The sequence below is a fragment of the Antedon mediterranea genome, chromosome 10 (genome assembly GCF_964355755.1).
Source record: "Antedon mediterranea chromosome 10, ecAntMedi1.1, whole genome shotgun sequence".
Classification (NCBI taxonomy): domain Eukaryota; kingdom Metazoa; phylum Echinodermata; class Crinoidea; order Comatulida; family Antedonidae; genus Antedon; species Antedon mediterranea.
The window spans coordinates 12,761,906-12,826,904 of NC_092679.1; the positions used below are offsets into that span (position 1 = coordinate 12,761,906).

A 64,999-nucleotide genomic window follows, 5' to 3' on the forward strand; every position below is an offset into this window, starting at 1 on the left:
ACAACTGCTTTTCCATGTCTGCAAACTCGTCGTACATGTCCACTCTCGCCACAGAAATGACAATTTGCTACAGGCATGCTTTGATGATCTCTAGTGTGCGTGTTTCCAGTTCTTCTATTTTTCTTTGGTGATATTATTAACAGTACATTATTAATACTCTTAACCAAGGCTGATGTACCCCTCAAGTTAAGATGTAAACCATGACTTGTAAACTTTGATGAATCCACTCCATATCGCGTAGTGAAAGCTCGGCTGTGATCAATAACAATGTTACCGAAAGAATACTTGAGCATTTCATTTACGTCAAATACGCGTCTGTTTAATGAAAGATCATCAAGTCTCGGGCAAATCGCTGAGATGAAAACCTCGCCTGTTATCCTCGTTTTAAGCCTTGATATCATATCGGTGTAGTCGTTCTTTAGTCTATCTAAGTCAAAGTTGATATCGCAACAGTCATTTGTTCCAGCATGAATGACAACATTTTCTACATTGGTCAGATCGATCTCACATAATGTATAGTTAACTTGTTCCACAGTTGCTCCCCTTAATGTTCTGACAGATGTTTCACATAGGCCATTTGTCTTAATATGCTTCAGCATAGAGTCACCTATTATTAAATTTCTTTGTTGTTTAGCTGGAATTTGTTTAGCTGGAATTTGTTTAGCTGGAATCTGTTTAGCTGGATCCGGAATTTGTTTAGCTGGAATATGTTTAGCTGGAATTAGTTTAGCTGGAAATTGTTTAGCTGGAATTTGTTCGGCTTTCTTTGTAGGCTTTGGTGATCCATTATTGTAAGTAATGTTTTGCAAATTTTCTTCACAGACTTTGCCTTCTTCCCTAGTGATACTGAGGCAAGGGTTATTCAAATTAATAGATGTTTGAGTATTTGATTTTACAACTGATCTCTTTGCTAACATCTTGGTTGTTTGAAATCCTGTTCACTTACTAGTACCTGTAACGTCTTGACTTGTTCCTCTAATACAGCATTCCTATCAATAATTTCCTTATACGAGGATGAGAGATGTGCAAAATTTGCACGAACATCACGATATTCACTTAGTTGTTTCTTTAGATCTGCAATTTTATCCTCACAGCTCCTTAACTTTCTGCTTAGAGTAGAAGACTGTTCCCATGTTTCACCAGTCTGCGTTACAGCATCAGCAACAGATTCAACAGTTTGACATGAAATAGAATCTGTTTTTGTTGTTGTCAGTCTTGATTTTTAACCACATCCAACAGTAATAGGAGTAGAGCAAACAGTTGGTACCACTAGAGAAACTTCACTATCAGATTTTAGATATTTATCTAGAAAACTATAACAGTACGCAGGAAAAAATTTGATTGGTTATAGGTCAAAATTTTGAATGCATGACTTTCATATCTTATTAAGCGTTGTTCACTAATCTTGAACCTTGAATTGTCGTAACGAACGAAAGATAATTGTCATAAGTAATCTTTTCCTGGTTCAGACCTATGTACGCCGTGCCACGTACACTACAAAAGCATAACTCTGTAGGTCTGAACAGGCCCTTAGATGCTCACATAACTGAGAACACCTGTGAGTTATGTACTATTGAGTTACGGTCGAATAAATGGAATGCAGTTATGTGTGTTTTGTTATTGTATTGGTGTATTGGTAGCTTTTAGGTTTCATGAATCAGTTTCCTAAACGCCCCGCAAAAAAAATCTTATCAATATTGATTGATAGATAGATAGTTTGGTTTTAGTACGTTTACTTAGCATATAGATAACCATCATAAGTTTGTCTATTACATACATGTTGAAATAACTATGTATGTATGATAATTAAAATGGCTTCATATTTTAATTTGTTGTTTAAAATTTAATTTAAAATAAAAAAAAAAACAGTACAGTCATTCTTTATTAAAATTATACACATACTGTATATTCCATTAAATGTTATTTGTTTAATCTAATAATGATTTCCATGTTTTATGGATTGTATTATTTGTATAATAGATTTGTATTACACAAAGTGCTTACAAATGCTAATTTAGAATCAACCATTTATGTAGCCCACTTGACTGCTAGGAAACTCCCAGCTGAAAATGATACATAAATAGAGCTGACTGGGGCTACCTTCCAAAAATTGATCACGGCTTTCTGATACTAAAGCCTGGTTTCCTGTCGACGTAAGATTTGGAAATGCTAACGTTTGTTACGATTGTTGCGTTTGTTACGTCTCTTCCGTTAAGTTGAACAAAAGTGAACGTCGTTTTGATCGTTCTGAACCGCAGGCTCACGAGCCGATAACGACCCTTACGTAAAGTTGACTTTTTTAACTTCAAGCGCTTACGGTCGTCTTATGATCGTTACGTAAAGTTGAAATTTTTTCTTACGCTTCTGTGTTTGCTCGATCGATGGTTGCCCATGTCAGGCAATTGTTTTTCAGGTAGGCAGCCTAGGCTTAGAAAGGCACGCCCACATCTCGAATTTTGTGTTCAAGTATGGAATCCGTATCTTCAAAAGGACATAAATGTAATTGAAAGAGTACAACGTCGTGCGACTAAATTAGTTCCATGTATCCGTTCATATTCATATGAAGATCGTTTAAAGTTTCTTGGCCTAACAACCTTGTATGACAGAAGAATTCGAGGTGACCTGATTGAAGCATATAAAATTGTTAAAGATTTTGAGGGTGTAGCCAAGGATGACTTTTTCCAAATGAGAAGTAACATTAGCAGAATTACTCGAGGGCATCACCTGAGATTTTTCAAGCCTACTTTCCAGAAAGGATTGAACTGTAGAAGACATACCTTCTCGCAACGAGTAATAAACCATTGGAACAGTTTACCAGCCGACGTTGTCAATTCTGAGACCGCTAATACCTTCAAGAATCGCATCGACACAATGTAGTTGATATGGGGTTTAAAAAGGCACATCGCCTAAACTTTCCCATTATAACTAAACTAAACTAAACTAAGCATACATGCTGTGTGGCATATACTGTACATAGGCCTAGCTACATAAAACGGAAAATGCCTAGCTAGGCCCAGGCCCAGTCCTACATCATAACCACTACTATTTTACTGTAATATAGGCAAGAGGCCTGTACTAAAAATGTCCTAGACCGTAGCCTTCTTGTAGGCCTAGCCTAGGCGTACTTAGTAATACTAGGCCTAGCCTAGGCTAGCCTACTACTAAAAGCCTTTTTTAGGCCTACCTACTAGGCCTATATAGCCTAGGCCCCTAGTACTTAGTACTAGTAGGCCTCCTATACTAGCCTACTAGGCTAGGCCCGACAAACAAGTACTAGGCCTATCCCAATTAAGTGGACCACCATCTGTAGGCCTAGGCTAGCTTTGGAATTAGGCATAAATTCTCTTTTTTTTAGTGTGACTTTATTTTATATGATAGGCCAAATTAAAAAAAAAAACATTTTAACATTTTAATGTATTGGATCTACACAATAATTCCAACTTCTAAACTGCAACAAAAATGATCTACAGTGAAACTCTTCTTTTACATGCCCTTTGGTTGGAATGTGTTTAAAAACTAAATGTTTGTAACTAAAAATGTTATCATACTGTACACATAATTATAACTAATAACAGTAGTTCAGCTGCTTAACAGGAAAATGCTATAAATTAAAATTTGTAGTCATTAACTTAAGAAAAACCAGTGAAAAACACTTTAAATATGTTTAATTATTTTTCTTTGATTTAAAATAATTATTGAAAAGCTTCAACACACTAGTTTTAAAATGTTAAATATTTTTACAGAGCAAATTTTAAACACAAAATGAGGCCTATAATGATTCCAAAGTAAATACTGCCCAGTACATAGGAAATATCACACTTATTTATTATTAACATTTTTACATGTGAACAGAAAGTCTGTTTCTAGTACCACTGAAAATTAAACAAAACATTGATATTGACATTGATAATGTATCAACATTGAAAGTGTATGTGTTGCATTTACAAATTGTTTTGCTTTATTAAATAGATATACAAGAATGACACCAGAAAGATTGAATCAACTTGTGTCCTTAATTCAGCCCCATCTGAAAGAGAGAAATTACAGTACAGTGTACCACAGTTTCAGAGTTTAAAAATATGTTTATAGTTTTATAGTACTCAACTTTTTAGATTTATTTAAAGGTTTAATTTCCTGTATCATATATATTGTGTGACACAGTGTATGCAAAGAAAGTTACTGTATATCACTTAAGGTAATCAGTAAACGTGTTTGTGTTTGCTTTTTAAAAATGTATTTAGTTAATAAGTAAGTAATTATAGTATTTAGTTAGGTTTGATTGTCGGTATTATATATTCTGTATGCCATGGTGTATGCATCTATTGTTTTTGAGAATTTATATAAATGGCCTAATCCATAAAATAGTATTGTGCAGAATGTATTTGTAAATAAATTTATTTAACAAGTATATTTACTGTATGCTTCTTATTATTAAGTGTGGAGGGATATTGAATGGCAATATTATTTAATAACTATATTATTATTACTATTATTATCATTATTATTAATTGTTATTAAATATCTTACCTTCTGTATTTAATATTACATCTACTGCATCAGAGTCTAATAGCATGCTTCTTATAACAAAAACATTGATTAGAAAAACTCAGATGGAGCAAATAGTGCCGGTTTAAATTGTTTAAAAACATCGAATCATTTCTCCTAATAAAAGAATAGTTAATGAACTTAATTACCGGAAGGAGAATATGTCAATAAAATAAAGAAAAGTGTGAATAGAAAGAACTTGAATAATTGTACGTTTTTAATATAGGGCTAATTTTTATCCTTTTTTGGTAAAGAGGTGTTGTAAAAAAGCTGCTTTATGGCAAGCCAAGTCCGCCAAAAGTCCTCAATCCATACCATTCAACAACAATACATTCATGTAAACAATCAACGTGAACCTACATCATTCACCGTCCAGCCACACCATTTGTTATCATTTCATTCAATTCATTGTCAAGTAAAACCATTCATTGTCAAGCCATGCATTGTCATGTGAAATCATTCATTGTCAAACCAACCCATTCATCGTGAAGTCACATCGGTCGCCGTCAAGTCAAACGATTCATCAAAAAATCATTCATCGTGAAGTCAGATCGTTCATCGTGAAACCAAACCCTTCACCATGAAGTCAAATTGTTCATCGCCAGACCAATCACCTTGAAGCCAAACCAATCATCATGAATCTATTTGTTTCATGACCAAGCCAAACCGTTCGTCTTCAAGTCATTCATCGTTACGTCATTCATCATTAAGTCGTTCGTCCACGAGTCATTCGTCTCAAAGTCGTTCGCCTTCAAGTCGTTCGTCCTAAAGTCATTCGTCTTCAAGTCGTTCGTCCTTAAGTTGTTCATCTTCAAGTCGTTCGTCCTCAAGTCATTCATCATTAAGTCAGTCATCAGTAAGTCAGTCATCATTAAGTCATTCATCATTAAGTCGTTCGTCCTCAAGTCAGTCATCATTAAGTCATTCATCCTCAAGTCGTTCATTCTCAAGTCGTTCGTCCTAAAGTCATTCATCATTAAGTCATTCATCATTAAATCATTCGTCATTAAGTCGTTCGTCCTCAAGTTGTTCGTCCTCAAGTCATTCATCATTAAGTCGTTCATCATTAAGTCATTCATCATTAAGTCGTTCGTCCTCAAGTCGTTCGTCCTCAAGTCATTCATTATTAAGTCATTCATCATTAAGTCGTTCGTCCTCAAGTCGTTCGTTCTCAAGTCGTTCATCATTAAGTCGTTCATCATTAAGTCATTCATAATTAAGTCGTTCGTCCTAAAGTTGTTCATCATCAAGTCGTTGGTCTTCAAGTTGTTCATCATAAAGTAGTTTGTCCTCAAGTTGTTCATCATCAAGTCGTTCGTCTTTAAGTCATTCGTCTTCAAGTCGTTCGGCCTAAAGTTGTTCATCATCAAGTCGTTCGTCTTCAAGTCGTCCGCCCTCAAGTCATTCATCATAAAGTCGTTTGTCCTCAAGTTGTTCATCATAAAGTCGTTTGTCCCCAAGTCGTTCATCGTCATGCACCAATGATTGCACTACCGATTTGAAGATTTGGACGATTCCATTATTGATAAGGTAGCGAAAATAATCGTACTGCATTTATTTTTATGTAACTCATTGATGTATGTAGCTCTTCACAAAATAATAACAATAATAACTTAAAGCCAGGATCTCAATTTAAGCTACAAAATCGATGAAACACAGAATTTCAATACAAAATGCTTGTATTATAGCACAATTGCTTACTTTTAAAACTCAATACTGTACTAACTCCACGTCAGATCTGACTCATCTATCCAATTTTACAGTATTCCTAGATAACACAGGCTATAAAACTTTCTTATTCCCCACCACAAAACCCACAAAATGGACCATTTGTTATGGAAATCTAGATAAAGGAGGTACAGTCTTAATTAATTAAGATATTAATTAATCAACATTGCGCCTATGTGCAATTTTTTTTCGCGACCCAAACAATGTATTATTGATAAAAAGTTTCACCATCGAAGAAGATTTTACGACCCATCAATTTTTTGTTGACCCAAACAATGGGTCGCGACCCATAGGTTGCGGAACGGCGCCATAGACCACCACTGTGGATTTCATTTTCATTATATATAGAGACTCTTCACTCTCAGCGTAGGAGAAAAGAAAAATATCTCCCCTAATAATATTCCATAGAGATAAATGCAACTTTATATCAAAAGACATGGACTTTAAATTTATACAATAAAGGTTTTGTGATAGTCAAGATGTACCTGCATAAATCCTTATTGTGCGTTTTTGCAAATAAATATTACTAATTTGTGTTACAGTACAGCTAATAATTACTGCTTCGTTCCCACGCGTAACCTTTCGTAGCCCATGCGTGGGGCATTGTTGAACCTACGATGTATTGTCTTGTCTTCAGGACTTTTCTAGGGAATATGTTAGTTGTATGTTAAAGTGTTATAATGATGGTAAAATATGTTGAGAAAGATAAATACTTTAATTTACTCATACAACAACATAGAAACAATATTAGAAATGCTATTCGTTGAGGCTGTCGACATAAGATAATTTAATACTAAAGAAATTTAGTTTTATTTTTACATGTTTAATTAAATTCTTATCAATTTTAATTGTTAGGGATTTATAAAGTATATTGTTTTAAAATGACAATTAACTTGAACCATGTCGTGTACATATTATTTTCCAATTCATTATTGATAATTTTTGTTGTTATTTTTTGTATTTGAAACAAAAGGAGAAATTGAGATCATTATTAATAAAAGCATTTTGTATTGGAATTCTGTGTTTCATCGATTTTGTAGTTAAAACTGAAAACCTGGGCTTAAGTTATTATTATTTTTTTAAGAGCTACATGCATCAATGAGTTACATAAAAATAAATGCAGTACGATTATTTTCGCTACCCTATCAATAATGGAATCTTCAATCGGTAAACAAAGTCGGTAGTGCAATCATTGGTGCATGACGATGAACGACTTGGGGACAAACGACTTGGGGGCAACCGACTTGATGATGAACAACTTTAGGACGAATGACTTAATGATAAACGACCTTATGATGAATGACTTGAGGGCGATCGACTTGAAGGCGATCGACTTGAGGGTGAACGACTTGATGATGAACGACTTGGAGATAAACAACTTCAAGACGAACGAATTAAGTCTGTATTGCAATCATTATGACGATGAACGACTTGGGGACAAACGACTTGACAATGAACAACTTTAGGACAAATGACTTGAGGACAAACGACCTTGATAAATGACTTGAGGGCGAACGACTTGAAGACGAACGACTTGATGATGAACAACTTGAGGACAAATGACTTGACGATGAACAACTTTAGGACGAACGACTTGGGGACGAACGACTTGATGGTGAACAACTTGAAGACAAACGACTTTATGATGAACAACTTGACGACCAACGACTTGATGATGAACAACTTTAGGACGAACGACTTAATGATGAATGACTTGAGGACGAACGACTTCATGATGAATGATTTAATGATGAACGACTTAATGATGAATGACTTTAGGACGAACGACTTAATGATGAATGACGTAACGATAAATGACTTGAGTACGAACGACTTAATGATGAATGACTTAATGATGACTGACTTAATGATGAACGACTTGAGGACGAACGACTTGAAGACGAACGACTTAAGGACGAACGACTTGAAGACGAATGACTTGAGGACGAACGACTAGAAGTCGAACGACTTTGAGACGAACGACTCGAGGACAAACGACTTAATGATGAATGACGTAACGACGAATGACTTGAAGACGAACGAGTTGGCTTGGTCATGAAACAAATAGATTCATGATGATTGGTTTGGCTTCACGGTGATTGGTCTGGCGATGAACAATTTGACTTCGTGGTGAAGGGTTTGGTTTCGCGATGAACGATCTGGCTTCACGATGAATGATTTTTCGATGAATCGTTTGACTTGACGGTGACCGATGTGACTTCACGATGAATGGGTTGGTTTGACGATGAATGATTTCACATGACTATGCATGGCTTGACAATGACTGGTTTTACTTGACAATGAATTGAATGAAATGATAACAAATGGTGTGGCTGGACGGTGAATGATGTAGATTCACGTTGATTGTTTACATGAATGTATTGTTGTTGAATGGTATGGATTGAGGAGTTTTGGCGGATTTGGCTTGCCATACTGCTTTTATTAATGAAATTCGTATTTTCGTATCTATTAAAAATAGGCCTATCCTTTTCCATTGTATATCTTGCGCTTACGACTCTTACGCTTACGTAAAGTTGACTCCAAGTCAACTTTACGTAAGAATCGTTAATAACGCAACGCAAGTGATCACAAGCAATAAAATCCCGGTTTCCTGTAAATTCGCGATAAATCGACGTATCAGACGGAGATTCGATACCACCAAAATATTGTCGTAAGCGGTTTCCTGTCAAATGTTGGTTTCTTACGTAAAATCGACGTAACAATCGTAACTGACGTTAGAAAAACTGACTCTTACGTCGACAGCAAACCAGCCTTAAGACACAACTCCCGGCTTATATATCAGACAGGTAGTTTGGTGACTGTGAAGGTAGAAAAGAATGCTAGGAAGAAGTTTCCAACTGTCTCTGCTGGTGACTCTGGCACTCAGCTATGCTGAAGAACAGGATGCCCGGTGTTGGTGAGACAAAAGGAACGGGTATGGCATTCTTATGGCATATTTATACATATATCCTATTGAGTTGTTAAGGGATAAGACTTAAAGTTACTTAGTTCATATTTGTGTCAATATAAGATCATCTCTTATTGTTTGTAAAATTTACATGTTCCACAATAGTTTTCATCCTGAAAGATGTGACCTTATTACCTCCACCAAGGAGGTTAGTCGATCGTGTTTGTCTGTTTTTTTTACTAAAAAGTTATTGCCAGATCTTTACCAAATTGAAAACACAGATAGATATGTGGTCAAGGACCACTCCATTAAATTGTTGAGGCAATCTGGACCAGGATCCCAATTCTGGACCACTTTTTAGTATTATTTTCAGACCTGCTAATGTTAAAAGATACTAGTGGAACAATTTTAAAAATCTAGCTATAGGTAATGATTTTAGTGCAAGAAGTAAACTGAAATTGCATTTTCTCAAGAATTACTTCATTTTTGTACAACAGGCAAGATCGAGTTATAATTTGTGATTTGTAATTTTTAAACATAATTTGATTTAACTAGAGGGTGAGCTAGCTCCCCCTCTAGGAAGTGTAGACGATGGTTCTCGGAATGATAATGACTCGGGTAAAAAGTTTTAGAAGGAAATTCTGACCTGGACGTTTTCGGTCGGTTACCATTATTGAAATGCTTTTTTTGATATTTGTTAAACTAAACCTACTCACTAACCTGTTTCACAGTGTCTTAGATGATAAATAGCGTTTTACGTATAGTGTTTATTGTAGATATGAAAAGTGGTAAAAAAGAATAACAAATGCTTGATAAATTGTAGATAACAGTCCGATGAAATCTACTAAAAATAGTATAATTGTGTTATAAATATAATACAATTACAATATTGTGGTGTTCCAGGCGTTTATTCAAATAAATACCATCCTAATTGGTATAATTAATACATTATTCCACGACACAGTGAGCCGTTTTGGCCTAAGAAGGAAGACGTTTTAGACGGCTTGCAACATGGGCAGAAGTATCCCAGGGTCCTAACGGGACACAGATAGCGCACAGTATACATAAAGTCCTGGCAGCTTACTCAACAACTCGGCTATCAGGCTTTCATTCGATTTCAAACAAAAGCTCTTATCATCAGTTCTCTCGATGTAATTTTATATACTTATTTCCCACAATATACTCCTATGTTTTATGAATATATTGAATTTGATCTTTATGTACTACTATACCTTCACAGGCGCGGTCCGAAAATAAACAAAAAACCAAAATTGCTATCGCCACCAAGCACCAATGGCCAACTTAGTTGAAACCAACCATGCAGGGAAGTTGCAAGGTGATTGACACACCTTACCGTGAACCCGGAAATTATTTCTACCGCGCATAGAGTTAAAATTTACCGATTGAAATCACAAATTTTATTATAAAACCCTTTATAATATCTTCCTAAGATAGAAATATGGAACAATATCGTAATAGTGAAAACTACTGTTATCAAATTTACATTTCACGGTACATCTGAGATAGATCAGGTAGGTATCCAAGGCAGAGATTTGTACCGAAGTTTTTCCATTGTGCTCGCCTATGTCAGAATTAACCATAATTTATAAATAGATGTACAGGATTTTTGATACAAGTAGTTTTTAAAAACCAATTTCTTAAAACTTGCTTGTTTCTGGCATTTTGTTTAATATTAAAAGAGACAACCAAAGACTGGCACTAGAACAGTCCTAAAGGGTATTTTCAGACTCAACAGAAATGACAGTTTACATCGTAAAGTTGTTTTTTGTTATTTTTATTTATATAATCTTACCTTCAAATATACTGATTTGTGTTTTTACTACTTTAAAATAATTTCAAACATAATTATTACACAGACAATTCTCTGATTAATTTATGAAAATATTGGCAACACCAAGTGTACTTTTCTTTAAAATTGAAAAAATGAAAATATGTATTTAACGTTTAGCTATTTTGCTGTCATAATTAACCTAGGTATAATTTTGGCCTGCCCGCTAATCATAGCCTTTTCATTGGTTACGGCTAAAATCACTGAGAAATCACTGGATTAGCATTAATAAATCTACCCCCACCCCCTTGCTAGGTTTAGTGATGATCGGCGAGATCAGCCACCTAGCGCTAATCCGCGGTTCAGACACAAACATATGTATGCCACTTACATAACGCTACCTTAACGTTGCGAGTCTCAATAATTAACTAAAGGTCAATTGAATAACTGGTTATTGATGTCCAACAGCCAGGTGGGTGATTTCCTTATTTTAAGAATGTCTTTGGGCCTGTTTCTGCTGCAACTGCTCAAAATACGGTATAAAACGTGGTATAAAACACAGTATTTTTTATACCGTATTTTTTAGTACCCAGTTTCTGCTAACAATACTTCTTGGGTGGTCGTGTTAAATTTCATCCTTTTTACCCACATTGCCATTCATTTATTAAATCGATAATTAAAAGTCGCAATAAAGGTTTTAAAGTTTTACGCCACACTTTAACAGCCTAGCCCTATTAGTGATAGAGATGTTGTGAGAGCACAGAAAACATCGTAATGAAGACAAGTAATTCGTTCTCTCCCCGAGTTATTGTCTTTTGCAATGTTGTACTGCTTTCGCAGGCTCTTCAGCTTTGAGTTTATACTTGCTCGTACTCCTGCTTTATTTTTTTAGAAATGTCTTTATAAATGTGGTTGCCGCTTTTATTATCTTTTAGTTGGCCGGACATTTTAGCTTCCCCTCCCCCTTCCTCCCCTCCCCCACACAGATTTATATAGTAAATACTGTGACGTCTTCGCTCCACATTTTCGCCGAATATAGGCTATCTATACACGTGTGTAAAACAGCTGACAGCGACAGAAAATAAAAACACGATGTTGACCTCATGTCCCAGGTAAAACAAAATAAGGAATTTTTTATTGGCAGCAGAAAAGGGTAAAAAAAATACGGTATAAATTTGTAAATACCGTATTTTATCCACAAATTTTGTGGGGAAAATACGGTATACAAAATACGGTATTTTTTTTATGAGCACAGTTTCTGCTGCCAAAAAAAATATGGTATAAATACGGTATTCAAAAAATACTGTATAAAATACGGTATTTTCTTGGCAGCAGAAACAGGGCCTTTCTGTTGCCAAGAAATTTTTGGTATTCCCACAAAATATTAAACAGTGTAAATAACTAGATTCCAGTTACTTATTGCCTCCCCTCTTCCATTGTGTACATTTATTTGTTTCCTGTATAAACCTCCAAATTTGAAATTCTAAGAAAGAGTAACAATAATTATCATCTGTCAATCATGGAAATTTATATGTTGCTTTATGGCCACCAAATATGGTCACATGGACATGGGTTGATTGGAATATTCGATTCAATATATATAAGGTATTTTTTATATTTTAATAAAGAAAAATGTTATCAAAAAAATATTTAAAAAACTAATGGAACAAATGAAAATGTATTTAAAATTCATTTTAAGTATTAATATTTAGAAATTATTATTATGATGAAAAAGAAACAGTAAAATGCTAAAATGAGAATTTTGAGATACTCTAAACTGCAATCGCCCATTCCAAAATGATTATATACATACACATGACTTTGGAGCTACAATTCATAATTTTGTTAGTGTTCTGATGAGACACAACTACTAGCTTAACTATATCAACCTGACATAGTTTGTAAAGGCAGAAAGATGCTGGCAAGATGGTTCTTTGTGTCACTGATGGTGGCTTTAACCCTCTCAGACAGCTGTGTTGTAGAAACTGAAGAACAGGATGGTGTTTCTAACATACTTGTTGTTATTAAAAAAGAATGTGGTGATGAAGGAAGTGATTTTCAAGACACTCAAGTATTAAAAGGTAGTTATTTTAATTGTTGTGATGTTATGTGAACAAAATGCTTTGTATTTATGATGGCATTTTAGATTGCCATAATTGCATGCATATTGAATTGTAGGCAAGGTAGAAGAGTGAATTAAGCATCATACACTATGCCTATTTTTGCAACGTCTGAGTACATGATGTAGCTTACTTTTTTAAAAGCTTTGCCACATTAGAATGGGCAATGGGGGTATCATTCTTGCAAATAGGCTTATAGGCCATTTCACAGAGCTGTTCACATCTGGCAATCATTTTTTGAAAGTGCATGATTAAACTAATTGATTAATATATTTATGATTGTCAAATGTTATGTTTTTTTTACGACCTGTACTCCTATTGTAGTCTCACACGTTAGGAATTAGTTTTGGGAACAAGTTGACATGGGAGCAAGTGGAAATGAGACTTTGGATTGAGTTTACTGTAAATTTTTAATTACAATTTATTTACTTATGTACATCTCTTTTAAGATTATCCACGAGATTGCACTGACTTACTTGAACGCAACAGTGAAGCAACAAGTGGTGCTTACATGATCAATATTCGTGATGGAGGTAAACCATTCAGAGTTTACTGCGATATGGACACTGATGGAAGTATTAAAACCAAAATATTATAATACCCGTAATATTTTTCCATAATTATATGAGCATTAAAACACAGTGCCTTTAATTTTCAAAATTCACTAAGAAACTAGAGAAAATCATTGTGCACATGCGCATGTTTCTTTGCATGTGCAGATTGATTTTCTGTAGTTTACAGATTAATTCGTTATTTACTATATGAACATATGAACACATAACTAGACTATGAAATTTAGGAAGTTAAAAACTCCGCTGGACTGGAGGAACTGAACAATGATATAAGAAAGTCTAGTTTGAACAGAAGAAACAATTTAGCAACACATTTCTTTTACCTGTAGTAATAGTAAATGTATATCTTGATCTTCCAAAATTCTTACAAAACGTCAACTTGTAGGTATACTCTACAAATTTACTCGACGAAATTCAACCATTATGAATATGACTTTGTCACAGATCTAAAACTCACTAATTAATTATATTTGTAAAGGTTTTTCAAAGACGAGAAGATGGATCCATGAATTTCTATAGAAATTGGCCAACATACAAGGCAGGATTTGGGAATGTTAATAGTGAGCATTGGCTTGGTAATGATAACATTCATCGCCTTACATCTGATGGTCAGTTTGAATTAAGAGTGGACATGTCCACTTTTGAAGGAGAATCTGCCTATGCTAACTATGGCAACTTTCGAATAGGTGATGAGGAAAGCAACTACAAACTGATATGTGGTAACTACAGTGGTAATGCAGGTAAGGACTTGTTTTCACACCGTTTGGCTCATCTACAATACATTACTATAACAAATTAAATATTGTAATGTCAGTATTATGTCTGTCTGGTAATAGTGTTTCTCTGATACTTCTAAATAATAATATAGCACGACCTACGTTGAAATAAAACTGTCTCACAAAGTCACGTTTCATTTGAGATGACGTCATCATGTTAAAAGTTATTTCACCTATGCTACACTGTATGTACAGTAGTATGTATACAGTATATAGTGTATACCTGTATAGATACTTTAGACACAAAATAGAGAGCACACCAACAAAAAGTATAATTTATATCATGCACTAACTTTCTGTTGAAAAAATGGCATGTTCCACAGAATGTTAAAAATTAAAAATGCAAAAAAATCAATTTCTATGCGTTTCATATCATTTTAAGCATGTATAAATTCGCACGTGCGTACAAATGTTTACGCGCGTGGTGTGCAGTGTTATAAAAATCATTTTTTTGCATGAATAACATTTTTCCAGTGTTTCTAGTAATTTTACTAAATTTGAAACCATATTGACTTAAAATCATAAGCATGTCAAATTAAAGCAGGATTTAATGTAGTAAATTAGGAAGTACTATATACCAAAGTGCACATTATGTCCAATTTACTGAAATTGGCTAGATTGTACTCAAATGATATTCAAATATTATATTATTATCTTTATTTTAGGTGATTCACTGTCATATCATAACAATCACCGGTTTTCAACCTTTGACCAAGATCATGATACAGCAGCCTCATCATGTTCTGTGTCATACAAGGGAGCTTGGTGGTACAGGTATGTTGGATGTCATGTATCAAATCTGAATGGATTGTACCTGGGTGGTACAACTGATCAGTTTGCCACAGGTGTGGTGTGGAAAAATTGGAAAGATTACTACTATTCCTTGAAAACAAGCGAGATGAAAATACGTAGAATTTAATGGTAGCATGATATAGTGAAGTTGATAACTTGAGTTAAACTCAGAGTATAATAATTAATTTGAAAATTAATAAAATTCAAAGACACCTAAGCTTTTAAAAATTTATGTAAAATTAAATACACTTAATGTGAAAAATAAGTTGATTCTAATAATTCAAGTAGGACGATACAAATACTAGCATTCATTCAAGGTTTTTATTCAATAAAACGAAAATTTACAGTGTAGCCAAAGGCTAAATTGTGTACAATTTTACAAAATATTGCACATATAAAAAAGTTAAAAAAGTTATCACATAAAAAGAACATCTTATATTGAAATGAATTAGATAAAGTACATAATATGAAAATGAAAAAAACATTGAAAAATCAAAGAAATTGTTACAAATCATGGCCTAATAAAATATCTGTATTAAAACTTATGTATTATGTATTTCACATTGGTTGATGACGGCAACGTTGGCTAAATGTAATTATTCTTTATTATTCAGGTTAATTAGGTATGGCAAAGGGCTATTTTTATATCGTTTAGTTTTACATTTTATTTGTTGATATGGGTTGGTCTTTCTTAAGTTGTACGGTTTATTTCTAGCCATGATTGAAAATATGCTGACTTTATGCACAGATTGATATTTTCGTTTTTTTCTGTGATGCAATATATCGTGAAGGGAAAATATAGAAGGACAGTATTTCCCCGATTTTTAACAGATCCTGTAAAAAAAAGCACAATTCAGGTACAAGAAAACGACACGCTAGGTCTACAGCTAGCATACAATGTTCATACGTTACAGCTTGACATAAGCCCCGTCTATTGTCATTCAACACAAGCTATTAGGTAATACTAGCAGGAACCTGTGCTCCGCACGGTCTTTATCTGCCTTACTATGTGGTTATAAACTTCACATGGGAGGAGTAAGTATAATAAATAATAATATATGATAAAAGTACTCTGACAATTTGTTAAAATAAAAAAAAATTGTATCAAGAATAAAATTTGCAAACATTGATTTTTTTTTTACACTATTCCTTGACTTTGAAATATCTGTAAGCTAAAAATTGAAAGCAATACTGGATATGGAACTTTAGACTTTACTTTGACTGTTCAGACTTTACAAAAATAGAAGACGCTAAAGAAATATTGTGCTGTGTGAATATTATACTATGGTGCGCATCAGAAATTGACAATGTGCATGTACATAAGAGGGACATGCAGTTTAAAATATTTCAATGATAAAATTAAAAAAAAATGGTAATTTATAGTGAGATGTATTAAATGATACAGCTGCTTACGGACTTAAAATAAACACAAAAAATAACAATATGCTTTATTTAAACGCGAAAACTTGGCTCAACTAGCAGTTGTTTTTCTGCAAGGCCGCGTATAAAAACAAAAAGTTCATCAGATAAACATTGATAGGTGCTTGTGAAAAAATTACACCTTCATTCTGTGACGCTTCTCTTCAGGCATATGGTATTTAGACGGCGATAATAAAATCGTTGGGTTTGTAGCCTCAAAGACTAAATTCTAGTGCAATATTTGGACTTAGGTTAGCGAAAGCTGTGGCAATGGATATCAAATGTTCACCAGACTGTGATCAGACTGAACGATACTTTAATGTCCATTCACTTGTTTAACTACACGTGCCGCACATTTGGATATTTCTCAAGTTTTATAGATTTTGTAGTAGAAGGGTTGTAGTAGAAGGGGTCAGCCAAAACTTGTACTGTCAGACAATGGTACAAATTTTGTTGGGGGTAAAAGGGAATTAAGTAAAGTAATGGAAATGTTGGATTTTAGGAAAATTAAAAACTATATGACTCATGAAGGAATTGGACGGAGTTTTAATCCACCTTTAAATCCACATTGCACATGTCTAAAGAAAGTCTAATTAAATCATCCAAAAAAATCAATGATTGCAATATTAGGCAAGGATAATAGCAAAATTAACCTTAGAAAGAACTTACGAAACATTTTTGGAATAGATGGGTTAAAGAATGGCTACCTACAATGAATAAAAAAAAATGGAAAGATCACACTCATGACTTTAAAGTTAATGATATTGTTATTGTAAAAGATAGATTTAATGTGAGAGGACAATTTCCCAGCGGTGGGAGGCTGCAGGGGCTCTAGCCCCCTCGTTGGAGAGCCAAAGGCAAAAAGAGCCACTAGCTAGTTTTCTAAATTGTCTTAGCTCAGCCCCACTTTCGAGCTGGTCATAGATACTGTACTTACCGGTATACATTTCGTTTCATATTTCGAAGTATAATACAGTCAGTGCATTGTATGGGGACCTATAAGCTCTATTTAGGTGATCATTTAGAATAAAATGATCACATTCTTATTAGTTATCCGCATTGAGCGGATAACTCCTTGTAACTGTCCTGTTTCATCATCTTTTTTTTTTTTTTTTTTCCCTGTATTCTTCTTTCTTTCTGTCATTTTTGTGTCTCGCGTAACTCAAAAACGTGTAAACATAACATTTCATAACTTTGTCAACATGTGGGCATTTACGTGAAATTGTGCACCTCCTATTTTTGAATGACGTCAGAGTTGCGCAACATGACTTACGCGCGTTTTTCCGAATTTCGCGTATTTAACATAGATCGAAAACCATATAACTATTTAAATTGAAACTGAAAAAAAGTTTAAGTTATATCTTGCGCTAACTGACTATGGGGAAAAAATGGCATGTTTCACACGAAGTTACGCGCGCACGCGCGTTTAAAATTTCAAATTGCGAAAAATCAATTTCTAATCATCTTTCTACGCGTTTCATGTCATTTTAAGCATGTAAAAAATTCCCACGCGCGCGCTTTTTTTTACGTGCGCGGTGCGAACGTAGCTTTGAAAACAATTTTTCTCCCGTGATTTATATTTTCAAGCCTTTTATAGTAATTTTACCAACTTTGAAACAATTTCGACTTCAAATTACGTCATACGGGCACGTCGAATTGGATAATTTATGTGCGTTTTTGAGGAAAAAGTTCAAAAATTTGTCAAAATTATACCTTTTTTAAACAATCATAGATTCTAAACTACGAGGTGAACTTTGTTTAAATTACATATCCAGGAAGATGATAAGTTGTAGATAAGGAATCATGCATTGATATGGCAAACCGGACATTGTGACGTCATCGTATGGCCACGCGAATATAAAATATAGGATTTTTGTATCTTTCGTCATAGCGCATCTCATTTAATAGAGTGCCTCTCCACTTATCCGTATTCCATTTTAACCCAGATTTTGAAATTTTCTAGGTCAATCAACTATCTTACGCAAGAGTAAATTTTTTTTAAATTTCTATGACATCATCATGTCTAAAAATGTAAATAACGTGGGTCACTTATATTTATCTTTACAGTAAATTTTAATCTGTTATAGCTCATCAGAATAAAATGTGATAATCACGATTAAAACGTTTTCTGGAAGCTATTGGATTGTAGATACGAATTCATGTAAACATTTTGCCAATCGGATGTTGTGACGTCATCATATGGCCAGTTGAATAAATAAAGACGTATTTTCATATTTTGCGTAATAGTTCATCACATTTAAAAGGGTGCGCATCTATATTTTACGTATTCAAATTTCTTCTACACGTTAATATGTTGTTCCTGAGATTATTTCCTTCTGAAATTGTTATCTAAGTGTTTCATTTTGATACCGTCGCCATGTTAAAAATTGGAATAAATGGCGGGTCCCGTAATTTCACCTATTCTACACTGTATGTAATATGTATACAGATTATACTGTTTGCATGTACCGTATATACTATATGACACAAAATTGACAGAATTCAGCACTAACAGCATATCATATTCTTCAGTTCTTGTCATAATTCCATAATCTTTATCTGTGTGCAATATTCCAACTTATGACGTGCACGTGGCGTTTTGTCGTGGTGCGGATAACTAACTCGTCAATGTGACGAGTTTCATGTCTAGTTGGTTATCCGCAACGAAGTTGCAGGATAACCTCTTGTGATTGTACGAAATCATCATCATCAACATCTTTTTTAGTTATCCGCACTCAGCGGATAACTCCTTGTAACTGTCCTGTTTCATCATCTTTTTTTTTTTTCTGTATTATTCTTTCTTTCTGTCATTTTTGTGCAGAGCATATCTCAAAAACGTGTAAAGTTAACATTTCATAACTTTGTCAACATATGGGTATTCACCTGAAGTTGTGCTTTTCTATTTCTGAATGACGTCAGAATTGCACAACATGACTTACGCGCGTTTTAACGAATTTCGCGTATTTAACATACATCGAAAACCATATAACAATTTAAATTGAAACTTAACAAAAGTTTTAGTTATATCTTGCGCTAACTGACTTTGTAAAAAAAATGGCATGTTTTACACGAAGTTACGCGCGCACGCGCGTTTAAAATTTCAAAACGCGAAAAATCAATTTCTAATCCACTTTCTACGCGTTTCATGTCATTTTGAGCAGGTAAAAAATTCCCACGCGTGCGCATTTTTTTACGCGCGCCGTGCGCACGTAGCGTTGAAAACAATTTTTTTCACGTGATTTATGTTTTTCCAGCCTTTTGTAGTAATTTTACCAACTTTAAAAACGATTTAGACTTAAAATTACGTCATACGTGCACGTCGAATTGGATAATTTACGTGGGTTTTTGATGAAAAAGGTAAAAAATTCGTTAAAATTTGTCAAAATTATGCCTTTTTTTAAATAGTCGTAATTTCTAAACTGGACGGTCAACTTTTTGTGGATGACATATTCTTGAAGTTGATGAGGTGTAGATATCGGATCATGTAATAATATGGCTAACCGGACATTGTGACGTCATCGTATGGCCACGCGAATATAAAATATAGGATTTTTGTATCTTTCATCATAGCGCATGACATTTAATAGAGCGCATCTCCAATTATCTGTTTTCCATTTTTACCCCGATTTTTATATTATCTAGGTCAATCAACTATCTTTCGTATGAGTTAAAAATATTTTAATTTTTATGACGTCATCATGTCTAAAAATGTAAATAACGTGGGTCACTTATTTTCGTCTTTACAGTAAATTTCAATCTGTTATAGCTCGTCAGAATAAAACGTGATAATCATGATTAAAACGTTTTCTGGAAGCTATTGGATTGTAGATACGAATTTATGTAAACATTTTGCCAATCGGATGTTGTGACGTCATCATATGACCAGTTAAATAAAAAAAGTCGTATTTTCATCTTTTGCGTCATAATTCATCACATTTAAAAGAGCGCGCATCAATATTTTACGTATTTAAATTTCTTCTACACATTAATATGTTGTTGCCGAGATAATTTCCTTCCGAAATTGCTATCTTAGTATTTCATTTTGATACCGTCGCTATGTTAAAAATTGGAATAAATGGCGGGTCCAGTCATTTCACCTATTCTACACAGTATGTAATATGTATACAGATTATATTGTATATAATACGACACAAAATAACAGAATTCAGCAATAACAACATATCATATTCTTCAGTTCAGGTCATATTGCCACAATCTTTTTCTGTGTGCAATATTCTAACGTATGACGTCTACGTGGCCTTTGTCGTGCGGATAACTAACTCGTCAAAGTGACGAGTTACATGTCTAGTTGGTTATCCGCAACGAAGTTGCAGGATAACCTCTTGTGATTGTACGAAATCATCATCTTTTTATTTTTGGTTATCCGCAACGAAGTTGCAGGATAACCTCTTGTGATTGTACGAAATCATCATCATCATCAACTTTTTATTGGTTATCCGCAACGAAGTTGCAGGATAACCTCTTGTGATTGTACGAAATCATCAACATCAACTTTTTATTGGTTATCCGCAACGAAGTTGCAGGATAACCTCTTGTGATTGTACGAAATCATCATCATCATCATCATCATCAACTTTTTATTCTTCTTCTTTCTTTCTGTATGATTTTTGTGTAACGCTTTTCTCTAAAACTCGCAAACATAACATTTCGGTAACTATGTTAACATTTTGACATTTATGTAACGTCGTCAAGCGAAGCTTTTCATGATGTTTACAATTGCGCAACGTGACGTACGCGCGATTTAACGATTTTCTCGTATCTAACATATGTCGAAAACCAAATAACATTTTAAAGTGAAACTTTGCAAAAGTTTAATTTATATCATGCGCTAACTTTCTGTTGAAAAAAAATTGCGTGTTTTACACAAAGTTACGCGCGCACGCGTATTTAAAATTTCAAAATGCGCAAATTTAATTTATAATCAACTTTCTACGCGTTTTATGTCGTTTTAAGCATGTCAAAAATTCCCACGCGTGCGCACATTTTTACGTGTGCGGTGCGCACGTAGCATTGAAAACGTATTTTTTTCGCGTGATTTATGTTTTTCCAGCCTTTTCTAGCAATTTTACCAAATTTTAAACAATTTCGACTTAAAGATACGTCATACGAGCACGTCGAATTGGACAATTTGCGCGCGTTTTTTATGAAAAGGTTAAAAAATTCGTTTAAAATATGCCTTTTTTTAAACAGTCGTAATTTCTAAACTAGACGGTCAACTTTTTGTGGATGACATATTCTGGAAGTAGATGAGTTGTAGATATCGGATCAGGTATTAATATGGCTAACCGGACATTGTGACGTCATCGTATGGCCACGCGAATATAAAATTTAGGATTTTTGTATCTTTCGTCATAACTCATCACATTGAATAGAGCGCATCTCCACCTATTCGTTTTCCATTTTCACCCTGATTTTGATATTGTCTAGGTCAATCAACTATCTTTCGCATGAGTTAAAAATATTTTAATTTTTTTGACGTCATCATGCCTAAAAATTTAAATCACGTGTGGCATCAATTTCATCTTTACAGTAAATTTTAATCTGTTATAGCTCGTAAGAATAAAATGTGATAATCACGATTAAAACTTTTTCTGGAAGCTATTGGACTGTAGATACGAAATTATGTAAAAATGTTGCCAATCGGATGTTGTGACGTCATCATATGGCCAGTTAAATAAAAAAGGTCGTATTTTCATCTTTTGCGTCATAATTCATTACATTTAAAAGAGCGCGCATCAATATTTCACGTATTCAAATTTCTTCTACACGCTAATACGTTGTTGCTGAGATAATTTCCTTTCGGAATTGCTACCTTCGCGTTTTATTTTAAAACCGTCAACATGTTAAAAATTGCAATAAATAGCAGGTCCCGTAATTTCACCTATTCTACACTGTATGTCACTGTATGTGATATGGATACAGAATATACTGTGTATACTATATATGAATTTAAATAATAAAATTCAGCAATAACAACATATCATATTCTTCAGTTCAGATCATAATGCCAACGTGAACACTTCCTTTTGTCCTCAACCTATCCCCTTAATGTTAATGTTGCACCACTTGCGCGGCGGATAACCAAACTCGTCAAAGTGACGAGTTACATGTCTAGTTTGTCTTCTTTCTTTCTGTATGATTTTTGTGGATCGCTTTTCTCTAAAACTTGCAAACATAACATTTTGTAACTTTCTCAACATATCGTCATGCACATGAAGATGTGCAGCGAAGCTTTTCATGATGTTTACAATTGCGCAACGTGACTTACGTGCGATTTAACGATTTTGTCGTATTTAACATAGCTTGACAACCAAATAACATTTCAACTTGAAACTTTGCAAAAGTTTAATTTATATCATGCGCTAACTTTCTGTTGAAAAAAAATTGCGAGTTTTACACAAAGTTACGCGCGCACGCGCATTTAAAATTTCAAAATGCGCAAAATTAATTTATAATCAACTTTCTACGCGTTTCATGTCGTTTTAAGCATGTCAAAAATTCCCACGCGTGCGCACATTTTTACGTGTGCGGTGCGCACGTAGCATTGAAAACGTATTTTTTTCGCGTGATTTATGTTTTTCCAGCCTTTTCTAGTAATTTTACCAAATTTTAAACAATTTCGACTTAAAGATACGTCATACGAGCACGTCGAATTGGACAATTTGCGCGCGTTTTTTATGAAAAGGTTAAAAAATTCGTTTAAAATATGCCTTTTTTTAAACAGTCGTAATTTCTAAACTAGACGGTCAACTTTTTGTGGATGACATATTCTGGAATTAGATGAGTTTTAGATATCGGATCAGGTTTTAATATGGCTAACCGGACATTGTGACGTCATCGTCTGGCCACGCGAATATAAAATTTAGGATTTTTTTATCTTTTGTCATAGCTCATCACATTGAATAGAGCGCATCTCCACTTCTCCGTTTTCCATTTTCACCCCGATTTTGATATTGTCTAGGTCAATCAACTATCTTTCGCATGAGTTAAAATTATTTTAATTTTTTTGACGTCATCATGCCTAAAAATTTAAATCACGTGTGGCATCAATTTCATCTTTACAGTAAATTTTAATCTGTTATAGCTCGTAAGAATAAAATGTGATAATCACGATTAAAACTTTTTCTGGAAGCTATTGGATTGTAGATACGAAATTATGTAAAAATGTTGCCCATTGGATGTTGTGACGTCATCATATGGCCAGTTAAATAAAAAAGGTCGTATTTTCATCTTTTGCGTCATAATTCATTACATGTAAAAGAGCGCGCATCAATATTTCACGTATTCAAATTTCTTCTACATGCTAATACGTTGTTGCTGAGATAATTTCCTTTCGGAAATGCTACCTTTGCGTTTCATTTTAAAACCGTCAACATGTTAAAAATTGCAATAAATAGCGGGTCCGTAATTTCACCTATTCTACACTGTATGTGATATGGATACAGATTATACTGTGTATACTATATATGAATTTAAATAATAAAATTCAGCAATAACAACATATCATATTCTTCAGTTCAGGTCATAATGCCAACGTGAACACTTCCTTTTGTCCTCAACCTATCCCCTTAATGTTAATGTTGCACCACTTGCGCGGCGGATAACCAAACTCGTCAAAGTGACGAGTTACATGTCTAGTTCTTCTTCTTTCTTTCTGTATGATTTTTGTGTAACGCTTTTCTCTGAAACTTGCAAACATAACATTTTGTTAACTATGTTAACATTTTGACATTTATGTAACGTCGTCAAGCGAAGCTTTTCATGATGTTTACAATTGCGCAAAGTGACGTACGCGCGATTTAACGATTTTCTCGTATTGAACATATGTCGAAAACCAAATAACATTTCAACTTGAAACTTTGCAAAAGTTTAATTTATATCATGCGCTAACTTTCTGTTGAAAAAAAATTGCGTGTTTTACACAAAGTTACGCGCGCACGCGCATTTAAAATTTCAAAATGCGCGAAACTAATTTATAATCAACTTTCTACGCGTTTCATGTCGTTTTAAGCATGTAAAAAATTCCCACGCGTGCGCACATTTTTACGTGTGCGGTGCGCACGTAGCATTGAAAACGTATTTTTTTCGCGTGATTTATGTTTTTCCAGCCTTTTCATGTAATTTTACCAAATTTTTAACAATTTCGACTTAAAGATACGTCATACGAGCACGTCGAATTGGACAATTTGCGCGCGTTTTTTATGAAAAGGTTAAAAAATTCGTTTAAAATATGCCTTTTTTTAAACAGTCGTAATTTCTAAACTAAACGGTCAACTTTTTGTGGATGGCATATTCTGGAAGTAGATGAGTTGTAGATATCGGATCAGGTATTAATATGGCTAACCGGACATTGTGACGTCATCGTATGGCCACGCGAATATAAAATTTAGGATTTTTGTATCTTTCGTCATAGCTCATCACATTGAATAGAGCGCATCTCCACTTATCCGTTTTCCATTTTCACCCCGATTTTGATATTGTCTAGGTCAATCAACTATCTTTCGCATGAGTGAAAAATATTTTAATTTTTATGACGTCATCATGCCTAAAAATTGAAATCACGTGTGGCATCAATTTCATCTTTACAGTAAATTTTAATCTGTTATAGCTCGTAAGAATAAAATGTGATAATCACGATTAAAACTTTTTCTGGAAGCTATTGGATTGTAGATACGAAATTATGTTAAAATGTTGCCAATCGGATGTTGTGACGTCATCATATGGCCAGTTAAATAAAAAAGGTCGTATTTTCATCTTTTGCGTCATAATTCATTACATTTAAAAGAGCGCGCATCAATATTTCACGTATTCAAATTTCTTCTACACGCTAATACGTTGTTGCTGAGATAATTTACTTTCGGAATTGCTACCTTCGCGTTTCATTTTAAAACCGTCAACATGTTAAAAATTGCAATAAATAGCGGGTCCCGTAATTTCACCTATTCTACACTGTATGTGATATGGATACAGATTAGACTGTGTATACTATATATGAATTTAAATAATAAAATTCAGCAATAACAACATATCATATTCTTCAGTTCAGGTCATAATGCCAACGTGAACACTTCCTTTTGTCCTCAACCTATCCCCTTAATGTTAATGTTGCACCACTTGCGCGGCGGATAACCAAACTCGTCAAAGTGACGAGTTACATGTCTAGTTGGTTATCCGCAACGAAGTTGCAGGATAACCTCTTGTGATTGTACGAAATCATCATCAACATCTTTTTCTTAATCTTCTTTCTTTCTGTATGATTTTTGTGTAACGCTTTTCTCTAAAACTTGCAAACATAACATTTTGTTAACTATGTTAACATTTTGATATTTATGTAACGTCGTCAAGCGAAGCTTTTCATGATGTTTACAATTGCGCAACGTGACGTACGCGCGATTTAACGATTTTCTCGTATTTAACATATGTCGAAAACCAAATAACATTTTAAAGTGAATTACTTTGCAAAAGTTTAATTTATATCATGCGCTAACTTTCTGTTGAAAAAAAATTGCGTGTTTTACACAAAGTTACGCGCGCACGCGCATTTAAAATTTCAAAATGCGCAAAATTAATTTATAATCAACTTTCTACGCGTTTCATGTCGTTTTAAGCATGTCAAAAATTCCCACGAGTGCGCACATTTTTACGTGTGCGGTGCGCACGTAGCATTGAAAACGTATTTTTTTTGCGTGATTTATGTTTTTCCAGCCTTTTCTAGTAATTTTACCAAATTTTAAACAATTTCGACTTAAAGATACGTCATACGAGCACGTCGAATTGGACAATTTGCGCGCGTTTTTTATGAAAAGGTTAAAAAATTCGTTTAAAATATGCCTTTTTTTAAACAGTCGTAATTTCTAAACTAGACGGTCAACTTTTTGTGGATGACATATTCTGGAAGTAGATGAGTTGTAGGTATCGGATCAGGTATTAATATGGTTAACCGGACATTGTGACGTCATCGTATGGCCACGCGAATACAAAATTTAGGATTTTTGTATCTTTCGTCATAGCTCATCACATTGAATAGAGCGCATCTCCACTTATTCGTTTTCCATTTTCACCCCGATTTTGATATTGTCTAGGTCAATCAACTATCTTTCGCATGAGTTAAAAATATTTTAATTTTTTTGACGTCATCATGCCTAAAAATTTAAATCACGTGTGGCATCAATTTCATCTTTACAGTAAATTTTAATCTGTTATAGCTCGTAAGAATAAAATGTGATAATCACGATTAAAACTTTTTCTGGAAGCTATTGGATTGTAGATACGAAATTATGTAAAAATGTTGCCCATCGGATGTTGTGACGTCATCATATGGCCAGTTAAATAAAAAAGGTCGTATTTTCATCTTTTGCGTCATAATTCATTACATTTAAAAGAGCGCGCATCAATATTTCACGTATTCAAATTTCTTCTACACGCTAATACGTTGTTGCTGAGATAATTTCCTTTCGGAATTGCTACCTTCGCGTTTCATTTTTAAACCGTCAACATGTTAAAAATTGCAATAAATAGCGGGTCCCGTAATTTCACCTATTCTACACTGTATGTCACTGTATGTGATATGGATACAGATTATACTGTGTATACTATATATGAATTTAAATAATAAAATTCAGCAATAACAACATATCATATTGTTCAGTTCAGGTCATAATGCCAACGTGAACACTTCCTTTTGTCCTCAACCTATCTCCTTAATGTTAATGTTGCACCACTTGCGCGGCGGATAACCAAACTCGTCAAAGTGACGAGTTACATGTCTAGTTCTTCTTTCTTTCTGTATGATTTTTGTGTAACGCTTTTCTCTAAAACTCGCAAACATAACATTTCGGTAACTATCTTAACATATTGACATTTACGTAACGTCGTCAAGCGAAGCTTTTCATGATGTTTGCAATTGCGCAACGTGACGTACGCGCGATTTAACGATTTTCTCGTATTTAACATATGTTGAAAACCAAATAACATTTCAACTTGAAACTTCGCAAAAGTTTAATTTATATCATGCGCTAACTTTATGTTGAAAAAAAATTGCGTGTTTTACACAAAGTTACGCTCGCACGCGCATTTAAAATTTCAAAATGCGCAAAATTAATTTCTAATCAACTTTCTACGCGTTTCATGTCGTGTTAAGCATGTCAAAAATTCCCACGCGTGCGCACATTTTTACGTGTGCGGTGCGCACGTAGCATTGAAAACGTATTTTTTTCGCGTGATTTATGTTTTTCCAGCCTTTTCTAGTAATTTTAACCAATTTTAAACAATTTCGACTTAAAGATACGTCATACGAGCACGTCGAATTGGACAATTTGCGCGCGTTTTTTATGAAAAGGTTAAAAAATTCGTTTAAAATATGCCTTTTTTTAAACAGTCGTAATTTCTAAACTAGACGGTCAAATTTTTGTGGATGACATATTCTAGAAGTAGATGAGTTGTAGATATCGGATCAGGTATTAATATGGCTAACGGGACATTGTGACGTCATCGTATGGTCACGCGAATATAAAATTTAGGATTTTTGTATCTTTCGTCATAGCTCATCACATTGAATAGAGCGCATCTCCACTTATCCGTTTTCCATTTTCACCCCGATTTTGATATTGTGTAGGTCAATCAACTATCTTTCGCATGAGTTAAAAATATTTTAATTTTTTTGACGTCATCATGCCTAAAAATTTAAATCACATGTGGCATCAATTTCATCTTTACAGTAAATTTTAATCTGTTATAGCTCGTAAGAATAAAATGTGATAATCACGATTAAAACTTTTTCTGGAAGCTATTGGATTGTAGATACGAAATTATGTAAAAATGTTGCCAATCGGATGTTGTGACGTCATCATATGGCCAGTTAAATAAAAAAGGTCGTATTTTCATCTTTTGCGTCATAATTCATTACATTTAAACGAGCGCGCATCAATATTTCACGTATTCAAATTTCTTCTACACGCTAATACGTTGTTGCTGAGATAATTTCCTTTCGGAATTGCTACCTTCGCGTTTCATTTTAAAACCGTAAACATGTTAAAAATTGCAATAAATAGCGGGTCCCGTAATTTCACCTATTCTACACTGTATGTGATATGGATACAGATTATACTGTGTATACTATATATGAATTTAAACAATAAAATTCAGCAATAACAACATATCATATTCTTCAGTTCAGGTCATAATGTCAACGTGAACACTTCCTTTTGTCCTCAACCTATCCCCTTAATGTTAATGTTGCACCACTTGCGCGGCGGATAACCAAACTCGTCAAAGTGACGAGTTACATGTCTAGTTAGTTATCCGCACTCAGCGGATAACTCCTTGTAACTGTCCTGTTTCATCATCTTTTTTTTTTTTCTGTATTATTCTTTCTTTCTGTCATTTTTGTGCAGAGCATATCTCAAAAACGTGTAAAGTTAACATTTCATAACTTTGTCAACATATGGGTATTCACCTGAAGTTGTGCTTTTCTATTTCTGAATGACGTCAGAATTGCACAACATGACTTACGCGCGTTTTAACGAATTTCGCGTATTTAACATACATCGAAAACCATATAACAATTTAAATTGAAACTTAACAAAAGTTTTAGTTATATCTTGCGCTAACTGACTTTGTAAAAAAAATGGCATGTTTTACACGAAGTTACGCGCGCACGCGCGTTTAAAATTTCAAAACGCGAAAAATCAATTTCTAATCCACTTTCTACGCGTTTCATGTCATTTTGAGCAGGTAAAAAATTCCCACGCGTGCGCATTTTTTTACGCGCGCCGTGCGCACGTAGCGTTGAAAACAATTTTTTTCACGTGATTTATGTTTTTCCAGCCTTTTGTAGTAATTTTACCAACTTTAAAAACGATTTAGACTTAAAATTACGTCATACGTGCACGTCGAATTGGATAATTTACGTGGGTTTTTGATGAAAAAGGTAAAAAATTCGTTAAAATTTGTCAAAATTATGCCTTTTTTTAAATAGTCGTAATTTCTAAACTGGACGGTCAACTTTTTGTGGATGACATATTCTTGAAGTTGATGAGGTGTAGATATCGGATCATGTAATAATATGGCTAACCGGACATTGTGACGTCATCGTATGGCCACGCGAATATAAAATATAGGATTTTTGTATCTTTCATCATAGCGCATGACATTTAATAGAGCGCATCTCCAATTATCTGTTTTCCATTTTTACCCCGATTTTTATATTATCTAGGTCAATCAACTATCTTTCGTATGAGTTAAAAATATTTTAATTTTTATGACGTCATCATGTCTAAAAATGTAAATAACGTGGGTCACTTATTTTCGTCTTTACAGTAAATTTCAATCTGTTATAGCTCGTCAGAATAAAACGTGATAATCATGATTAAAACGTTTTCTGGAAGCTATTGGATTGTAGATACGAATTTATGTAAACATTTTGCCAATCGGATGTTGTGACGTCATCATATGACCAGTTAAATAAAAAAAGTCGTATTTTCATCTTTTGCGTCATAATTCATCACATTTAAAAGAGCGCGCATCAATATTTTACGTATTTAAATTTCTTCTACACATTAATATGTTGTTGCCGAGATAATTTCCTTCCGAAATTGCTATCTTAGTATTTCATTTTGATACCGTCGCTATGTTAAAAATTGGAATAAATGGCGGGTCCAGTCATTTCACCTATTCTACACAGTATGTAATATGTATACAGATTATATTGTATATAATACGACACAAAATAACAGAATTCAGCAATAACAACATATCATATTCTTCAGTTCAGGTCATATTGCCACAATCTTTTTCTGTGTGCAATATTCTAACGTATGACGTCTACGTGGCCTTTGTCGTGCGGATAACTAACTCGTCAAAGTGACGAGTTACATGTCTAGTCTTAATCTTCTTTCTTTCTGTATGATTTTTGTGTAACGCTTTTCTCTAAAACTTGCAAACATAACATTTTGTTAACTATGTTAACATTTTGACATTTATGTAACGTCGTCAAGCGAAGCTTTTCATGATGTTTACAATTGCGCAACGTGACGTACGCGCGATTTAACGATTTTCTTGTATTTAACATATGTCGAAAACCAAATAACATTTTAAAGTGAAACTTTGCAAAAGTTTAATTTATATCATGCGCTAACTTTCTGTTGAAAAAAAATTGCGTGTTTTACACAAAGTTACGCGCGCACGCGCATTTAAAATTTCAAAATGTGCAAAATTAATTTATAATCAACTTTCTTCGCGTTTCAAGTCGTGTTAAGCATGTCAAAAATTCCCACGCGTGCGCAAATTTTTACGTGTGCGGTGCGCACGTAGCATTGAAACGTATTTTTTTCGCGTGATTTATGTTTTTCCAGCCTTTTCTAGTAATTTTACCAAATTTTAAACAATTTCGACTTAAAGATACGTCATACGAGCACGTCGAATTGGACAATTTGCGCGCGTTTTTTATGAAAAGGTTAAAAAATTCGTTTAAAATATGCCTTTTTTTAAACAGTCGTAATTTCTAAACTAGACGGTCAAATTTTTGTGGATGACATATTCTAGAAGTAGATGAGTTGTAGAGATCGGATCAGGTATTAATATGGCTAACCGGACATTGTGACGTCATCGTATGGTCACGCGAATATAAAATTTAGGATTTTTGTATCTTTCGTCATAGCTCATCACATTGAATAGAGCGCATCTCCATTTATCCGTTTTCCATTTTCACCCCGATTTTGATATTGTGTAGGTCAATCAACTATCTTTCGCATGAGTTAAAAATATTTTAATTTTTTTGACGTCATCATGCCTAAAAATTTAAATCACGTATGGCATCAATTTCCTCTTTACCGTAAATTTTATTCTGTTATAGCTCGTAAGAATAAAATGTGATAATCACGATTAAAACTTTTTCTGGAAGCTATTGGATTGTAGATACGAAATTATGTAAAAATGTTGCCCATCGGATGTTGTGACGTCATCATATGGCCAGTTAAATAAAAAAGGTCGTATTTTCATCTTTTGCGTCATAATTCATTACATTTAAAAGAGCGCGCATCAATATTTCACGTATTCAAATTTCTTCTAAACGCTAATACGTTGTTGCTGAGATAATTTCCTTTCGGAATTGCTACCTTCGCGTTTCATTTTAAAACCGTCAACATGTTAAAAATTGCAATAAATAGCGGGTCCCGTAATTTCACCTATTCTACACTGTATGTGATATGGATACCGATTATACTGTGTATACTATATATGAATTTAAATAATAAAATTCAGCAATAACAACATATCATATTCTTCAGTTCAGGTCATAATGCCAACGTGAACACTTCCTTTTGTCCTCAACCTATCCCCTTAATGTTAATGTTGCACCACTTGCGCGGCGGATAACCAAACTCGTCAAAGTGACGAGTTACATGTCTAGTTAGTTATCCGCACTATGGCGGATAACTCCTTGTAACTGTCCTGTTTCATCATCTTTTTTTTTTTTTTTTTCTGTATTATTAGTTATCCGCTTAGTAGCGGATAACTCCTTGTAATCGTCCTGTTTCATCATATTTTTTTTTTTTTCTGTATTATACTTATTAGTTATCCGCTTAGTAGCGGATAACTCCTTGTAATCGTCCTGTTTCATCAAATTTTTTTTTTCTGTATTATTAGTTATCCGCTTAGTAGCGGATAACTCCTTGTAACTGTATGAAATCATCTTTTTTTTCTGTATTATTCTTTCTTTCTGTCAATTTTGTGTCTCGCGTATCTCAAAAACTTGTAAACAAAACATTTTATAACTTTGTCAACATGTGGGCATTCACGTGAAATTGTGCACCTCCTATTGTGAATGACGTCAGAATTGCGCAACGTGATTTACGCGCGTTTTAACGAATTTCGCGTATTTAACATAGATCGAAAACCATATAGTAATTTAAATTGAAACTTAACAAAAGTTTAATTTATATCTTGCGCTAATTGACTGTGGGAAAAAAATGGCATGTTTCACACGAAGTTACGCGCGCAAGGGCGTTTAAAATTTCAAAATGCGAAAAATCAATTTCTAATCAACTTTCTACGCGTTTCATGTCATTTTGAGCATGTCAAAAATTCCCACGCGCGCGCATATTTTTACTCGCACGGTGCGCACGTAGCGTTGAAAATAAATTTTTTTCACCTGATTCATGTTTTTCCAGCCTTTTCTAGTAATTTTACCAACTTTTGAACAATTTTGACCTAAAACTACGTCATACGGGCACATCCAATTGGATAATTTACGTGCGTTTTTGATGAAAAAGTTCAAAAATTTGTCAAAATTCGTCAAAATTATGCCTTTTTTTAAACATTCATAGATTCTAAACTACGAGGTGAACTTTTTTTAAATTATATATTCTCGAAGTTGATGAGTTGTAGATATGGAATAATGCATTAATATGGCTAATGGGACATTATAACGTCATCGTATGGCCACGCGAATATAAAATATAGGATTTTTATATCTTTCGTCATAGCGCAACACATTTAATAGAGCGCATCTCCACTTATCCATTTTTTATTTTCAACCTGATTTTGATATTGTCTTGGTGAATGAACTATCTTTCGCATGAGTTAAAAATATTTTAATTTTTATGACGTCATCATGTCTAAAAATGTAAATAACGTGGGTCAACTATTTTCATCTTTACAGTAACTTTCAATCTGTTATAGCTCGTCAGAATAAAACGTGATAATCATGATTAAAACGTTTTCTGGAAGCTATTGAATTGTAGATACGAATTCATGTAAACATTTTGCCAATCGGATGTTGTGACGTCATCATATGGCCAGTTGAATAAAAAAAGGCGTATTTTCATATTTTGCGTAATAGTTCATCACATTTAAAAGGGCGCGCATCTATATTTTACGTATTCAAATTTCTTCTACACGTTAATATGTGGTTGCTGAGATAATGTCCTTCCGAAATTGCTAACTTAGTGTTTCATTTTGATACCGTCGCCATGTTAAAAATAAGAATAAATGGGGGGTCTCGTAATTTCACCTATTCTACACTGTATGCAACATGTATACAGAGTATACCGTTTGCACTGTATACTATACGACACAAAATAGACTGAATTCAGCACTAACAACGTATGATATTCTTCAGTTCAGGTCATAATGCCATAATCTTTATCTGTGTGCAATATTCCAACGTATGACGTGCACGTGGCGTTTGTCGTGCGGATAACTAACTCGTCAAAGTGACGAGTTTCATGTCTAGTACTTCTTTCTTTCTGTCATTTTTGTGCGTCGCGTTTCTCTAAAACGTGTAAACAGAACATATCGTAACTTTGTCAACATATCGACATTTACGTGAACTTGTGCACCTCCTATTTTTGAATGACGTCAGAGTTGCGCAACGTGACTTACGTGCGATTTTATGAATTTCAATGATTGATCATAGACTAAAAACCAAACATAATTTTGTTTTGAAACTTTGTGAAAATTTAAGTCATATCAAGCGCAAACTTTCTATGGATTAAAAATAGCATGTTTCACAAAAAGTTACGCGCGCACGCGCGTTTAAAATTTTAACGTGCGAAATATTAACTTCTAATCAACTTTCTATGCGTTTCATGTCATTTTGAGCATGTCAAAAATTCCCACGCGCGCGAACATTTTTACGCACGCGGTGCACACGTAGCGTTAAAAACATATTTTTTTCGCGTGATTTATGTTTTTTCAGCCTTTTCTAGTAATGTTACCAAATTTTAAACAATTTCGACTTAAAATTACGTCATACGAGCACGTCGAATTAGATAATTTGCACGCGTATTTGGTGAAAAAGTTAAAAAATTCGTCAAAATTATGCCTATTTTTAAACAGTCATAGATTCTAAACTACATGGAGAACTTTTTTTTAATTACATATTCTGGAAGTTGATGAGTTGTAGATATCGGATCATGCATTAATAAGGCTAACCGGACTTTGTGACGTCATCGTATGGCCACGCGAATATAAAATAGAGGATTTTTGTCTATTTCGTCATAGCTCATCACATTTAATAGAGCGCATCTCCACTTATTCGTTGTCCATTTTCATTCCGATTTTAATATATTCTAGATCTATCAACAATCTTTTGCATGAATTAAAAATTTTTTAATTTTGTTAACGTCATCATGCCTAAAAATTTAAATTACGTTGGTCATTAATTTCATCTTTACAGTAAATTTTAATCAGTTATGCCTCGTAAGAATAAAATGTGATAATCACAATTAAAACGTTTTCAGGAAGCTATTGTATTGTAGATACAAAATCATGTGTAAATTGTGCCAATCGAATGTTGTGACGTCATCATATGGCCAGTTAAATAAAAAAAGTCGTATTTTCATCTTTTGCATTATATTTCATTACATTTAAAAGAGCGCGCATCAATATTTCACGTATTCAAATTTCTTCTACACGTTAATACGTTGTTGCTGAGATAATTTCATTCAGAAATTTCTACTTTTACATTTCATTTTGAAACCGTCAAGATGTTAAAAATTACAATAAAATACGGGTCCCGTAATTTCACCTATTTTACACTGTTTGTGATATGTATACAGATTGTACTGTGTATACTATATGACACAAAATAACAGAATTCAGAAATAACATATCATATTCTTCAGTTCAGGTCATAATGCCTTAATATTTTTCTGTGTGCAATATTCTAACGTATGACGTGCACGTGGCGTTTGTCGAGCGGATAACTAACTCGTCAAAGTGACGAGTTTCATGTCTAGTTTCCTTCCGTCATTTTTGTGCGTCGCGTTTCTCTAAAACGTGTAAACAGAACATATCGTAACTTTGTCAACATATCGACATTTACGTGAACTTGTGCACCTCCTATTTTTGAATGACGTCAGAGTTGCGCAACGTGACTTACGCGCGATTTTATGAATTTCAATGATTGATCATAGACTGAAAACCAAACATAATTTTGTTTTGACACTTTGTGAAAATTTAAGTCACATCAAGCGCAAACTTTCTATGGATTAAAAATAGCATCTTTCACAAAAAGTTACGCGCGCACGCGCGTTTAAAATTTTAGAGTGCGAAAAATCAACTTCTAATCAACTTTCTATGCGTTTCATGTCATTTTGAGCATGTCAAAAATTCCCACGCGCGCGAAACTTTTTACGCACGCGGTGCACACGTAGCGTTAAAAACATGCTTTTTTCGCGTGATTTATGTTTTTTCAGCCTTTTATAGTAATGTTACCAACTTTTAAACAATTTCGACTTAAAATTACGTCATACGAGCACGTCGAATTAAATAATTTGCACGCGTTTCTGATGAAAAAGTTTAAAAATTCGTCAAAATTATGCCTATTTTTAAACAGTCATAGATTCTAAACTACATGGAGAACTTTTTTTTAATTACATATTCTGGAAGTTGATGAGTTGTAGATATCGAATCATGCATTAATATGGCTAACCGGACATTGTGACGTCATCGTATGGCCACGCGAATATAAAATATAGGATTTTTGTCTCTTTCGTCATAGCTCATCACATTTAATAGAGCGCATCTCCACTTATTCGTAGTCGATTTTCATCCCAATTTTAATATATTCTAGGTCAATCAACTATCTTTTGCATGAATTAAAAAATTTTTAATTTTTTTAACGTCATCATGCCTAAAAATTTAAATTACGTTGGTCATTAATTTCATCTTTACAGTAAATTTTAATCTGTTATAGCTCGTAAGAATAAAATGTGATAATCACGATTAAAACGTTTTCAGGAAGCTATTGTATTGTAGATACAAAATCATGTGAAAATTGTGCCAATCGAATGTTGTGACGTCATCATATGGCCAGTTAAATACAAAAAGTCGTATTTTCATCTTTTGCGTTATATTTCATTACATTTAAAAGAACGCGCATCAATATTTCACGTATTCAAATTTCTACTACACGTTAATATGTTGTTGCTGAGATAATTTCATTCTGAAATTTCTACTTTTGCATTTCATTTTGAAACCGTCAAGATGTTAAAAATTACAATAAAATACGGGTCCCGTAATTTCACCTATTTTACACTGTTTGTGATATGTATACAGATTGTACAGTGTATACTATGTATATGACACAAAATAACAGAATTCAGAAATAACAACATATCATATTCTTCAGTTCAGGTCATAATGCCTTAATATTTTTCTGTGTGCAATATTCTAACGTATGACGTGCACGTGGCGTTTGTCGAGCGGATAACTAACTCGTCAAAGTGACGAGTTTCATGTCTAGTTCTTCTTTCTTTCTGTCATTTTTGTGCAGAGCGTATCTCTAAAACGTGTAAAGTTAACATGTTATAACTTTGTCAACATATGGGCAATCACATGAAGTTGTGCTTTCCTATAATTGAATGACGTCAGAGTTGCGCAACAAGACTTACGCACGTTTTTATGAATTTCGCGTATTTAACATAGATCGGAAACCATATAACAATTTAAATTGAAACTTAGCAAAAGTCTAATTTATATCGTGCGCTAACTTTTTATGCACTAAAAATGGCACGTTTTACACGAAGTTATGCGCGCACGCGCGTTTAAAATTTTACAATGCGAAAAATCAATTTCTAATCAACTTTCTACGCGTTTCATGTCATTTTGAGCATGTCAAAAATTCCCACACGTGCGCAAATTTTTACGCGCGTGGTGCACACGTAGCTTTAAAAACGTCATTTTTTCGAGTGATTTATGTTTTTCCAGCCTTTTCTATTAATTTTACCAACTTTTAAACAATTTCGACTTCAAATTACGTCATACGAGCACGTAGAATATGATAATTTGCGCGCTTTTTTGATGAAAAACTTCAAAAATTCGTCAAAATTAAGCCTTTTTTTAAACAATCGTAGTTTCTAAACTAAACGGTAAAAATTATTTTTATTACATATTCTGGAAGTTGATGAGTTGTAGATATCAGATCATGGATTAATATGGCTAACCGGACATTGTGACGTCATCGTATGGCCACGCGAATATGAAATTTAGGATTTTTGTATCGTTCGTCATAACTCCTCACATTTAATAGAGCGCATCTCCACTTATCCGTTTTCCATTTTCACCCCAAATTTGATATTGTCTAGGTCAATCAACTATATTTAGCATGAGTTAAAAATATTTTAATTTTTATGACGTCATCATGCCTAAAAATTTAAATGACGTGTGGCATTAATTTCATCTTTACAGTAAATTTCAATCTGTTATAGCTCGTAAAAATAAAATGTGATAATCACGATTAAAACGTTTTCTTGAAGCTATTGGATTGTAGATACAAAATCTTGCCAATCGGATGTGGTGACGTCATCATATGGCCAGTTAAATAAAAAAAGTCGTATTTTCATATTTTGCGTCATAGTTCATTACATTTAAAAGAGCGCGCATTAATATTTCACGTATTCAAATTTCTTCTACACGTTAATATGTTGTTGCTGAGATAATTTCCTTCCAAAATTGCTACCTTCGCGTTTCATTTTAAAACCATCAACATGTTAAAAATTGCAATAAATAGCGGGTCCCGTAATTTCCCCTATTCTACACTGTATGTGATATGTATACAGATTACACTGTGTATACTATATATGAATCAAAATAATAGAATTCAGCAATAACAACATATCATAGTCTTCAGTTCAGGTCATAATTCCATAATCTTTTTCCGTGTGCAATATTCCAACGTATGGCGTGGACGTGGCGTTTGTCGTGCGGATAACTAACTCGTCAAAGTGACGAGTTTCATGTCTAGTTATTTATTTCTCTCTGTACAGATTTTGTGTAACAAATATCTCAAAAAGTTTAATGTTAATGATTACCATAATTTCACAATGTCTTTCAAATACGTTAACTTAGTCCTAATAAGCTTTTCAGCGTGATCACTCATCCGTGACGTCACGTATACGCCATTTTGTGAAATCACATTATCAATCATATCTCCATAATTCATTATCACATATTAATGAAAATCACTACACGTAAACTTGAGGTCAAGATAAAAAATATTAGCAAATAAAAACTCGGGCGTTTCAAGGTCATGCGCGTGAAATCGCGCGTTGAAATTTTAAAAAGCTCAAAATTTAGTTTTTATCAATTTAGAGCATGAAATAGGCCATTTGCGTGTTTAAAAAAATTACTGCGCAAAAACACATTTTTGCGCACGCGATTTTTAAAAAGGGTACAAAATAAAATTTGATGTATACATCATATTCTATTCACAATCCTTAGTACATTCTCCGACTTTGAGTCCATTCCGACTTAAAATAACGCTATACGAGCACGTTAAAAATGACAAAATGCGCACATTAATTGTACAAAAGTGCTAAAAATGGTAAAAAAATAAGGCCTTTTTAAAATGAATATAACTCTACAGAATGGCAGGTGACCCCCAATTTTTTTAACTTATTATGGAAGCCAATAAGTTGTAGATATAAATATATATACATATTAGACGTACAAAATGGTATGACGTCATCAAATGGCCACTTGAATTTAAAAATTAGTAATTATTATCTTTTTGTGTGGGTTATCACATTCAATAGAGCGCATCTCCGTTATTTGAGCCCAATTTTTGCACACATTTTAGTATGTGCTTGCTCAATTAATTATCTTTCTCATAAGTTGTCAACATTTTTATTTTGATGACGTCATCACGCGTAAAAACTTGAATAACTTAGGTCGTGTAATTTCAGCTACACCATACATTTGAATATCTTATAGCTCCTCAGAATTAAAGGTGACCTTGAAGATTATAATTTATTATGAAAGCTGATGAAATGTAGATATGAATTCATATAAAAATTAAGCCTATCGGATGTTGTGATGTTATCATATGGCCAGTTGAAGTTAAAAAGTAGTTTTTAAATTTCTTTAGTCGAAGTTATACAAATTTCAAAGAGCGCGCATTGCGCTTCTACGTGTCAAATTCTCTTCCAATCCTTATATTTTTTTGCTCAATTCATTATCTTTCGAAATTGTCATCTTCGAGTTTATTTTGATAATTCCATCATACCAAAAAATTTTAACTTGATGTGTGTCCCATAATTTCACCTATGCTACACTGTATATAGATATACAGTATATACTGTACATTGTATATGGCATATAATAGGCATAACTCAGCAATATAAGCGTATAATAGGATGGCATACATCAACATTTTCCTATCGTATGTTAACGTACGTACATGTTTAAAAAAAATTAATTTCATTAAAATGATAAAAATGATCACCTATAATTCGTCAAAGTGACGAATTAAATTCTAGTTTTCAATTGTTTTTGTTTTAGCTCTATTTAACTCTATTTTTCTAAATGTTCTTAGTTCCATCCCAGCCTTGGTGGGCTGGTTCTCTGTAGACTTGTAATTTTGTTTCTTATGTATAATTGCAATTTCCGGGGACCTAGCAGCCCATGGGTGTTAGTCTCGCGCATTTATAATTTCCATACCCCTAGGCAGCAACCAACCTACGTCTCTTCTATTAACGATATACTATAATGGCTACCCTAAATCTGATTAAAACGGCTTCAAATTACGCTAGAACGCATAGCTTTCGGGGGCCCTTGGCGGCCCCCAGCATAGTGATGCTTGCATCACTCGCATAGCCCAACGCCCACCCATCGGGGAATTTAGCCCTGCGTCGGGGAATTCAGCCCCGCGTCGGGGAATTTAGCCCCACGTCGGAAAGATCTTGGCGCCACCACTGCAATCGCCATGTAGAATACTTGTTATCCTGGATTAGATAACCATGTTAGAGTTGTTAAAGTGGTGAATTCTTAAGAAATATTACGAAGATTTGTCATTTAGAAATGCTGCCGAGTTAGATTAAGTTGTTTGAATTGTAGTTATATGTGTTAAATGGAAAAATAATATATGCGATATAAAGTGAATATTAATTGAAAGAATAAAATGTTAAAATAAATAAAAGAAACAAGAATTAATTAATCAATGAATTGTACATAGATAAAATTAATTAAAAGAAACAAGAAATATTCAATGAATTGTACATACATAAAAATAAAATATAAACAAATAAAAAAAAAAATTAATTAAAAAATGAAAAATCGAAATATTTATTTAAGTTCATTAAAGAAATATATAAATGAGAAGAAATTGAAACAAAATAAACAATGTATGGTAATAGACAAGGAGGGGGACAATGTTCAGAAGAATAGTTGTATTGTAATTGTTGCATGAATTCTTTCTTAGATGGTTGAACACCTTTCTGTAAATTAGTTACGAACGTGTATGCACGGCGTAGCACGTGTTCAGTTCAGTTCTTTTTGTTGTTGCAGGCGAAAATTTATTCGATTATTGCAACAGTTTAACAAACTATTGTTCGCTCTTCAATTGTGAAGATTAAATTTCGGAGTAAACCTGTCACTATCCGACAGGGTTTACTAAATATATTGCATAAAACAAACAATAGGTGTAATTATTTAATTAATATTTTATATCTTGCCCTTTTATAATACTAAATTCACAAAAAAAAAGTTTTAATTATTTAAAGGTATGGAAGACAGTATGGTAAAAAAATTGTCTTTGAACATATTGTTCCAATTTTCCTTAGGATAACAATATTTGTAATATTTTTGTTTTGTTTATGGATTATGAAATTTTCAATTTATGACTTACCTTGTAATACTATGTTTGAACACGAACCTTTTATGACTTTATCTTGTAATACATTAGTACAATACCTTACACTACCTTACGTACACTACCTTTTTATGATTACTATAAGTTCAAACACGAACCTTTCATTACTTAACTTATAAGTTCAAACACAAACATTTTCTAACTTACCATGAAATAAGTTAAAACACAAACCTTTCATAACTTAACTTATAAGTTCAAACATGAACATTCTATAAATTATTTTGAAATAATTTTGCACAAAATTTATGTTTAATATTGTACTACATTGCACTATTTTAAAGCATGACCCTTTCACAAATTATCTTGCATTACATTAACTGTTATGTAATAGGTGCTGAAAAATGACTTGAAATGTTCAAGTATGACAGGAATAATATTATTTTGTAATCTTTATGTTTGTAATAGATAGATATGCTTGTCATTTTGTTATGCATTTAAAAAACATACTACAGATTGACAAAATCTAGAAAAACCTACTCAAATCAGATCTACAAAACATTGCACAGGTGCCCCAACAGTAAAAAATATCTATGTATTTTGTATTATTTGTATAAAAATCTGGGTCTGCTGCTCCAGACTAATAGGGTTGGGATATTTTTAAAATACTAACTAAAAATCGACACTACTCGCAAAGAGGCAGAATCGCATATATAATGCACTTTATGCACTAAATGAATTAAATTACCATGTACAAGGTGACAGTTTATGTTATTTTGTAATATTACAATGTTTACTCACTTTTCAATTTTTTTTAAGGACTCCATAAAACAAAATTCCTACGTTGTCATTTTAAAATGCCAGAAAACAAGATTTTGCAAATAAAGCTATTTAATGCTAAAACAACTTTTTAAAGATTATCCACGAGACTGCACTGACATACTTGAAAGCAACAGTGAAGCAACAAGTGGTGCTTACATGATCAATATTCATGATGGAGGTGAACCATTCAGAGTTTACTGCGATATGGACACTGATGGAGGTGGATGAACGGTAGGTTTAATCAATAAGACACATAATATTCATGGATGCATATACATAAACTGGAGCAAGTTGGGTGGTCCTGTAATTAAGAGAATCTAAGTAGATCAGAAAATGAAATAATAAGCAAAACATTTTCTTTACCTCGAAACATTGCAGTATAGGAATAGTAAATTTTCAATATTCTTGCAATAAATGTACTAAATGTTAGCTTTCTATTACAATTATTATTATTTTATGAAGGTTTTTCAGAGACGAGAAGATGGATCTATGAATTTCTATAGAAATTGGGCAGCATACAAGGTAGGGTTTCGGAATTTTAATGGTGAGCACTGGCTTGGTAATGATAACATTTATCGTCTTAGATCTGATGGTCACTTTGAATTGAGAGTGGGCATGTCAACATTTGAAGGAGGATCAGCATACGCTCACTATGACAACTTTCGAATAGGTGATGAGAGAAGTAACTACATACTGACATTTGGCACTTACAGTGGCAATGCAGGTAGGGTTTAGCTAATTATTGTCTAATGTTAAAGATGTATTGTCCCTTTGTCAAATTCCAAAAAAAATAAAAATAAAAAGATTTCGAAAAAAAGTGGGTCATTTTGAAGTATCATAATAGTTATTAACTTTCACCAAAAATTAGTCGAAAAAAAAATCATTTAACTGAAATACAGACGTTTTTTGGTTAAAAAAATAACTTTGACTTCCAGTCAAAGTTTTCGATCAAAACATATCTTATAATACAATGCGCTAATTTGGCTACTCTGTATGCATAATCATAAAACTTCCTCGCGATCTGTGTGAAAACACCTTCTCAACTGTGACGAGTTGTAAACAATCCTAATTAGCATCATGCATAATGTATACTCATGGTTTGAAATCTTTGTTTACTTTCGCTCACGACTATTTTCAGACGAAATGTAATCAAATTAATTTAGCTGTTAATTACGTAAAATTGTTGTTTTTGGCTCGAATTTTCGACTTAAAGTGAATAACTTTAATATTACTTTGATATGGCCAATTAAAATTTTTTCATTCATTTTTTTGTGTTTCAAGGGACAATATTATTTAATGTTCCCACCTAACTCTCATACTTCTTTAATCCACACTTTTCAATTATCTGATGATCTTTTATCCTACCGTTTCTAGTTCGTTTCATACTTTTATGTGTTTTTATTAATTTCTTGAGTGTGTAGAAAACTGTCCGTTGTTTCACTCCCGCACTGCTTGTCAGAAATGTCTTTCATACGCAACATTTTTCTTTGGCATATAATAAAAATTCAGCGCTTCTGGTTCTTTTTCATACATGTCATCTTCTTTTGTCAATATTTCAAATAATTGCTACACACCTTCTCTTCGCTGTATGTAGTAAAATCATGGAGTACTCCATAGTAAAATAGCCCTGTCTGCTGATTATTTTCTACATTCTACCATTATATATAACTCAAATGCCAAGAGCTTGGCTATATCTGTCATTTCGAAACTAGGGATTGAGTTTACTTAAAAAGCCACAATTTATATATAATTTTTATATATAAAAAACCTTTTGTAAAGTAATGGTTTTTGCTTCACTTTGATATTTATTTGTTATAATTCAATGTAAACTAATATTTAATTAATTGATATTTGTATACCCATTTGTACTGTCTTAGTAGTTAACAATTGTACTGTCAACACAGCCTTGTATAGTAACACCAAATAATAGTGAAACAAACTATTGTGTTTAAAGAAAGTTATAATAATAATAATAAAAATAAAATAATAATAATAATACCACCAACTTACTATTTATTACTATTTAACATCTATATTCAGTTTACTAACAAATTGACTTGATTTCTTTAATATTTCATATAACGACACTTTATCTTCCACACGATTTATATACTATATATATATAACATGTTTTTATTCTTCATAAGGTAGAGTTACTTTAATTTTATTATTGAGGATATTACGTTATATGAGTGCCATGCACTCCTAAAATGCATGTTTTATGCAGGAGATCCGATCAATAGTCACCTCTCTAGCTCTAAGGATTGAAATTGCTATACTACATCATCAATAATATTCCTCATTTCAAGTATAGGGCCTATTAATAATTAATTTTCAATGATTGCATAAAAAAACAAATTTTGTATCAAGGTAATTAAAAAAAATGATTTTATTTTAGGAGACTCATTGGCGGAACATAACAATCAAAAGTTTTCAACATTCGACCAAGACAATGACTCGTCTTCACGATCATGTGCTGTGGATTTCAAAGGAGCCTGGTGGTATGGTTCCGATCATGATTCAAATCTGAATGGATTGTACTTGGGTGGTATAAATAGTCAGTCTCACCAAGGTGTGATTTGGGCACATTATAAAGGAGATTACTACTCCTTGAAAACTACTGTGATGAAGATACGTAGAGTTTAATTCTACTGTTTGAGTATTGACACATGGTATAGAATAAGGTTGAAAGGAATGATATCTCTTTTAATATTATTTTCTTTTATCTAAGTTTAATAACAAATTAGAAATTGAATATTTAATGAATATATCAATAAACCAAGAAATAAATGTATTCAGACTTGTTAAACTTGTTATAATCTATTGACCTAATTAATTACAGTACTAAATTATAATCAAGTGTTATTCTTGGATTTCTGAAATATAAACAAAAGTGCAAAGTATGAAATGTGTTTTATTTCATGGTATGCTTATATGTTGGATGTTTTTAACAAGCCACAGTAACGAACATTGTGGACGCTACCAATATTTTTTATTCAACTTAAAATTATTCAGAAAATCATGGAGTTATCTATACAGTATTATATAATAATAATAGTAGAGTTCAATTTAATATAGCGAAAAATGCAGGGCCTCTAAGAAAATAACAAAAGATAATGATGATAGTGAAAATTAAAAAGGTGGGATTTGAGAAGCTTTTTTTAATGTGGTGAGGGATTCAGTTTTCCATGATAAGACCCAATTTTAATCTCATGCACAAGTATATAACTTCCGTTTTATCCGAGATAATCCTACTGTCAAACGTACAGCTGCTGCAATCCCCAGGCGCAGATTTAGGCCCCGGCCCCTCTTTGTAATATTTATATATAATACATAGCCTATGTAAATACGTGAACGTGATTGGATGAAACTGCATCAGATGACTACCGCTGCGAGGATCGTAAATCGTATATATACTCGAGTAGGATGATATTGACTGAGTAATTTTCACGTAATTATCGTGTCCCTGTCATTAAACATATAAAATCCAGAAAATTCTTGTGTACGATGATATTGACTGTGTAATTTTTGCATTTGCCGATAAATAAACAAAAGTCATCTACTGGGTCTTGAACTCGCGATGACTTAACTATTTAAACTATGCATACATAGCGCCCTCATTTGTTATTAGTCCTCCCTAGATGTGATGAAAGACCGTTTGTGATCGGTTAATACTCACAGTAGTAACCGGTACACGCGTGATTCGGCTCGAAGAAGACGAATTATAATTTATTCGGCCTACCTGATAATATTATTATTAATAATGTAGGCTTATTGATGGAAATTCTCCTGTTATTATTTAAACGACCTAGGCTAGTGAATATTTTATTGCCAAGGAATCATTAATTAGTAATTATCTGTATATTATTCTTCGCAAGGTAAGGTGTCTAGGCAGCTTGTTTACATACAATACAAAAAGGAGGTCTAGCCTAGCTACCCGACCCAGCAGATATTCTACTTGTTGTTGGCTACGTAATAAAACAGATATCGCCTTTTATATTGGTACAATATAAGCTTTAACATCCCCTCGGGATGATATTATGTTCTCGGGGAATTATATATTTCTTCGAACATAATATTATTCCCTTGGGGATGTCAAATCTTATATTTCACCTCAAACAGGCAATATCTGTATAATATATTATGCACCCATTTACATATGATTTTATCAACGATTTTACAGGAAAAGGGGGTACAAATCAACATTAAAAATCGTTAAAATCTTCAATTTTTTGTAAAAGTTGAACCGAGTTCAACTTCAATGTTACGATCGGTAAAACTGACTGACCAATCAAATAGTTCATACATTACGTCATCATAGTTTGTGGAAAAATTCACGTCCATGTGTCCCAGCAACGTCGAAAGAACCAAGAAACCATTAACGATCGCGTCAAAAATGTGTAAAAATCTGCGGTCCGACTCGATCATCGTTATCATTTGATTTGAAAATTTAACGCAACTAGTCGTAACATTTCGTCGACGGGAAAACAGGCTTTAGGCTGTTGCCAAAAAAGAAAACAGTTCCGTAGGCCTATATTAAATATGGTCTATAAAACCCACTATATTCAGATAATTATATGACAAGAATCGACTGGCCAAAACGCCTCAGATGGTATCTCCGTGCGTCTAGAAAAAAGGACCTCTCTAGGACACCCTTAGACGATTATTTTCCCATATCGGCCCCCTCTTTATCAAAATCCTAGATCCGCCCCTGGTCTTTAGGTAATACAAATTTCTCCATAACCAACCCTTTTTAGCCCTGCTTAGCTTTATGACTGAACTGCCAGTGACATTCATGACCATCATTACACCGTAAATTCTGATAAAATTGTGTATCTAAATGTATATATAAATTTGCCTAATTTGAAATAGGCGAGCACAATGGAAAAACTGTTGAGAAGATCTCCCCGTTGGATACCTTCCTTATCTATCTCAGATGTACAACAAAACGTAGATTTGATAACATTAGTGTTCACTATTACGATATTGTTCCGTATTTCTGTCTTAGGAAGATATAAAGGGTTTTAAAAGATTTTCAACCGTCCGCGGTAAGTGATTTCTGGGTTGATGTAATCACTTTGCGACTTCCGGGTTTTTTGCTTCCGACCAATTTGACATTGACGGCGACATACACACTTTGCTTTTTCATGGGCCACATATGGAACGCCGTTTACGCAACATTTCGATGATATGAATTTTATGACGCGATATGTGAATGAAATGCATCGATATGAATTGAATGGCGTGATATATGAATGAAATGTTTTGAATTGAATGCTTTGAATTGAATGTTTTGAATGAAATGTTTTGAATTGAATGTTTTGAATAAAATGTTTTGAATGAAATGTTTTGAACTGAATGTTTTGAATAAAATGTTTTGAATGAAATGTTTTGAATGAAATTTTTTGAATTAAATGTTTTGAATGAAATGTTTGAATTGAATTGAAAAGTCAAACTATTGGCGGCGTATGTCATTCCCGCTCGCGATTTTTTTTCAACCTCTTAATAGGCCTAAGCATGGGTACCCTCATCTCCTTTCAACGCTGTCATCAATATGAATCCTTTACAGAGACTCCCTAACAGACCTGAAACATTGGAATACATATTTCCGAACCCAGGTCTGTTAGGATTCTCTGTAAAGGCAGCGTGGAAGAAAGGAGATGAGGGTACCCAGGCTTAGGTCTAAGAGGTTGAGAAAATAATCGCGAGCGATTATGACATAAGCCACCAATAGTTTGACTTTTCAATTCAATTCAAACATTTCATTCAAAACATTTCATTCAAAACATTTCATTTAAAACATTTCATTCAAAACATTTCATTCAAAACATTTCATTCAAAACATTTCATTCAAAACATTTCATTCAAAATATTCAATTCAAAGCATTCAATTCAAAACATTTCATTCATATATCGCACCATTTAATTCATATCGATGCATTTCATTCACATATCGCGTCATAAAATTCATATCATCGAAATGTTGCGTAAACGGCGTTCCATAGCCACACGTGAAGTTTTTAGAATCAGACCACCATGGTTGGGACGAAGCTAAGACAATTAAAAAAAATAGAGTTGCATATAGGTCTCCGGAAATTGGATTATACTTTGATATATATGAAACGAAATTTTATGTCTACACCATGATTGGGGCGGAGCTAAGAAAATGTTGAAAAATAGAGCTGTTAATAGGTCCCCGGAAAATGCACTTATTGTACTTCAAAATATAAAACGAAATTTAAAAGTATCCAGGACCAGCTCTCTGGTTAGGGCTGAGCTAAGAACATTTTAAAAACTAGAGCAGGTCTTCATAAATTGCACTTACAGTATACTTAATAACTGGGGCTACCTTAATAAATGTCAGGCTCATGATCAACCATTTGCCTTTTTGGGCCCCCAAGCTGAGACACTTTATCTACCCTCTATAGCTTGTAGGTCGGCAAAAAATGCTGGTAAGTGGTACACATGGCATACATCCTCATACCAAGGCTAATCTTTAGATCGAAATTCATGTACCTTTATTTAAGCTTTATGAAACCTTAAGAAAATTACAAAAAAAGGACCCCATAGCCTATTGATTCCGTCGTCAAACAAACAATTTTTTGGCCGTTTTACATAATAATATTAATAATGATCATCAGCTAGACACCTCCCAGATGATGCTCATGATTCATGTTTGGCTTGTTGTGCCAAATATTTTTGTTTAAATTTTCTCTCACCTCTTCCTACGAGGCATGTTGAGAAGCAATGTCGAAAATAGCGCACAAAAAGCTTAAAATGTGCCCTCTGTAGTATCTGAAATGAACTCGATCCTTTACTAGGCCTACCCCTCATGCTGCTACTGAACGGCCAGCAGATATTTCTATTTATATCCGAAAGGACCACCCAGGATTGACGCGGACAATTGCGGCTTCTGTTGTTTTACATATCGTACACGCGTTTAAAACAATATAGTGGTCTTTCGTTATTATGATGCACCAACATCAACTACAATACACTGTTTAAGCAGGGAAGAGTTAACTCTTCCCTGGTTTAAGTATGAAATTCATTCTGCACATGCTCAGAAACATGTATACAATACTGACATTTTGTATATATCAACTTGAGACTTGGGATAGGCATACATACTGATATACTGAATGATATATTCCATTAGATATTATTTGTTTTAATTATTAGTTATTTCCATGTTTTACGGATTGTATTGTTTGTATAATAGATTTGTATTACACAAAGTGCTTACAAATTCTAATTTGGAATCAACCATCTATGTAGCCCACTTGACTGCTAGGAAACTCCCAGCTGAAAATGATACATGAATAGAGCTGACTGGGGCTACCTTCCATAAATTGATTACGGCTTTCTGATATTAAGACAGGACTCCCGGCTTATATATCAGACAGGTAGTTTGGTGACTGTGAAGGTGGAAAAGATGCTAGGAAGATGTTTCCTACTGTCACTGTTGGTGACTCTGGCACTCAGCTATGTTGTAGAGAATGAAGAACTGGATGGTGTTTCTCAATTAATTGTTATAAAACATGGATGTGGCGATGAGACAAAAGGAAAGTGTATGGCATTCTTTATAATATATATGTATATCCTAGAGTTGTTGAGGGATATAGATTTATAGTTATATTTAGTTCATATTTGTGTCATCATCTCATTTTGTATTTAATTTACATGTTCCACAATAGTTTTTATTCAACACTATTTCAAAGAGAAAAATATTAAAGTCATATACTGTAAAGAAAGTAATAAATGTTAATGTTAAGTCCGTGTTTGAACTTATTACAAGTTCAGTCCTAAATGGTAAATTCTAACTTATTACAAGATAAGGCCGACATAAAAGTTTTGTGTTCAAACTTATTACAAGATAATTCATAAAATGTTTGTGTTCCAACTTATACAAGATAGTCATAGGTCTGTTCAAATGCATTACAAGATAGTCATAAGGTTAGTGTTTGAACTTAATATTACAAATTAAGTGTCCAAATATACAAATACATTAGCAAATAAAAAGATTACATAATATTGTCGAACACGAACTTTTATGTTTTTGTATGTGCTAATCCAAATATCAAGTTGATCTGTGTGTTTAAAATATAACAATAGAGAGGTTTCGCAACCTTACGAATACGATAACGAAAACGGATACGTCACGAACACGTATTCGTTTTCGTAAGCCATAAAAAAATCTGTTTCGCATGGCAACGAAATATTGAGGCGCGTCCAAAATATGACTGCGGTAAATTTGAGCGAAGCGCAGGTACGTGTTGCTTGGTGCTTGGCTGCCTATGCCTAGCGTAACATCAAAGCGAGTGAGGACTTTAAAAACTGCTATTTATCAAAATTGACTTGGCATTTTAGTAAATTACTTTAGTAAATTACTTTCAATAAATCTATAATTATATTATAATCATGAATCATTCCTCATTCAAATGCAAAATGTGCAAAATAGATCAAAAACTATACTCGTTTTGTAGTTACGAATATGACTGGTGATATTTGTCAACACGAATACGCTTTACGAATGTGAAATGGGGATCAGCTCAAAAGTTTCACAAATGTATGACGTATCCGTTTTCGTTATCGTATTCGTAAGGTTGCGAAACCTCCCTATTAACAATATAATCACTGATCTGTATCTTTAACCAGGTGGTAGTTTATGCAAATTAGAACCTACTATGATGTATGCTTGTGGAGTGATTAGTTCACTTGTGATATGTAGCTTGTTGGGTAAAACACAAGCACAACTTAGCCTGAAGTTAGACTGAGATTTACAAAGTTAGAGTGAGACCTAGTTTAAGGCTTACTTTAGAAGCTTAAAGTTAGACTGAAATAGTGAAATATCTCTATGGACTAAATTATATAGTTTTAGAGGCTTCACTTAGCAGCCTAAAGTTTTTAGCGAGGTCTGGAGTTTTAGTTTAGTCGTAGGCCTAAACTAGTGAGACACTGGCATATTTATTTATTTTATTTATTTATTAAAGATCCAACAATATCTATTATGTAGACTATTATTTTTTTGTAAATCTTTTCAAAGGTTATGCATAAGCCAAAAGTGGTGCTTACATGATCAATATTCATGATGGAGGTGAACCATTCCGTGTTTACTGCGATATTGACACTGATGGAGGTGGATGGACAGTAAGGCTAAACCGGTATAATACATTAATAAACTGGGGCTATTTAGGGTTAATTTATGAGTATCAAGTAGATTAAAATAAACATTTCATTGACACCTAGGCCTACAGTGCAATTGATACGAATACTATTAAACATAATTTCAGTCTTCCAAAATCCTGCCATTAACATGTCAGCATTTTATTACATTACAGTTTCTTTTGTTTTAATCTTGATTATGTTTGCAAAGGTCTTTCAAAGACGAGAAGATGGATCCATGAATTTCTATAGAAATTGGGCAACATACAAGGCAGGGTTTGGGAATGTTAATAGTGAGCATTGGCTTGGTAATGATAATATTCATCGCCTTACATCTGATGGTCACTTTGAAATGAGGGTGGACATGTCCACCTTTGAGGGTTAATCGGCCTACGCTCACTACGGCAACTTCCGAATAGGTGATGAGGGAAGTAACTACAAACTGATATGTGGTGGCTATAGTGGTAATGCAGGTAAGGACTTGTTTACACACCTTTGGCTCATACAGTATTTTTGGTTCAATACTTTAAATACTGTATGTACAGTGGAATATAGTAATAATAATCAAACCTATATAGCACCAATTTCAAAACGATGATCAAAGACGCACATTCTGAAATTGTCTAAATAAATGAGTTTTTAAATTAATTTTAAATGAGTCAAAAGTGGGTGAAAGTTTAAATGTATAGAGTAAAAAAAATTAGTAAAATAATGAAAATTATAAGAGTTTGGTTAAAGAAAGCAGAACTAATTACTCTAGAGTGAAATATACAATTTACTATGAAATAAAGAATTAAAGAATAAATGTGGGACACACCCACTGAAAAAAAAGACATAATAACAATTATTTAAATTTTTCTTTATTTCATAAAAACAGTTGCGTGTCACAAATATGATATGCCAAATTGTGCATGAAAAAGTGATAATAAACATCAAAAACACAGAGAAAAAAAACACTCAGGAGAGGGAAACACTGAGAAAAAAAGGAAATTAAGAATTACGGAGCTCAATATAAAAATCATTGGACTACAAGCAACAAATCTAAAATTGTTAACATGGGAAAAATTTCAGACATCGATTTTAGGGGGACTAATAAAGGGATTTGCAAAATTCAATATTTATATGCATATTAAGTCACAGAAACAAATGGGACAAAAAAACAATTCTGCATAATATTAATCACTTCACAATCACAAAACTGGAAGATATATTGGAATATTCCTTTATCAATCAATACATTTGAATAAACATTTTACAACTTTTGTTTATTGGTCAACATTACAGGTTGTAGTCAATTTGTGTACCGAATTTCAGCAATTAAAAACGTATAAATGAATAATTTATAAATAAATAATTATTATATATTGAGATTACTTGGGGCAACTGTTTAACATAAATTTGTAATTGTTAATAACTAATACTGTATCTATAACTCAACTTAACTATTAATAAGCAGGATTTCATTAGGTAGTAAATTAGGACGTACTATATACCAAAGTGCACATTATGTCCAATTTACTGAAATTAGGCTAGATTGTACTCAAGTGATATTTAAATATAATTATTATCTTTATTTTAGGTGATTCACTGACAGCACATAACAATCTCCAGTTTTCGACGTTTGACCAAGATCATGACACATCAGCCTCATCATGTTCTGTGTCATTAAAAGCAGCTTGGTGGTATGGTGGCTGTCATAGTTCAAATCTGAATGGATTGTACCTGGGTGGTACAACTGATCAGAATGCAAAAGGTGTGGTGTAGGGAAATTGGAAAGGGCACTACTATTCCTTGAAAACGACTGAGATGAAAATACGTAGAATATAATGGTAGCATGATATAGTGAAGTTAAACTCAGAGTATAATAATTAATTTGAAAATTAATCAAATTCAAAGACACCAAGCTTTTAAAAATGTATGTAAAATTAAATACACTTAATGTGAAAAATAAGTTGATTCTAATAATTCAAGCAGGACGCTATAAATACTAGCATTTATTCAAGGTTTTTATTCAATAAAACGAAAATTTACATTCTAGCCAAAGGCTAAATTTTGTACAATTTTACAAAATATTGCACATATAAAAAAGTTATCACATAAAAAGAACATATTATATTAAAATGAATTAGATAAAGTACATAATATGAAAATGAAAAAAACATTGAAAAATCAAAGAAATTGTTACGAATCACGGTCTAATAAAATATCTATATTAAAACTTATGTATTATTTGTTTATTATTTCACATTGGTTGATGACGGCAACGTTTGCTAAATGTAATTATTCTTTATTATTCAACAGGTTAATTAGGTATGGCAAAGGGCTATTTTTATATCATTTAGTTTTACATTTTATTTGTTGATATGGGTTGGTCTTTCTTAAGTTGTACGGTTTATTTCTAGGCTGTAGCCATGATTGAAAATATGCTGATTTATTATCCACAGATTGATATTTTCATTTTTTTCTGTGATGCAATATATCGTGAAGGGAAAATATAAAAGAACAGTATTTCCCCGATTTTTAACAGATCCTGTAAAAAAAAGCACAATTCAGGTACAAGAAAACGCCACGCTAGGTCTACAGCTAGCATACAATGTTCATACGTTACAGCTTGACATAAGCCCTGTCTACTAGGTCATTCAACACAAGCTATTAGGTAATACTAGCAGGGAACCTGTGTCTTTATCTGCCTTACTATGTGGTTCCAAACTTCACATTGGAGGAATAAGTATAATAATAGTGAACACTGATAAAAGTACTCTGACAATTTGTCGATATAAAAAAAATTGTATCAAGAATCAAATTTGGAACTGTTTACGGACATTGATTTTTTTTTTACACTATTCCTTAACGTTGAAATATCTGTAAGCTAAAAAATAAAAGCAATACTGGATATGGAACTTTAAACTTTACTTTGACTGTTCGGACTGTACAAAAATAGAAGACGCTGAAGAAATATTGTGTTGTGTGAATTATTCTATGGTGCGCATCAGAAAGTGACAACGTGCATGTTCATAATAGAGACATGTTGAACTCTGCAAATCAGTCAGCAGTTAAAAAATTTCAATGATAAAATTTAAAAAAAATGGTAATTTATAGTGAGATGTATTGAATGGATACTGCTGCTTTGGACTTAAAATCAACACAAAAAAATGCACATGGTGGTAGTAGTTGACATTAGATACGCGCAGCAGCAGACATTAACGAAAGTAAAATACCAAGCTTATTTTGGGTGTTTTTCGTTTATTGTGTATTATTAGATAGCTATAGATAAAATAAAAAAGTGGACATAAATCGAATCAGAATACTAATACTTATCATTTACACATTTTGCAGATTCAAACTTGAACTTACTAAGCATTACTATCAATGGCCCCAGTGTTTTACTCACTGAGCTAGCCATGATTTACAAAATTCATTCTGTTTAAAGTTGTATTGTCCCCCAAAACATGAAAAATAAAGATGAAAAAAATCAAATTTTGAATAGACCATTTTGTAGTTATAATAAAGTTATTCACTTTCGCCGAAAAAAATATTGATTTCGCTTATAAAAAATCAAAATAAGTTTACCATTTTTTCGAACTCATAAGCTCAGAAATTCCTAAATAACGATGGTTAGCTAACAGCTCATAAATATGCATGATATGTTAATGAGTATCCAAACAGGGGAGATCCGATCGGTTCACCACGTAAACAAACATGTGCAAAAAACAGAAGAAAGTGCTGGGGTTTCCCTGATCGTATGATGTAAAAAGCTGCCGTTAATTTGCTGGTAAGTAGAATTCTATTTTAGATGAATGACACATCCTCCTATAATAGTTTTTGGCGTATAGTTATAGGGTTTGTAGAAAGCGACGACCTCGAATTGGACGTCCCCAACGACCCGAGCGACCTCGCATTGGACGACCTAGAATTGGACGACCCATAACACGAAACCGACGACCCCTAATTATTAGGGGTAATAGCCTAGGCCTAAGCGTGGTATAACATCCCGAAGCCGAACATAGCCAAACATCTTTAAACCATACCTTAATACTCGCAAGCAAGCAATTGATTGAAAAAATACAGAACTATCGCCTTTTGATACTGAATGTGTCGACACGAACAAACGAACAGATATGGAATGCCAAGAGTGCATCATTAAAACTGCAGTACGAATTTGCTTAGACCCTCGCGAACTAAATAAGGCTATACGCCGTCAGCACTACCCAATGAATACGCTAGAATCGGTAATCGCAAAAATGCCAAATGCTAAAGTTTTTTCGAAATTTGACGCGACATCTGGCTACTGGCAGTTAATGCTAAGTGAGAAAAGCTCTAAGCTAACCACATTTAACACCCCTTGGGGTAGATATAGATTTAAACGCATGCCCTTTGGTATAAACTCCGCAGGTGAAATTTGGCAACGTGCAATGGAAGAGGAGTTTGATAATATACCAGGCATTGGCATAATAGTTGACGACATGCTAATAGTCGGAGATAACGATGCGCAACACGATGAAAGGTTGCAAATATTTTTTGACAAAGTTCGTGCATCTGGTCTGAAACTAAATCGCCCTAAATCTGAAGTAACTGTAGATCACGTTGAATATTCAGGACATCTACTTACAGCCCAAGGCCTAAAACCGAGCCCTAACAGGATTAGAGCCCTAACAGAAATGCCCAGACCCAAAACAAAAAACGAATTGGAAACCTTTTTGGGAATTATGGTATATCTTGCCAAGTTCGTCCCTAATTTATCCAACGTGACAGCCCCACTCCGTGCACTTCTTGCAAAAGGAGTTGATTGGTCATGGGAATCCCAACATGAGGAAACATAGAAACTCATAGATATCTCCACAACAGCGCCGACATTAAAATACTATGATGCTAGCCAGCCAGTAAGAGTGGCAACAGACGCAAGCAACCAAGGTTTTGGTTCTATGATTAGTCAAGTAGGGCAACCGGTAGCCTATGCATCCCGTAGATTAAACCAGGCTGAAACTAATTACGCGCCTATCGAGAAAAAAATGGCCGCCATCCAGTTTGGATGTGCACGATTTCATGATTATATTTATGGAGCAAAAACAATCATGGAAACCGACCACAAGCCCCTAGTGGGAATATTTCAAAAACCACTCCATAAATTAAGCCCCAGGCTACAGAGAATGCGATTAGCACTGCTTAGATATGACCTTGAAGTTGTGTGGGTACCTGGTAAGGAAAACCTTATCCCAGACACGCTAAGCCGTGCTACCCTTAGGGATGACCCCCCACAAATTGAGAACGATGAATACATAGTATCAAGTATTATAAACCAACTACCAATAACGGACGAAAAATTGGTAGAATTACGCAGAGCATCCAAAAGAGACCCGACACTCACATTAGTACGTCAATTCGCAGAGTCCAAATGGCCAGAAAAAACAGCAATTCCATTAGAAGCTAGGCCATACTTTAATTTGAAAGACGAAATTGTGTCGTGTAATAACTTATTGTTTCGTGGAAACCAAATCTTAATTCCTAAAGTTATGCAACCAGAAATGTTAAAAAAGTTGCATGAGAGCCACCAAGGCATAGTAAAATCGAAACAACGAGCGAAAACAATTATGTTCTGGCCCGGCATGAATGCTCAAATAGTGGACATAATCTCAAAATGTTCAACTTGCATGGAATTTCGCTGTAAACGCGCAGCAGAACCGATGCAACCACACGAAATACCAGACCGCCCCTGGGCAAAAGTCGGTACAGATTTATTCGAAATCGGACCGAAAGATTATATTATTATAACAGATTATTACTCAAAGTTTCCAGAAGTAATAGAGATCACAGATAAAACCGCACAAACAGTAGTAGACGCTACCAAATCCGTATTTAGTAGATCAGGAACCCCACTAATAGTCATCAGCGATAACGGTCCTTGCTATGACAGCGATGTATATCACAAATTCGCAACCGACTGGAGATTCCAACACATAACAACAAGTCCAGGATTTCCCCAATCTAATGGACAAGTAGAAAATTCAGTCAAATCTGTTAAAAAGCTCTTAAAGAAAGCGATAAAGACGGGTAATGACCCATACAATTCACTCCTAGAATTTAGAAACACCCCCATTGATGGTACAGATGGATATTCACCGAGTGAATTACTAAACAGTAGACTCTTAAGATCCAAATTGCCAACAACAGAGGCACTTTTAAAACCACACATTGCACCCCCTATGAAAAATAAACTATAAGACAGACAACAAAAACAAAAATCATATTATGACCAAAAGGCAAGAAGTTTAATCAAACAGCCAACCATAGGCAAACCTGTCAGATTCAGGAATGCAAAAGGGGAATGAGAATATGGTATTGTGAAGGCTAAATTAAATCAGCCTCGAAGTGTATTAGTACAGAATGATTATGGAAAGGTATTTAAGAGGAACCGTAGACACATGTATGATACGAAGGAAAACCATATTCCGCAACAGACACAACATGATTCTGATGTTAATTTACCTGAACAAGATATGTCTGATCACAATGACATACCACAAAATGATCATAATAATCCTATTGTCCACAACCCAACCCATCAGGCTACATATGAATCAGTTCAAATTAAACCAAATGTAACAACACGTAGTGGCAGAATATCTAAGGGAGCAACTAAGCTCAATATGAAAGTCGACAAAGTATAAATCAAAGATTGAGTAAATTGTGTTAAAGAGTTATTTAGTGTTAATTATGAGTTATTGTTTTAAGGTTAATAGAAATAACTATATGTACGCATTATTCACGTTTCAGATATACTTTATTGTAAGAAATCCATGTACAGTACAACATGTTAAGTCATAAGAAAAATCACTATTTGTATTACTGCTAAAAGCATCATCTACTCAGTATTGTAATAATATTAAAGGGAGCATGTAATGTATGTTAACAATAACTACATACTCCAACATATGATGTTGTCGCCCTCTATAGGGATAATAAAAAAACAGTCGTACACAAACATGGCTCCTGTCATTATTAAACATCACAATCTAAGCTAGGGCTATAATATAAGCCTACTTCTACTATCTAGTAGGGCCTAGGCCTAGTTAGTACTGTAGTTTACTACTGTGTAGTGTAGTGTAGCAGCAGCTGTAGGCAGGCAGATAATCGGGTCAGAAAAGTAGACGGGAACCCACTTTGAGGCCTAGCTAGCTGGTCCTATATATCGTACTCGCCTAGCTAAGCCATCACTCCACAACTAGCTACAGGAAATAGGCCTACTATGTGGGTGTCACGAAACTTAAGACCACGAAAGCTAAGACCCCCTAAGACCTAAGATCACGAAAGCTAAGACCCAAGACGTCCTAAGAATAAGATTACAAATATTTATCTTTCGCACCTGCCTTGTATTTTAACTCCCAGCATTTATTCTTAATACCACACCTTAGAATTGGCACTTTCATGAAAAAGAATCACATAAATAGTAACAAATACATTTTTAAATTGATGATTGATGATTTTACAGACGTTTTTCTTGCAAACAAAATACAGTAGGCCTACCCACGTTCAATGTTTTTGTTTCTATGGAACGTCAAAAGAGCAAAAATTATATATAGAGGGCTGAAAACTCTGTGGAGTCCATCTACAGTGTGGATGGAACAATGTAAAATTAAAATTGTAATGATATTATAATAGTATAATCATGCAAGTACGAAGAAATAAATACTGGCAAATAAATTTTAATTTAAAAATCATGATAAGTTTTTTTGTTTCGTTTTCTTTCTGTTTTTATACTTGTACTATTATTGTTGCTCTTTTGGCGCTCCATAGAAACAAAAACATTGAGCATGGGGAGCTCGAGGAGTTACAGTATACAGTACAAAGAAACACGTCTGTAAAATCATCAATTTAAAGGATTTATTTATTTGTTTTTATGTGTTTCTCCTTCTAAAAGTGTGGTATTCAGGATAAAGTTAGTCAATAAATTTGGAGTCAAAATACAAGAAATGTAGGTGCGTAAGAAAAACATCCTCTGAACCAACACAATGGAGTAAATATATACCAACAAACAACCCGTCAAGTTTGTTTGTTGTAAAGAAAAAATATACATTTACTCAACGGTCGAAAATAATGCGAGTTTATCTATGTTTTGCGGTAGTATTAAATTATATTTATTGTAATAAATTAAACCTACTGTGTTTAAAATTATGTATGGATGAACAAGTATTGTTTTTAAGCTGTAGTATATCTTAGAATTTGTAATCTTAGGTCTTGGGTCTTAGCTTTCGTGATCTTAGGTCTTAGGGGGTCTTAGCTTTCGTGGTCTTAGGTTTCGTGACACCCCCTACTATGTTGATGTACCATTGATATACATTTGGAGCTCGAATTAATTTTAAAGTCCAAAAAAAGACTAACTGATGACAAAAAACGAACATTTGGAAAATGATCAGCATACAGTACCAAAGAAGTTGACGGTAGAATAGATTGTTGTTGACAGCAACCAAAACGAAAACACTAGTAATTAGACTAGGCCTTTTTGAGGGAGGAGATGCACTTTTCAGGGATTCCTTACTGTACATTAGTACCCCAAATTGAAAACTTCAGATTTATGTACAGAAATAATAATTATATGTATGCAATAAATTGTGAAATATTTAACTTTTCTATTTGACTTTTGTATTTATACATCATTGTTTTTCAATTTATAGACTTAAGCTAATGAAGACTGGAACAGAAGTTACACCCATACAGCATTTTAAAGGCAACTGGCAGTAGACTCGGTAGTGGAACACAAGATAAATATTGGATGACTATCATAAAGCATTAGGCAAATGTGTTGGTTGTTTTCCAGCTTTTAAAATGTTGTATAGTTTTCATAATTCGAGCAATAACATTTGTATACAGCATTATATAAATAAAAAATACTACTACAGTACATGAGATAAAATCACCATAATTTTAATGTGTGAAGATTTACAGTACAGTACAGTAAAAAATGAGTTAATTACTAGTACTAGATGGCACGCTCGCTTCGCTCGCGTACCATCTAGGGGTGCTCACAGATGGTTCTCGAATACAGTAGAATCCACGGACGGGGACTTTTTTGGGACACTAAACAAAAACGGAAGTGTCCCCCTAATTGGGGTATTCAGAAATAGAGACAACAAAACAAATACTGGATTCCATAAAGGACAATTAATTTATGTGGATTAAAGAAATTAGGGAGAAATGGAAATGTATGTACGGGAATTGGGCGGCACGTGGTGGTGGTGATGGAACCGCAGTAATAAAGTTGATTGTATTTATATATTATAAGAACCAAACTAAATAAATAGACCTAGACATTCTGCGAAATGGAAATCGGAAATTCAAGCTCCTATTCAGTGAAAAATTAAACTGTAGTCTACCTAAATATTTAGGGCAAATCATCGGTTGTGGTGTTGAAATTCCTGTAAACATTTGTGTGAACCAAACTGGGTCGAATTTCTGTCATGAGTACTGATTTGTTGGCCTGTGATTTATGACGCCTAAGGGATCTATCTAGACTTATTTTTTAGAATAATGTACGTACCTGTCAGATACAATTGTCTTGTGTCGTATAATAAATAAGTACTGTAATAGTTACTGAAGTTACTATTACAATCTCGTCAATGAAAACACGAAAATGTATATGCACTTACTTATGAAAACGTATACAGTATTATACTCAGTTATTGAAACAGTAGGTTTAAAAAAGTTTCGTTTGTCTGTAAAATGATGTAATCAAGCTGTTTACATGAGTCTTAATGTATAAGCACATCAATAATAAAATAGTTTTTCTATCCTGTAATTGGCGAGATTATGGTCGCTGTTGAATGAAATAAAGCCAATCGGTATCATATTTGTACAGAAACGTTTTCGCGGCCGAAGGGTGTAACCTAAATTCGTTGTATTATCGTCAAGAACTAACTGTAACTAAACTTACATAGAAAGTAGGGTATCATAAATTTGGCCTTAGCACTCGGGGGAGTGGCTAAGATGAAGTCCGTGGGACTACTAAATATAAATTGTAATGAACCTCGAGGGACATAAATAGGAATATTTCATGTTTCATTATCAATGTATAATAAATGGAAACTGTTTACCGATTCAAATAATAGAAATTGGTTTTTAACATTTTCCGAACCTATTGCAAGTTTATTCTCAAAGGGCCCATATATTTACCTACCGTATGTGTTAAACCAAGGGCTCATAAATTTACCTACAGTACTTGTGTTAAACCAAACTCTGGCAGACTGAGAGATTGGGATGTTCCATTCATCGCAAATCAATACATTTGTATAATCGTATATTAAATCTATCAAAATAGTATTTTTTAAAGAAAATCGGCCTGTCTTCAACATTATGATGGTGTACTCTAGCAATCTATCAAAATAGTATTTTTTAAAGAAAATCGGCCTGTCTTCAACATTATGATGGTGTACTCTAGCTGTTCAACCGGTTTTCAGCTATTAAAAACAATTATCGTAGGAGGAGATAGGAAAATGCGAAGCCTCCTCGCTATGTAACATTAGGGTTGAGGGATGGGAAAGCGGATAGGTACAAAGAGGAACAATTTTTAAATATATTCTTTATCCACTGAGTAACGAAATATTTTGTTCATGTTTTATAGGCCTATAAATAATATACCTCTAAATACAGTAGGCCTAAAACATTTGCGATTTAATACTTTGTTAAAACTGTCACTGTCATAATCGATTGAAATATTAAAGTACATGTCACGATACACCACTACGACGTTTATATTTTTGGTAATTATTAATTAATACAAACGTTGAGAAGGAACTGTCAGTATAAAGTTTATTTGTATATCTAACAGTAGAGCCTATCCACAGTCTCAGTAATAAAGTTTATATTTTTATATTACATCTAACAGTAGGAACATTCACAATAAGAAATGTTCGATTCAAATTAAAAATAGTTAATAGGTATTTACAGTATTGTCAAAGTATTGCAAGTTTATTCTCAAAGGGCCCATATATTTACCTACCGTATGTGTTAAACCAAGGGCTCATAAATTTACCTACAGTACTTGTGTTAAACCAAACTTGGGAGAGAGATTGGGATGTTCCATTCATCGCAAATCAATACATTTGTATAATCGTATATTAAATCTATCAAAATAGTATTTTTTAAAGAAAATCGGCCTGTCTTCAACATTATGATGGTGTACTCTAGCCGTTCAACCGGTTTTCAGCTATTAAAAACAATTATCGTAGGAGGAGATAGAAAAATGCGAAGCCTCCTCGCATTTTTTTGGCGGGTATTTTTCAAGATGGACATCCATTAGACAGTGTATACCATGATCGGAAAACACCCCTATTTGGGGCAAATCGTTGAACCTAAATTCGTTTTAATCGTCAATAACTAATTATCTAACTCAATTTAATTAGTAAACAGGGTTACATCAGGCGGTTAAAATCAGTACCGAAAGTACGAACCAACTTTACATACCATCGAGTGAAAATTCTAGAAGTAAGGCGCGATTTACCGAATTTTGCCCTTACGTAAATTTATATATAGATATTTCATTGAATTTCTGCATTATTGTTGACAATTTATTTTCAAATATTAATTGATGTGTTGATTGTGGCATTACAGCAATAGCTTGTCTTCTGTGATTGTTCATCCATTTTAAAGTGTCATAGTAAGAAACGTTCAAATAAATATTGTGAATGTTGCTACCACATTTTGTGTTGATTTCTTCACCATTTTCCACTACTTGCTCATCGCCAGTAGGGCAAAAGGCACACCACAATAAAGACGACCGGACACGTAAGACTCAAGTAGAATAAGATCTTTATTCGTCAAAACCAAATATCACAACAATAACATAACAACCAGCGGCTATGATATATATGAGTCAACCCAGATAGGGGGCGCTAGACTGGCGTAATCATTTTTTTTTTCTCTTCTCATAAAACACAAAAAGTCAAGAACAAAACAAAGCAAGCAAAAGCAATCAAAATCTAAATTGAATGGTCGAAATTTAACTATATAATACGAATGAAACATTATAAATCAAGAACGTAGTCAGAGAGATGTCTAGGAAATCTGCGTGAACGTGTGGATGTGCGATGAGACAACTGTGCTGGAACTTCCATAGGTGATTCTTCCGGGGTCTGTATGGATGATGACTTGTCATTCACCTCATCAGGAGCGGCAGAAAGAGTTGACGGTACCTCGGGTGGAGGAAATGGAGACGGATCAACTGTAAAATCAGGTTCTTCATCAGAGGTGTCGCAGTGGCGTTGTGAGGTTGGTGTGGGAGAATGATGAACGTCAGTCGGTACAGTAAAACACTCTGATTTCTTTACACGATAAGTAGCGCTTCTCAATTGTGAGTGCGTAAACTTTCGGATGTTGCACCACTTTCCATCTACAGAAACAACGAGATAGCGATCTCGTGCACAGGTCTTGCGACGATCTGTCCACAGGTAGACTAAATCACCAACCGTAATAGAAACGTCAGGTGCTGCACACGCGACGGGTGCCTTAGACTTTTCGCTGTGCGCGTGATTAGAGGCTCTGAGGTGCTGTTGGCTGATAATCAACTTGCGGTCAGAAATAGGGATTTGGTCATGAGTGAACTGATCTCGCTGTGTCCACATTTGGCGAGACGACAATCCTCGTGTTCGGATACGGGAGTTAAGACGAGAAGTGGCGACAGCAAGCAAGGTGAGATGGGACCACCACCAGGCTCTTGCCGAAGTAACTCTTCTGACAATTCGCGTACAGCTTTCTCTCCAACCGGGTTTTTGTTGATGTTCTTAACTCTGCCAATTTCGATCGAAATCCTATGTTTCAGTAAGACGGGATCGTGGACGAGTGCTATGAAGCCCGGGGCAGGGTCTGTGCGGATGTTTGCTGAGGGGCCCTCCACGGGGCACATGCCAATGCATAAGCGAATTAAGGTATCACGTAGAGTATCGTGCTTCTCATCGCTGATTAAACACGAAAGGGTGTAAGACGTCACCGTCTCTCTGACAACAAGAATAAGTTGACGCTCGCGTTTTAGGACATCGGCGGCAAAGGTGATTCCGAGCTTCGACGGAGGATCATCAGTGGACTGCTCAATTGCAGTGGTGGGTACAGTACGGATCGAGGCACAGTGATGACACGATTCTGACACCTGTTCGATGGTTTTGTCCAAGTCAAGCGCAAAGAAGTGGCGGCGAACGGATAACTTAAGTTGGTGACTAGTTGGGTGATCTAGCCGGACGTGAAGTGATGTCAGCAGTCCGTTTAATATGGGGCGAGGGACAATGATACATTCATGCTTAAGTGAGAGTGGTTCAGTGCGGTTGACTACAAGGAGACCATCTCTTCCAATGGAACAACAGTTAAGGTACCGTTTAATGTCCCTGACATTGGTTAACTTTTTAGATGGACGCGTTCCTTGAATAAGATGAGCTTTTACACGCCGAAGGTCTGGACACTCGGATTGGATGGCTAGCCAAGCTGGCCGACTGGTGAACGGGAGTTTGGCGTCTCCAGTAATGAAATCACGTATCGATGAACGTAGTACCGTTGACTCTATTGCGCCGTTGACAAATGAGCAAACCTGACAGTTGTTAACTGAGCATGGTGGAGCATTGCGACTAGCAAAGTCGGATGGGACGTTGGCTGAGCCTGCCAGGTGCCGAATAGAAATCTGGTACCTGCTAGCGGTGGACAGGAAGGTGGACACACGGGGACTGACTGAGAATTCTCCCCTGCATAGCTTTTCAAGCGCTTGGACGCATGGCTTACTGTCAGT

At 34.0% G+C, this 64,999-nt stretch overlaps 2 protein-coding genes and 1 pseudogene across 2 annotated transcripts; all 3 read left to right on the forward strand.

The window, feature by feature from the left end:
* The first annotated feature begins 12,830 nt into the window (after positions 1–12,830).
* Positions 12,831–42,306, forward strand: LOC140061239 (fibrinogen-like protein A). The gene is made up of 6 exons (XM_072107749.1): positions 12,831–13,051; positions 13,540–13,665; positions 13,992–14,043; positions 14,152–14,402; positions 15,104–15,283; positions 42,173–42,306. Exons 1-6 carry the CDS (start codon positions 12,886–12,888, stop codon positions 42,304–42,306), a joined length of 909 nt encoding a protein of 302 aa, XP_071963850.1. The 5' UTR covers positions 12,831–12,885.
* A 48-nt stretch (positions 42,307–42,354) lies between these two features.
* LOC140060733 (ficolin-2-like) lies at positions 42,355–45,139 on the forward strand. The gene is made up of 2 exons (XM_072107068.1): positions 42,355–42,802; positions 44,477–45,139. The coding sequence occupies exons 1-2, from the start codon at positions 42,502–42,504 to the stop codon at positions 44,722–44,724; spliced, it is 549 nt and encodes a 182-aa protein (XP_071963169.1). The 5' UTR covers positions 42,355–42,501; the 3' UTR covers positions 44,725–45,139.
* Positions 45,140–51,150: 6,011 nt separating this feature from the next.
* LOC140061241 (ficolin-2-like) lies at positions 51,151–53,067 on the forward strand (annotated as a pseudogene).
* The last annotated feature ends 11,932 nt before the right edge of the window (positions 53,068–64,999 follow it).

What these genes read in the sequence shown, in the direction of transcription:
- LOC140060733 (XM_072107068.1), top strand. Translation starts at nt 42,502, where the DNA reads ATGTTAGCTTTCTATTACAATTATTATTATTTTATGAAGGTTTTTCAG. An exon ending in CACTTACAGTGGCAATGCAG is followed by an intron (nt 42,803 to 44,476) that starts GTAGGGTTTAGC and finishes ATTTTATTTTAG; the next exon opens with GAGACTCATTGGCGGAACAT.
- LOC140061239 (XM_072107749.1), top strand. Translation starts at nt 12,886, where the DNA reads ATGCTGGCAAGATGGTTCTTTGTGTCACTGATGGTGGCTTTAACCCTC. An exon ending in TAACTACAGTGGTAATGCAG is followed by an intron (nt 14,403 to 15,103) that starts GTAAGGACTTGT and finishes TCTTTATTTTAG; the next exon opens with GTGATTCACTGTCATATCAT. An exon ending in AACTGATCAGTTTGCCACAG is followed by an intron (nt 15,284 to 42,172) that starts GTGTGGTGTGGA and finishes AACTTTTTAAAG; the next exon opens with ATTATCCACGAGACTGCACT.